At 35.5% G+C, this 72089-nt stretch overlaps 3 protein-coding genes and 1 non-coding gene across 6 annotated transcripts; 2 read left to right on the top strand and 2 right to left on the bottom strand.

Annotated features, from left to right (window-relative positions):
• The first annotated feature begins 18452 nt into the window (after positions 1-18452).
• LOC141681477 (small nucleolar RNA R71) lies at positions 18453-18559 on the top strand. The gene has a single exon (XR_012558908.1). It is a non-coding gene; the product is annotated as a small nucleolar RNA R71 (small nucleolar RNA).
• A 7998-nt stretch (positions 18560-26557) lies between these two features.
• LOC141680375 (protein FANTASTIC FOUR 3) lies at positions 26558-27301 on the top strand. The gene has a single exon (XM_074486620.1). It carries the CDS (start codon positions 26558-26560, stop codon positions 27299-27301), a length of 744 nt encoding a protein of 247 aa, XP_074342721.1.
• A 2019-nt stretch (positions 27302-29320) lies between these two features.
• Positions 29321-34541, bottom strand: LOC141678044 (uncharacterized). The gene is made up of 5 exons (XM_074484229.1): positions 34157-34541; positions 32181-33117; positions 31958-32053; positions 31060-31196; positions 29321-30113 (listed from the first exon to the last, which is right to left on the bottom strand). The coding sequence occupies exons 1-5, from the start codon at positions 34348-34350 to the stop codon at positions 29951-29953; spliced, it is 1527 nt and encodes a 508-aa protein (XP_074340330.1). The 5' UTR covers positions 34351-34541; the 3' UTR covers positions 29321-29950.
• A 2338-nt stretch (positions 34542-36879) lies between these two features.
• Positions 36880-41185, bottom strand: LOC141679129 (DEAD-box ATP-dependent RNA helicase 58, chloroplastic). Of its 3 annotated transcripts, none has more exons than XM_074485616.1 (10): positions 40861-41185; positions 40526-40619; positions 39835-39948; positions 39621-39743; positions 39067-39171; positions 38331-38486; positions 38164-38232; positions 37876-37965; positions 37654-37794; positions 36880-37506 (listed from the first exon to the last, which is right to left on the bottom strand). In XM_074485616.1, the coding sequence occupies exons 1-10, from the start codon at positions 41115-41117 to the stop codon at positions 37243-37245; spliced, it is 1413 nt and encodes a 470-aa protein (XP_074341717.1). In that variant the 5' UTR covers positions 41118-41185; the 3' UTR covers positions 36880-37242. The 3 variants fall into 3 exon arrangements, with proteins under 3 accessions (XP_074341717.1, XP_074341719.1, XP_074341718.1); XM_074485617.1 differs by having other exon boundaries at positions 36882-37506; positions 39835-39944; positions 40861-40877; XM_074485618.1 differs by lacking the exon at positions 40861-41185 and having other exon boundaries at positions 39835-39944; positions 40526-40613.
• Between the last annotated feature and the right edge of the window lie 30904 nt (positions 41186-72089).

Here is a 72089-nt window from a genome sequence, read left to right as displayed (position 1 = left end):
TTTGAATCCTTTTCCCAAAAGCCTGGCCTTATAGGTCTCCACCTGGCCATCTGCTATAATCTATCTTTTGTATACCGTATACATAGATTCCATTCTGGATTTCATGGCACTATGCCATTTCTCTGAGTCAACACTACTCATAGCCTCATTATAGGTCACAGGGTCGTCATCATCAAATGATTGACAACTCATTGTCATTCTCAATGACAAGGCCATATTACCTCTCAGGTTGGCGAGACACTCTCCCTGACCTACGAATGGGCTGTTCCACAAAAGGTTGTTCAGTCTGTACAGGTGTTTCCACTTGATCCGTAGTAGTTTGTGCTTCTTGAACTTCATTAAGTTCAATTTTGCTCCCACTGTTTCCTTCAAGGATAAACTCCTTTTCCAAGAAGGTAGCATGTCTGGAGACAAATACCCGATGATCGGTGCAAAAGTAATACCCTAAAGTCTCTTTAGGATATCCCACAATACTATATTTTCGGATCGATATTCCAGCTTGTCTGGGTCAACTTACTTGACATAAGCTGGACATCCCCAAATCTTAACGTGTTTAAGACTCGGTTTCCTTTCTTTCCATATCTCATACGAAGTTTGAGGAACAGATTTTGGAAGGCACCTTATTCAGTAAATATGCCGAGGTTTCCAATGCATAACCCCATAGGAATACTGGAAGATTTGCATAGCTCATCATGGACCGAACTATGTCTAACAAAGTTCGATTTCTCCTTTCAGATACTAATCTGGAGGAGTCCACTGGGAGACTATACCATTTACTTTGAGATAATCTAGAAACACTCCATTAAAGTATTCACCACCTCGATCTGATCGAAGAGTTATAATACTATGTTTGGTTGTTTCTCCACTTCATACTTATATTCTTTGAACTTTTCAAAGGCCTCAGACTTGTGTTTCATCAAACACATATCCGAATCCAGATCTATCATCTATGAAAGTAATGAAGTATGAAAATCCACCCATGGCTTGCATAGATATTGGTCCACATACATCTGTGTGTACCATTCCTAGCAAATCTGCAGCCCTCTCTCCATGTCCACTAAATGGAGACTGCAGTGCCACTATAAAGTGAGATTTTCATCATCCCTTTTCTTTTATTAGTTTGTTAAATCTGAAGTAAATTATGTCACATATATACAGACCATTATTTAAAGTACCACGTTGTTGGGTCCCAATGTGTTTGTAGAAGGGGGGGGTTGAATACAAACAGCACCGAATAATCGAATTAAATGCGGAATAAAAAATGTGAAACAAAATTCAAGTTAAATAAAAATATTATTAAACTTGAAAGGTGTTACAACAACTGTATCGATTACAAGGTATTAATCTCAAATCAATTATCACAAATTTAGAATAAATTCGACATGAACTTTTTCTATTTTTGCAATAATTAGAATCAAATGCTAAACGCGGTTTGAGATTAAGTTCTAGGGATTTTAATCCGCTAGATTGATATACAAGAACAAGATAAAGATTTCTAGTGGATTAGATTTAACATTACAATCTAGAAATTATGATCTTTGAAATAAGCAGATGAAAATAAAATGTTTTGCTGCGGCTGCTGTCTCTTGTTCTTGAATAATGATTGAGATTATTGAAAGAAAAGTCTTCTGCTTCTTTTTAAATCAGCACAACAATAGAATTGAATTGGCATGACAATCCTATAGCTTGTATGACTTTCGGTAGGACAATTGAATGAACTAGCAAGACAATCTGAATGAACTAGCAAGACAATCAGAATGAACTAGCAAGACAATTACCCTCCTAGAGTAACTTTCGGTGTAACAATTGAATATGGCCTAGCATGACAATCGGTATGACAATCCTGATTGTCATGCTAGTTCATTTTCAATTGTCTTGCTGATTTAATGCTTGAATTTAATCCAATTAAACTTCTGAAAATTCCTAAAATTCCTAGAATTAAATCAGAATTAATTAATCAATTAATTCAATTAATAAATAAATTATTCTTCGCAGATATAATTTATTTTCTTAATTAAATTAGATGACTTAATTAATTAATAGAGAATTAATTCTAGTCTTGAGCAGCAACCATTCTTCTGCAAACCTTCTGAAAATCACTGAAAATTATGAATCAATTCCACCACTTCAACGTTGACACTCGATGTACTGTCTGGTTCATGAGTGACTAACTTCCGTGACGTTTCTTCATGTCTTGACTCTGACACTTTGATTTTCTTCAGATTAAATCCTTGTAATTAATTGATACCCTGACGAGATCTCTGTCACTTGATTAAATCCACGATCTTGACTTATATCACTGAGGCATGATCAATTTCTTGAACTTCTTCCAGTGAATTAATTCCTCAAGTCTGTAGATGAACCTTGTCTCTGAATCCTTTGACAGATATTACTTTGCGAGATCTCTTTGACGGTCGATCCACTATTTACTTATTACATTCTTATTTGAGTTGAGTTGAATCCTCGAATATACAAATAGGCTATGACATATGACTTACAATCTCCCCCTATTTGTTTGTTAGACAATAACACACAAATACCTAGAGGATAACTCAACTAACAAATAAGAAAAAGATATAAAAAGAAATGTAAAGTAAATAGTAGAAAAGTTCTGGATGAGATTTAACATTTTCCAGATTCCAAGTAGATGTTCCTCTAGACTGAACATATCTTCAAGTAGTTCCATCTTCATTTGTACAACCACATTTCCTATTGAGAAGCCCATATCTCTTGCTTCTCCCCCTATGAGAATCAACTGATTAAAGAAGATCACCTTCGTTTTACCACCTCTCCCGTACAATAGGATCCGCAGATAAAAACCAATGGTACTCCCCTAACTGCTTCTTCCCTTACTAGGAAATCACCTTGTGTTTACCACCTCTCCCGTACAATAGGATCCGTAGTTACAAACAACAATGGTGTGGTGTAGTGTACATTTTTAGGATCTTTTTCTTCCTCCCTGCTATTTCTCCCCCTTAGTTGAGGAATCCTCCAAACTATTACTTAAGCTTTTATCTCCCCCTTAAAGAAGGAATGTATGCCGTCGTCTGAAGGAGTTCTCATATTTCACTTGGATGGAAAAGAAATAACAAGTAGTTTCTCTTTCTTCCTCACTGTGAGTGTGTGATTGTGTTTTAGTGTACCTCACATGTGTTTCACTCTTCTCTCCACTCGTGTTTACACTCATTCTCACAAGTGTATCACTCTTCTCTCATAGCTCCATAATCCAGCTGTACCTGCAAGGAAAATCACCTTAGCCATCCTTTAAGGAGGTCACAGGTGGTGCAATGGGAGTTCACAAATCCCCATCCTTGTTAAACTCGTCAGATAAATCTGAGTCATAATCTACAAGTTGCTAGTTTCCCTTTTAGGGTTCCAGATTTGAATTCTGGGAAGGTAAACAATGATCCAACGAATTTAGCATAAAGATCAAAGTTCCCTTCTAACGTCTGTGAAGACATTTCCTTGTGACTTATCAGGTAATATCTGAATCATTGTCAACAAGTTGCCGATCTGCACCTATGTCAGATCCACTATCCGCAGATGCATCCAGGGGATTTAAGCCTGGGGAGGTAGACACTGACCACTGACATATGGCTTTTGGATCAGTATCCTCTCCTAACACCTGTAAAGGCAATTGGTCCACTAACGAACCTTGAACAATCAAATCTGACCTTAAAATGGTCGAAACTCTTGTTACCGTCAACTCATCCTTTGTGTGTGTAACCTCTCCTTGTGCATCAAGAATTGATTATGTTTGAAGTGGTGACACTACATCGGATACCTTGGCCGACAGGCAAAATTCAATAGACTCACCCTGTTGAGAGAATGAATCTAGTAACTGTTTTTGTGCCTTTTCAGCCATTACATCTTTTTGAGAAGATGTATGGGGGCTAGCAGATGTCTCGGTTTAAATACTACTCATCTATGTAGGAGACAGAGCTACTGGGTTGACTACAGACCTTCCTTATGTGGTGCACTAGGCACTATCTCCCTCACGCTCATTCATACTACATTTAGTGGTAAGAGAGTGTTGGTTGGTTCTGTTTTTGTGTTTGTCTTTACAGTCTGGGATAGACGTTGTGGGTTTTCAACCTCATGACTGTCAATGAAAGAAAGTCATTGGAGACTGAACCTGTAACACAGAATATATGGTAATAGAGAGAAAATGATTTACAATAGTGATTTAAAAAGATTTTACATGAAATAAGAAATCACTAATGTAGAAAGAAGTTTGATTTTGTTTTTCAATATGAATGAGTTTTTGATAAAACATTGATCACTTAGTGTAAAGTCTAAGTAATTCTCATTCATGTCAAAAGCTTACAAATATTTGCAACATAATGTTAACAAGATATCATTGATCGATACTTGTCAAGTACTTTAGATACTAATTGTTATGTTGCATAAACAATATACCACTGCACATATAAAACAATATGATTGTGCTTAGTGATAAGAGAGTTATAAATATGACGACTCTACTAGTTCATATAACATTATAACTTCTGTTAGAGTGCCATACCATGTCCTTGACGATTGCTTGAGCAGCATACTAGTTCATACCAACCTGAAGTGAGATTGTGAAGAAGAGATTGCATAGTCCAACAGATCTGCAGCTGCAAAGTCCATGAACTGTGGTGCACTGACTTCCTCTTTTAACTCACCAACCAGGAGTACACTTGTACACATCTTACTAGAGTACAATTCCAAGTGTAATGTGCAGCAGGTGTTTGATATGTCGTAATATTCCCAAGTCTCGTCACTGGTGCTATATGTTGGATACTGCTTCCTGATAATAACCTAGCACAATATACAAAATTACAATGATAACATTCCCAGCTTGCAAACAGCCATATCCCTCAGATAAACCTTTGCTGTTATCTCCAAAGGTAACCAGGGGGCCAGCTTTCTCAATCCACATTTGATAGCAGGGCTCTATCTCCGGTCATATGTCTTGATGATCCACTGTCAAGAATCCACACTACCGGTTACACCTGTTTAATGCCCTGCACTCTATTCTTGACGATGAAGCTTTTCCATCAATAGCCATAAGAGCAAGATTTCCTTCATCTTCATCTTCACTGTCAGTATCATCCCAGCTTCTTCCCTTTGCCAGATAAGCCCTTTCAGAGTTCTTTCTTACTTGCTTTGGCTTCCTACATTCTGTGGCAAAGTGTCCCAACTCATTGCAGTTATAGCATCTAATGGTGCTTCGATCAACCATCCCTGTTTTGTATCCACCACTGCTGGTGTTAGAGGATGAAGATCCACCTTTCTGGAATTTGTTGTAGTTGGACTTGTACTTAAGCTTGGGATTCCTCTTGAATCTGACATGGGAGAATCTCTTGACAATTTGGGCCATTGACTCGTCTTCCAATTGCTCCAGCTCTTCCAAGGAATAAAAATCATCACTTGATTGATTTGTAGTAGGAGGATCATATTCTGCTACTAACTCATTTTCCTCACCCTTGGAAAACTGTACCATTCTTTCTAACTGTTGAGATTGTTGTTGTTGTTGACCTTCAGCTACAAGTGCATTAGATGTGCTGACCTTCTATCCTTCCCGTAGACTTCCTTCTGTTGAATCTGCTCCAACTCATAAGTTTTTAACACTCCATAGAGCCTGTCCAAAGAAATCTCACTCAGATCTCTAGCTTCTCTAATGGCAGTGATTCTATGTTCAAGATGAGTTGGCAGTGTTAAAAGGAACTTTTTGTTGACCTCCCTGATTGAATAATACTTTCCATTGATGTTCAGGTTGTTGATCAACGCATTGTACCTCTCAAACACTTCAGTAATTCCTTCTCCTGGATTTGATTTGAAATGTTCATATTCAGAGGTTAGGATTTCCAACTTGTTCTCCCTAACTTCCTCTGTGCCTTCATTAATCACCTCAATAGTTTCCCACATGTGTTTGGAATTTTTACAGTTCATCACATGTCTGTTCATCAAGGGATCAAGGGAATCAATTAATATTAATTGAAGGCTGGCATCCAAGGAGGCTTCTTCCTTCTCAGCAGGAGTAAAATCTTCAGGCTCTTTTGGATAGGTTCTAGCTTCAGTAGTCACCACACCATCTATTATTACCTCCGGTTCAATAACCATCGGAGTTTTTATACCCTTCTTTAACAAGTTTGAATATTTGGGATTTGCAACTTGTAAGAATAATAGCATCTTCTTCTTCCACATGATATAATTCTCTTTATCAAATTGTGGAATTTTAACGGTTCCAACTTTATGTGAAGTCATTATGAATTTTTGAATAAATAAAAATTCAAGGAGTTGAAAAATCACAAAAGTCTAGGATCTTGATTTGTTCGTTAATCAGAAGGCTCTGATACCAATTGTTGGGTCCCAATGTGTTTGTAGAAGGGGGGGGTTGAATACAAACAGCACCGAATAATCGAATTAAATGCGGAATAAAAAATGTGAAACAAAATTCAAGTTAAATAAAAATATTATTAAACTTGAAAGGTGTTACAACAACTGTATCGATTACAAGGTATTAATCTCAAATCAATTATCACAAATTTAGAATAAATTCGACATGAACTTTTTCTATTTTTGCAATAATTAGAATCAAATGCTAAACGCGGTTTGAGATTAAGTTCTAGGGATTTTAATCCGCTAGATTGATATACAAGAACAAGATAAAGATTTCTAGTGGATTAGATTTAACATTACAATCTAGAAATTATGATCTTTGAAATAAGCAGATGAAAATAAAATGTTTTGCTGCGGCTGCTGTCTCTTGTTCTTGAATAATGATTGAGATTATTGAAAGAAAAGTCTTCTGCTTCTTTTTAAATCAGCACAACAATAGAATTGAATTGGCATGACAATCCTATAGCTTGTATGACTTTCGGTAGGACAATTGAATGAACTAGCAAGACAATCTGAATGAACTAGCAAGACAATCAGAATGAACTAGCAAGACAATTACCCTCCTAGAGTAACTTTCGGTGTAACAATTGAATATGGCCTAGCATGACAATCGGTATGACAATCCTGATTGTCATGCTAGTTCATTTTCAATTGTCTTGCTGATTTAATGCTTGAATTTAATCCAATTAAACTTCTGAAAATTCCTAAAATTCCTAGAATTAAATCAGAATTAATTAATCAATTAATTCAATTAATAAATAAATTATTCTTCGCAGATATAATTTATTTTCTTAATTAAATTAGATGACTTAATTAATTAATAGAGAATTAATTCTAGTCTTGAGCAGCAACCATTCTTCTGCAAACCTTCTGAAAATCACTGAAAATTATGAATCAATTCCACCACTTCAACGTTGACACTCGATGTACTGTCTGGTTCATGAGTGACTAACTTCCGTGACGTTTCTTCATGTCTTGACTCTGACACTTTGATTTTCTTCAGATTAAATCCTTGTAATTAATTGATACCCTGACGAGATCTCTGTCACTTGATTAAATCCACGATCTTGACTTATATCACTGAGGCATGATCAATTTCTTGAACTTCTTCCAGTGAATTAATTCCTCAAGTCTGTAGATGAACCTTGTCTCTGAATCCTTTGACAGATATTACTTTGCGAGATCTCTTTGACGGTCGATCCACTATTTACTTATTACATTCTTATTTGAGTTGAGTTGAATCCTCGAATATACAAATAGGCTATGACATATGACTTACACACGTCCATAAAGAATATTATCTCTAAGAATAAAACATTCATTATTCTCAATAATAAATGAAAAATCCACCCAAGTCTAACATGGGAATAATATTCCTCACAATCGAGGGAACAAAATAACAATTATTTCAAACAATAGTCTTGCCCGTAGGCCTATGTAAATAAAATGATTCTACATCTTCAGCAGCAACTCTTGCTCCATTTCCCATCAGTAGAATCACCTCCTCTTCCTCAAGAGTCCTACTTCTCCTTGGTCCCTGCAACAAATTGCAGATTTGAGAACCACAGGCGGTATCTAATACCCAAGTAGAAATTTGATTTAATGACATATTCACTTCTATCATGAACATACCTGAATCAGAAGCGGTAGTCTCACTACCCTTCTTCTTCTTCAATTCTGCAAGGTAAACCTTGCAGTTCCTCTTCCAGTGCCCCACCTTGTTACAGTGAAAGCAAACAACTTTGCTCTCGGGGTCTTCAGCTTTTGGTGGAACCGACATTTTCTCACCTACTTTCTTCTTCTTGGAAGAATTCCTCTTCCTTTTCTTAGGATTGGAACCTTCACCAATTAGAAGAACAGAACTCTTCTTAGGGGGAAAATTCGATTCCGCAGTCTTCAACATGTTGTGGAGTTCAGGCAGGCTGACATCCAACTTATTCATGTGAAAGTTCACAACAAACTGCGAGAACGAACTCGGAAGCGATTGCAAGACCAAGTCTTGGCTCAGCTCCCCATCCATGGCAAAACCAAGTTGTCCAAGACGTTCAATCAAATTGATCATCTTAAGTACATGGTCATTCACAGATGATCCCTCAGACATCCTACAACCGAACAGCTCCTTCGATATCTCATATCGAGCTGTCCTCCCTGCCACATCATACAACTCTTGTAGATGCATGAGGATAGTGTGAGCATCCATATGCTCATGTTGCTTCTGTAGCTCAATGTTCATGGCAGCTAGCATGATGCTTTGAGCAACATTTGTATCATCTATCCACTTACGATACACAACATGTTCATCATTATGTGCATCACTAGCAGGTTCAGTAGGCTTAGGTGAGTCAATCACGTATTCCAGCCTCTCAATCCTGAGAACAATTCTCAAGTTTCAAAGCCAGTCAGCATAATTAGGACCAGTCAATTTGTGAGCATCTAGTATGCTCCTGAGTGATAGTGCAGAAGACATAACGTACAAAGTAAATCTGTAAATGATAAACACATAACAACACTTAGCAAATATTCGATTTCATTTCAAAACACTATATGAATCGGGTCTTTATTCATAAGTGGCTCCCACTAGTTTTCCTAATTTATTCAACCCCCTACGTGAAAAATTAAGCATTCATAATGCTAGTGGGAATAGGGATCCTACATTCCATTACACAACCCCGGCTGTGGCACGAAACGCCATGTAATGTTCAATAGGCAGACAACTCTTGTCAATTACATCTTATGTTATTCCCTAATCAAACTTTAGCCTCTTGAATAATTGAGTCACGGTTGTGGCACGACAAACTCAATATTCTAAGTCAAGTCTAACCCAACATTCCGTACAATTGAATCAGTCCCCAAAGGCCCACGGCTGTGGCACGTAACGACCTTTAGATTCTTATTCAATGTACACATCTCTATGTAATAGACAAGTATTTCTTATTTCGAAATCAAAGCCCTCGGCTGTGGCACGAAACGACAATGATTCAAAAATAAGAACTACTTTCTACCATGTTGGAAGGCTATGACCGACACAAGCCCGTTGTGTCATTGGCCAATTACTACTTGATATTATTTAATTTTAGAGGAATTATATTACGTTACAATCATAATCATATTATAAAGAAATTCTTCCTTTTAAATTAAATATTTCAAATCAATAATCAATAATCAGATAATTCCCAGATCGGGTGGAGCATTGTCAAGAGGCGTCACTTAATAACCCTTTCTTACAGATAGAAATCTGTTATTGACAGAATCATCCTTTCTCTCATATCGAAAATTCATATTCAATTACGTGTTTCATAAACACAAGAATCTCATGATTGTATTCATAATATTATTATTAAGGTTATGAAACAATTTCACTATACTAGGTTGTCTAACAAACGCCTTATGTTTATTTAAGTTCACCTAAATCTATCATCGCATGATAAACTAAGCATATATCACATATATCAACATGAATAAACATCAAGGTAGGTACGTTACATCATCTAGCACATTAGTCTAAGCATTATACATCTCTATGTATCACATGAAGCATTTAAAAGCAATTTAAACAGTCAAAAACAGCTTAAAAACACTTCTGTTACCTATAAATAGTTCGAAACAATTTCATAAAATATCATATAATACACCATTAGAAGCGTCTTGAAAAGACGAATCCAACGGCACCAAAATCACCCAATTCTGAGCTTCCACACACCCTCACGCGCCCCGAGAAGGTGTCCCACGCGCCGCCACGCGCACACGCGCTGTCAGGCGCGTGTCAGACCTCCCCCACGCGCTCCCATGCGCCCACGCGCCTCACGCGCACCTAACCCCTATGCTGACGTCAGCATGACGTCATCTGATGACGTCAGCATGACGTCAGCATAACGTCACCAGCGCGTGTCTTCCACGCGCCGCGCGTGGCACGCCAGCGCGTAAGCCCCACGCGCGCGTGGTCGACGCGCGGTCCTACCCTTTACAGCGATTCGCCGCCGCCTTCTCTTTCCCTCGGTTTGCGTGCTGCCTGACCTGTCTTCTTTATTCTTTCCGTGCACAGCAGCACAAACAGCAACAGAGATGCAGAATATATGCAGTTGCAATATATATATACATACAATTCATATATATATATAATTATTTAATTACGAATTTTAATTACAAGAACTTCAAAAATTCATAATAAAAAATCTATACAACCTAAAATTATGAAAAAAATACCCAAACGATCTACAACACTTGTAGAACCCAGATCAACATTCAAAATTATTCTGAGAAACGATTTCTCATCAGACAAAATTAATCCATAATATAACTTGTAAAAATCATAATTAATTCATACAAGCACATAAAATTCTGAAATTTTTACCACAGATCTATATGCATACAACCTATGCTCTGATACCATTGTTGGATTTTTAAATGCAGCGGGGCATGGCAAAACACTTTTACACATATAAAATCTAAATAAAAGCATATAAATCGTGAATAAAAATTCGAGGGATCGAATCTAACCTTTTAAAATAATTCGGAGACAACGATCAGAGATCCTTAGCAGTTGCTCCTCAAGTGTGAAGCACTCCACCGGTATCCACCAAGAAAACGACTTTTAGGAGGAGGAGGAGGTGGAGAGAATTTGGTTTTCTGAAACTTTTGGGTTTCTTGGGGTTCGAATAAAATAGGGTCTATAATAGTGTATTTATAGGCAAAATTTTCAGCTGAAATTTTCCCATAAATAATATTATTATTATCCCATTTATTATTCTCATTAATAATTAAAACACCTTTTAATCATTAATTCTTTTTCTAAACACTTTAGAAATAATTCTCTCTCTTGATTTAATTTCCAAAAATTAAATCCTTAATTAATAATATTAAGAACTTTTCTTAATTAATTTATAATCAATTAAATCTCATTTAATCAATTATTAAATTTGCCAATTAATTATTTATTTCACAAATAAATAATTATTAGCCATTATTAATTAATTCCTCCACCATGAAATCATTCTCTTTTTATGGTGTGACCCTGTAGGTTCAATATTAAGCCGGTAGTAGAAATAAATAATAATAAAACTATTTTATCATTATTTATATAAATTCTCTAATTTATTAATTATTCTACATCGTGAGTGATGCTTCTCAACATATCGCGACTATCCGGATAATATTAATTCACTGCTTAGAATACCAAGAACATGTCAGTGAATAGTTACCGTACAATAAACTCCTTCTACCCTATAATGTCCCGATTAAATACAAGGCATGGAACTCGTGTCAAGCTTATCTAATTCAATCACTTGCTTACCATTTACTATGCGTAGTTCTATACAAATTAGAAACTCCTTTCTAATTTCATTCACTCTGGCCAGAGATTCCTGAACTAGCATAAGTGGATCAGCCTTGAACATTCGCTTCCTTCACTGGAAGGGGTAGATCCTTTATTGATCATACACTATCTTCGTGTACAAATTCCTATACCCAGAAGAGCCCTAATAATTGTCCCTGAAGACTAAGAACTAAACCAAAGTATAGTTCAGTGTACACAAGATGACTATGATGACCTCAAGTCTAAGGATACTTGTACAACTATCACTAAGCGAACAACTGCTGACACGTGAGTGAACTCCATCAGTTGTTCAGCTGGGCGAGTCATGTTCAGTGAACTTATTCTATAATAAGCACCTACATACTAGCTATAGTGTCACCACACAAATGTCTATGAGAACAGACATCCTTCACAATGAAGCAAGCATAGTATGTACCGATCTTTGCGGATTATTAATTACCAATTAGTAATTGTAACACCCCCAGATCCGGGGTTGGGGATCCGGGTTGTCACGGTCTTTCTTTCCACAATATCACTTCACTTAATTAATAATAAATAACCTCATGCTGTGACCCCACACTAACACGCACCACAACTCGTTATAGTCTCAGAGATGAAATTGAAATAAGTACAAGTCTTTGAATCCAGCATTTAAAAGTTATTACAACCCAAAATGATTACTTGATAAATTTACAGTTAATTGCCATTATCTGCCACAAGTTATAATTATACATAATTTGATTCTCAAAAGTAGATGGTCTGAACTACAATGGATCTACCTCGGCAGCTATAGCAGCTACAACATCATCGGGAAGATGCGGGACGCTTCCCACGCGCTTGCGCTGGGTCTGCTGGAGTCTGGCCATCTCTCCTAACTGTTGTTGTGTGATAAAGAAATAAAGCAAGAGTGAGCCTTACAGCTCGTAAGATAATACATAGTGATAACAATAATATAAGTATCTAAATGGATACTTACTAGAATCTTTATCGTAAGTAAGGTAATTACTTACTGGATATAAGTTTTAAAAGAAGATGAAGTTACCAATTACTTCACTATACTTATACCATTTTTTTTTTTGAAATCTACTTGAACTACTACTGTTCGAAGTATAATAAGATTCACGAGGTCATCCCATAGATGAGACCACAAATAAAACTTGAAAATATTTGATCTTTGAAATATTTTGAAAAGAGATGAAGTTACGAGATACTTCATTCAATGGATACACCAGTAAAAATGTTTGACCCTGTCAATGCTTCGGCAACCACCCATTAGTAGCCTTTCAATCGAAATGCTACGGGTAGTGTTGCAGAATTATCCAAATGGATGATGAACTCATTACGGGAGTTTACCGCGCCAGGAAGACCACTTACGATGATCAGTCGTAGTAGTACAACCCCACCATTTTCTACATGTAGAGGAGAACCTGTCGGATTTACTTGTCAACCGAACACTGAACTCCTAAGGAATGGACCGCCTTAGCGGAACTTCCAGGCCATTTGGGCCAATATAATAAGGCTGGGCCGGCGCTACTCGACCACTTACGCCACTCCTAGTTCACATGAAATCCATGACTCTGAAACGTAAAGCTCGTTCCCCCTTTCCCCAAGTGGAAACTTGTTGATACGGCTTCACCAAGAAGTCGTATCTAGTTGGAAAGGAAAACTCACCGATATTTTCCCAGGCGATGCCTGTTAATGGATTAACTTGTTCCAAGAATTTTACTTCCCGAATATTGGGTAAGTAATCAAAAACTCTTTTACCAAGACAGCAACCTTGTTGCGAATATAAAATACACCACAGAGCCGGATTCCCCAGGTTTTGAGCGAGTATTTAAATCCCCTTAAAAAGGAAGATCTTAAATATAAAAATGAGTTTTGGGATCCGCTCTAACTTTTAAAAATCATTTTGAAGACTCGAAAACACTTTAAAGAGTGTTTGGAGTAAAACTGATTTAATGAAGTAAATCAGTCCCCAGTATATTTAGAAAATGTCTGAATATTATTATTTAAATAATATTCCCACAAAGAATTATCTTTATAAAAATAATTGAAGTAGAAGTATTAAAACTTATACTTGAAACGAGTATTAAATAATCAAAGATATACTTATATAAAAGTATTATCTTTATTTGAATAATCAAAAATAAGTTTGATTATCGACACCTTATTCTTTAATAAAATAAAGAATATATCTCAGCAAATAATCGGAGTCATAGATCCTCAAATGAATATTCAAATAATATTCAGATAAATAAATAAAAGGAGTCATAAGTCCCCGAATGAATATTCAAAATGATATTCATTAATAAAATAAAAGGAGTCATAAGTCCTCGAATGAATACTCAAAATAATATTCATTTAATATAAAGGAGTCATACGCCTTCGAATAATATTCGAAATAATATTCAATAATAAAATAAAGTTAAAGTTATCGAATAAACCTTATTCGATTAATAGTTTTGAAAACTATGACCATATATATATATATAAGTATATATATATCCATATATACAAAATCTACTCGGGATCCTCGACTCCCGGTTTTAGAAAATGTTTTCACCTTTGGGTCCCTGTACTAAGGGTATATGCAAATTACCGCTATCCTCTAGCATAGGTATTATCAACTGAACCAACAGATATATATGGAAAGAATGCGAAACAGGCATGCATATATATACCATAGCAGCATGCTTCAATATATTGCATCATTTGCTAATTAACCAACATGCATCTATCGCAAGATAATGCAAATACATATATTCATCACAACAACAGTTATAACGGGTAGAAAACTTGCCTGAGCGACTTGGGGTGATAAAAGGCTCGGGACGAGTCTGGTAACCTATAAACAACAAGTAAGTTGGAATTAAACCAAAATCACTTGTAAATCTATACTTTAACTAACTTAGACTCTAACGCTTGTTTTGCGCTCACTGATTTGCTTAAGTCACTCGGGTACCCTCGGCTCCACCATTTTTTAATAATTTAACCTTTATGAGTTTTAAAGCGATTCCTTCGCGAGTGTCTTACCAACTGCCTAACACACTTACCATAAATGTTTCATACATTAATTAACCCTTTTTGGTCTTTAACCTATGTTTCAAAGTAAGGCGAGGGAAAAAGTTTCATTCGCGAAACGCCGTTACTTGAAATGGTCGTTTCTCCTAAACCGTGCATCGGAATCGAACGAACTACATATCAAAACGAAGCTCGTAACATGAGCTATCTAATCATGGCAGTGGTCATAATCTAGCAGGGGGTTCTCGGGTCCTAATGCTATGCACAAAAACAGTCCAAAGAAAATCGGACGTTACGACGGTTATGTTTACGCGATTTCCAATATTTTAAACCATTCAAAACCATCCCAAATCAACCTCAAATACAACTTACAACCAACATCCATCCTTATCACATCATAACAACCCCAACCAATTCAATTTAATCAATCATACTTATGCCTAAACTTAACTTTAATCATACTTAAGTTCTTTTAATCAAAACCACAACATTTACCATTCCATTTCACTACCATTCCAAATCCCAAACTCTAAATCACCACAACAAGCTACAATATCATCCTACTAATTAAAATCATCTTATAATACATAGGGATCTAGGATTTGGAGATGGTATACCTTCCTTGAAGTGGTGGGAGGAGCTAGGAAGCCTTAAGAAGCTTTGAGAAGTCTTAGGAAAGCTTGGATCTTCAAGAAAAACAAGAAAACTTCAAGTTAAAAAACTTGAAAACACTATTCATAGTCTTCTTCTTTGATTAAATGAAGAAGATTGAGAAGGAATTAATGGCTTAAACTCATGATATAGTCCTAACTAAGCATGAAGATGGTTAGGGAATTATCTTACCAATTTAGGAAGCTTGGATCTTTGATTTTGAATTTTTCTTGCCTTTTGAATAGTGAAAAGCCGTGAGCAATGAAGAACTAATGCCTTGGTTCTTTTTGATTTTTGATGAAGAATGAATTTACTTGGCTTGGTTGCTTGGTTTTTGTATTTGCTTTAGTCAATTACCTTCTTGCCCTTGAATTTGTGTGGTTCTCATTCAACCACACCTCCTTCCTTCCCTTGTCATGCTTGTGTCACCCTCATGATGTCATCCTCCCTTCCTTGTCCTCTTTCTATTGGTTGGATGACATCATTCCCACTAATCCCTTTGATTAACTTCCTAATCGTTTGCCTAATGACCGCTGATCTGTTATACGGTTCGCTTAACTTTCATTCTCGTTTATCGTTTGAAGGATCATACCCGGGATCTTATTACTTAGGTTCCCTTAACCTTTCTCAATACATTATATTCCTTTTTATGATCCTCTATTATAATCCTTTAATTTAAATCCTTTTTATCCTGTTACCTTATACTCAATTCTCTCCGTATCTTGTGGATTTCCGGGAAAAACCAAAGTGTTCGGAATTGGATTCTGACGATCTTTACATACACTTATATACTTCATAGAGTACTAATAATATCCCAGAATATCCATAACAGAACCCCTACATAGTGTGGCGTGAAAAGTTTTCTCATTCAGCTAAAACACTATTCACAAGGGTTACAAAAAGTTGAAAATTTTGGGGTTATTACAGTAATCATATGACCAGGAACTATTTAAGTTTAGAGTTATCATCTTTTTAGGTCTCACTATTATGATCTCGTCATAATCCATAAAAAGCTTTACTCTAAACTATGGTATATCTAATTTAAACACTTAAATAGATAGAGCCCGTAATAAAAATAAAACAAGTCTTTATTAATATCAATGAAATCAAAACAGATTACATAAAGAGTTATTCCTAAATCCTAATACCTGATTGGACTTAGGACATATTCCTTTCAATAACAGGTAAAGTAGATGCATCACCCAAAAAAGCATACCTCAAGTGTTCAGGTAATGGCTTAAGCTCCAAGGTAGGTGCTTCCTCTATTGATGGTTTGAGCTTTCCTTCAGCATTTTTGAGGTCAGAAGTACCAAGAGATTCAAACGGCATGTCCAGCTTTCGCTTCCAGGGGGAAGCATTCAGATATTGTAATTGCTCGTTGCCATCTTCATCATCACTGTCAAAATCCCCCACTAAGGCCTTTTCCAATGCATCAGACATTAGCATGCGATCGAGTTCTGAAGTAACCGCAGAATCAATCACATCCACTTTTAAGTACTCCTCCTCCTCTGTAGGGAATTTCATTGCCTTGAACACGTTGAAGGTCACATCCTGATGTTGTACCCGTATAGTAAGTTCACCTTTCTACACATCTATCAAGGTACGGCCAGTAGCCAAGAATGGTCTTCCCAAGATTATGGGAATCTTCTTATCTTCCTCAAAATCAAAAATAACAAAATATGCAGGAAAGAAGAGCTTATCCACCTTGACTAGCACATCCTCCACTATGCCCCTTGGGTAAGTAATAGAACGATCAGCCAATTATAGAGACATGTATGTGGGTTTTGGATCAGGCAAATCCAACTTTTTAAAGATCGACAACGGCATCAGATTGATGCTTGCTCCCAAATCACAAAGGCACTTGTCAAAAGTCAACTTGCCAATGGTGCAAGGAATGGTGAAGCTACCTGGATCTTTAAGCTTTGGGGGTAACTTTTGCTGCAGAACAGTGCTGCATTCTTCCGTGAGAGCAACGGTCTCAAGGTCATCCAGTTTCACCTTCCTTGAAAGAATACTCTTCATAAACTTCGCATAACTAGGCATTTGCTCCAGAGCCTCAGCGAAAGGTATATTGATGTGAAGTTTCTTGAACACCTCCAGAAACTTACCGAACTGTTTATCCAGCTTTTATTGCTGCAATCTCTTAGGGAAAGGTGGTGGAGGATAGAGCTGTTTCTCCCCTGTATTACCCTCAGGCAGAGTGTGTTCAACAGTAGTCTTCCTTGGTTCCGCCGCTTTCTCATTTTGCTTAGCTTCTTCATCTCTAACTTCAGCTTCTCCTTCTTTTGCCTTTTCAGCATCAGCAACTTTCCCAGACCTTAAGGTAATAGCCTTGACTTGCTCTTTAGCTTCCTTTCTGCCTGGTACTTCCGTGTCACTGGGAAGTGTGCCAGGTTGATGATTTAGCACTGCATTAGCTATTTGACCGATTTGATTTTCCAAGGTCTTGATAGCAACCGTCTGACTCTTGTATAACAACTTAAGTTCATCAAAATCAGCACTAGTAGGTGCAGCTGCACTTCCCTGTTGAGGATATGATTGCCTTTGAGCATACTGATGTGGTTGCTGGAATCCAGGTGGATTAAACTGTTTACTCACACCTTGCTGATATGGTGGCTGAATAACATTCTGATTATTACCCCAGCTGAAATTTGGATGATTTCTGTTGTTAGGATGATAAGTAGCTGGCACAGGCTGCTGTTGTCGCTGATAATTATTCACATACTGAACAGATTCATTGACAAGAGAATACTGATCCGTAGCATGAGAACCTGCACAAAGCTCACAAACCATAGCTATTTGATTAACTCCATATGTAGCTAGAGAATCAACCTTTATCGACAGCGCCTGGAGCTGCGCTGCAATAGCGGTGGCTGCATCGACTTTCAGAATACCTGCTACCTTCCCAGGAATCATCCTCTGAGTTGGGTTTTGATGCTCATTTGCAGCCATAGTCTCGATAAGATTATAAGCCTCAGTATAGCTTTTGGCTCATAAGGCGCCTCCAGCTGCTGCATCGAGCATGGGCCGAGATTGGGCCCTCAAACCATTATAGAAACCAGTGATCACCATCCAATCGGGCATTCCATGATGTGGACACTTTCTCAACATTTCCTTGTAGCGTTCCCAAGCTTCGCACATAGATTCTGTAGGTTGCTGCGCAAACTGAGTAAGAGCACTCCTCATAGCAGCAGTCTTTGCCATCGGATAAAACTTCACCAGAAACTTTTGCGCAAGATCTTGCCAAGTAGTGATGGACCCAGCTGGTTCAGAATGTAACCAGTCCTTAGCTTTGTCCCTCAGTGAAAATGGGAAAAGCCTCAGCTTGATAGCCTCATCAATCACGCCATTATACTTGAAAGTGCTGCAGATCTCGACAAAATTCCTTATGTGCATGTTGGGGTCTTCAGTCGCAGCTCCTCCAAAAGAAACAGAATTCTGCACCATCTGAATAGTGCCCGGCTTGATTTCAAAGGTGTTAGCTTGAATAGCCGGATGAAGAATGCTTGACTGAATGTCATCAATTTTAGGCCGAGAAAAGTCCATAAGAGCTGGATCAGCCTGAACAATACGATCACCCATGATTACTGGTTCTTTCTGCTCAGTTCCTGAATCCGAATCTTCAAAATCTATCTTCTCCGGAATATCAAGAACTTCGTCTGTCTCCTCAGCTGTATCTAAAGTCCTCTTGCGAGTACGAGAACGAGTTTGCATAAACGCTCGCTTAAGTACCTGAAACACAACCAGAAACAATAAGTAACAACTACGTCCTAATCACTGAGTCCTAATGACCAATGATGGTAAGTACATAAACTAAACAAATACACCGAGTCCCCGGCAGCGGCGCCAAAAACTTGTTAGGGCGGAAATACGCGCTAAAATACACGCAAGTATACGCGTTCGCAAGTAATATAGAATACTTTCTAGTTCGTTCCCACAGAGACTCAGACTAATTATTGTTTAATTAAACTCACGCACCAACGTATGATTACTTCTCAATGTTAAAACACTAACACTTAGAATTGTTGACTAAATATTAACTACAATTAATTACTTAGTTTATCACTTAAATAACACTTCAATTAACAATATTAAAACACTCATGAGATCACAACTTCATTATTACTTCCTTCAATAGTTATTGTTATTACCTTAGCATGTGACAGTGATGATATTAATCGAATAACACGAAACTGATAAAAGCCAACTTTCATTGTACTCATACCATTCTACCAAGCATCCACAATTAAGATAGAAGTTGAATAGGCATCAATTATGTTGAGTTCCTATATGTCTACAGAAATTGACAACACAATGATTTTAAGCACAAGTTATTCCTTTTGATTACACAGGGCGAATAAAACTATTAGAGTTACCCACTAATCATGCACATCATACATGAACCTATGCTAGCATGGCAAGTTCTAAATCTCAAGATACACCGTCGCTTCACAAGAGATTAACATCCTATCTTATATATTCGCGACGCACATAAGACGAATACGCACAACCAATACTAGATATCATACAATCATCACACACTAAAGTATTAAACAATTAACTAAGAATTCCATAGTAAATCCGTTGTGACCCCATGATCACGATTAGCCCATAATAGCACTTGGCGTCATCATGGGTTCATAAGAAATCATGATAAACAAACACAAGAAAATAATAATTAACTAATTATATTAAATCAGAGTACGTCACAAGAGTAATTAAGTTCAAAGTAAGAAAACTAGCATCCAACGTTACAACGAAATAAGAATCACAAGAAAATATGCTTCCTCTTCGTTGTTGCGTGCTAAACGGTCTTCTTCCTTATCTCCTTCGCTCCTTGCTTAATACCACCATCCTCCTCGTGAAACATCTCTAAATCTATTTATATAATAGTCCCATAAAGCTCAGATTACATAAAAGTGGAAGCCAAACAGAAGTAGAAGTCCTAAAATAATTTATCTTTTTTCCCGACCCTGCGCGGCCGCTCAGCATATCTGAGCGGGCGCTCAGCTTTCTGCGCGGCCGCTCAGCATAGCTGAGCGGGCGCTCAGGACCCTACTGGAAAAATCCTGAGTTTGCTCCATTTCTTCGCCGTAATCTGCCCCTTTCTTTCCTCTCGCAATGGTGAACACATGCCAAGGCTTATTCTTGATGATTACTCCTCCGAAATGCAACTAATACCCTAAAATGCATAAACACTAGAAAAATGCATCAAATACACAAAATACTTGATTTCAAGGCACCAATTTAAGCCATTTCAAGATGTTCGAAGTGGTATAAAATGTCACTTATCATCAGTCTATAGGTGCTTGTTTAAGGCATAGATGGACTTGACTAGTCTACATACTTTCCTCTCATTACTAGAAGCAACAAATCCCTCAGGCTGATCCATATAAATCTCTTCTTCAAGGTCACCATGAAGAAAAGCTGTCTTTACATTCATTTGATGGATGATAAGACCAAGTAGAGAAGCCAATACAATAAGCATTCTGATTGTTGTCATTCGGGCAACTGAAGAATATGTATCAAAATAATCAATGCCTTCCATTTGCCTAAAGCCCTTAGCAACTAGCCTAGCCTTATACTTATCTATTGAGCCATCAGGGTTTAGCTACCTCTTGAAGATCCATTTTCATCCAATAGTAGAACACCCAGGAGGGAGATCAACTAACTCCCATGTTCCATTTAAAACAATTGAGTCAATTTCACTCTTTACAGCGCCTTTCCAATGCCTTGACTCCGAAGAATCTTTGGCTTAACGGAAAGTTAAAGGCTCATCCTTGACTTTGGAAGTGACACATTATAAGTGATAAAGTCACTTCCAAAGTCCTTAACTACCTTTGCACGCTTACTCCTTCTAGGTTCCTCTACTTCGTTAGGAGTAGAGCTATTACCAGGATCCACCCCCACATTTATCATCTTTTCCACATGATCAGGAATAGAAGTCGATGTGTGAGTGGGATCATCCTCAGAACTACCCAAAGGTATACCAGTATTCATAGGGAATACTTCCTCAAAGAAAGTTGCATCACGAAACTCAACTATCGTATTCGCCATAATACCATCTATGTAAGATTTTAATACTAAAAATCTCATAGAGGTTTTGGTTTCAAGATAGCCCAGAAAGATACAATCAACAGTTTTCGGACCCAGTTTCTTTCTCTTGTGTTCAGGGACAAGCACCTTAGCAAGGCACCCCCACACACGAAGATAACTCAAACTTGTCCTACTTTTTCTCCATAATTCATATGATGTCTTGTCCATATGTTTCAGAGGGACTCTATTCAGAATATGGCAAGCCGTATTCAGAGCCTTTCCCCACATGTACTTAGGCAACCCAGAACTAATTAGTATATTGTTAATCATGTCTTTAAAAGTTTTGTTCTTTCGTTCTGCCACCCATTAGATTCAGGTGCGTATGGTGGAGTAACCTCATGAACTATACCATTGCTTGCGCAAAATTCATTAAACAAGGTACTCGTACACTCACCACCTCTATCAGACCTCAAATGTTTAAGTACTTTTCCAGTTTATGTTTCAGCTTCATTTTTATACATAATGAATTTATCTAGTGCTTCACCCTTATGTTTAAGCAAATAAACATAACAATATCTACTACAATCATCTATAAAGGTAATGAAATATCTACAGTGATCCTTAGTCAACACACCACCAAATTCACATATGTCTGAGTGCATTAAATCTAACAAGTCTGAATCCCTATTAACATTATGAAAAGGTTTCCTTGTCTGTTTAGCAGTTACATACACTTGACACTTAGATTTCTTATCAATGGCATGCTTTGGAATCAACTTTATATTCATCATATTTTTTTAGAGCACCAAAGTTTAAATGACCAAGTCGTAAGTGCCACAAATTAGATGATTTTACACAATTAACAGAAGGTGCAGCACTATCATTAATAAAACCACCCAAAACGGGTTTAATATTTATTAAAAATAAACCATTAGACAAGTAACCTTTGCCAAAGAATGTACCAGTATGAGTAATAACTACTTTATTACATTTTAAAGAAAGTACAAAGCCATTCTTAACCAAACAAATCTCACTTATAATATTTCTACGAATAGAGGGAACATGATGCACTCTAGTCAGAGATAGAATCCGCCCAGAAGCAAACTTCAGGTCAACGTTTCCTATTCCAAGCACTTGTGCAGCACACGTATTCCCCATCGTCATTGTCACTCCATTACTCTGTTGATACGATACAAACAAGCTACTATCAGCACAAATATGTACATTAGCTCCAGTATCAATCAACCATTCATATGACATATAAGTGGAAAGTAATACAGGATTGTAAGTAACATACCCGTCATCGGTTCCAGAGGCAACAACCTCACCAACGACCATGTTAGCTACAGGCCCACTTGTGGTTCCAAGTCCAAGCACAGTATTTGCTTGAGCTACCACAACAGCTTTCTTAGCTTTCTTACTTGGACAGTCCTTACTCCAATGACCAACCTATCCACAAGACCAACATGGTTTGTTCGCCTTTGGTTTCTTAGCCTTGTTCTTGTCAGGTTTAGTGTTAGCCTTCTTAGTGACTACCTTTCTTTTCTGTCCTACAGTCACTACATTCACCTTCGAGCTCCCATGTTCCACAGGCAACACATGTCCCTGTTTGGATTTGTGCTGCTCTTGTACTGAGATGTCCAACATCAAGTTAGTCCATGTGATCTATCCTTTCTGTCTTTTCAGGGAGAGAAGAAACTCTTCCCAAGACTTAGGGAGCTTTTCATTCACAGACATCACTCAAAACTTCTCAGGCAAGACCATATCGGACTCACCCAAAGCATGAACCAAAATCTCAAACTCATGAACCTGTTCAGTCATGGATTTCTCATCCACCAACTTGAAATCAAGAAACCTAGCCACAAAATACTTCTCAAGACCTTAAGAATCAGTATTATGGGTTTGGTCCAGCTTATCCCATAAGACTTTAGCAGTATAGGCATCTGATGAATAAACATCGAACAAGGTGTTCTCCAAGGCTGCCAAAATGGCTGCCCTGGCCACCCCATCCTTCTCAGCCCATAAAGCATAAACCTTAACATATTCAGCTTTCTCTTGATCCAACCCAGGAGGATCATATTGTACCACTAACCATAGATCCTTAACCGTTAACTAGAGCTTCATTTTTTTTCCTGACAACGAGAAAAAGAAGCTCCACCACTGAATTTATTAGGAATACCCGATAAATCAATTGGCTGGGGAAACGATACGTGGTCCAGTCAATGGTAGTAGTACCACCAGAACCAGAACCAGTCTCAACAGTTTTAGGAACATCACCAGTTTCGTTAACCATCTTGCTAATTAACTATATATAACTATAATCTCTTCAAGATTGTTGGGTATAATTCTAAGTACACAGCAACAATGGGCAGTTATATATATACAATAACAAGGCAAATAACCAAATAACCAACTAACGAAACAAAACACGAAGGCAATAACAAACTATAAAGACTGTAATTGACAAATAAAGTAAAGAAAACTTATCTCTTATCACTTTCCGAATTCTGATAAGAAAAAGAACACAACAGTTGAGTTGCCAAACCCTTCAAGAGGACTTGACTGTTCTTGAAGAAATTATTGCCCCCACTTAAGCTGTGATGGAATGCAGCAATATCGCTTCCAGGATAAAACAGCAAGAGATCAATCTAGCCACACAACCAGCAATGATCAACGGCGACTCGCACCTCAGTTTGCCCATAAAACCTATGCCACTCATATATGTTTGCGAGGTAAGCACCGAGACTTGTGTCATGTTTATCTCAAGTGTACCTCTCAATATATAGACATCTCAAGTTACTCTTCTTCTATTTTACTCGATGTGGTACACCAAGTAACAAAACAGAAAAGATAAACAATATGGGTTTTCCTTATTATTTATATTATATCCTGATTAATTAATATTAATATTACAAAATATATTCAGAGTATGATTAAAATAATCCTTACTCAATATATTTTATATTAATAATTAAATAATCAAAATAAATAATTAAACTTGTAATAGAAAAGAAAAATATAAGAGTTCCCACTAGCACTAGGCCACACAATCATTCCACTTATGCTAGTAGTTGTAAACAACAATAACACAAGATACTATATAAACTCAATATCTTTCTTTCACAATATTAATGTGGGACAAAATCCACATAACTCATTTCAAACAAGCAACTTTGTCGCAATATATTCATGGATTCCACTAAGAAAATGTCTTAGATCCAAATATGAAAGTTGAAGTACTCATGTCAAGGAACAACCTCCAAGTGTTAGCTTCCGGAAATCATATCAAGAATATATATAAAATATGTCTCAAACTTTCCATTTTCTAACAGAGAGAATGATATACATATATATAGAGAGAGAGGATAGATGGAGAGAGAGATTGGGAGAGAGAAATAGTGAAAGAACGATGGAGAAGATGAGAGAGAGAGAGAGACGTGAGATTCGGGGAAGAGAGAACGAAAATATACCCTGAGATGTTCACGTAGGAGAGATCGAGAGCCGAGAGGAGCGAAGCTAGAAGACCCATAGTAACATAAGTGTAAATGGGGAGAAATAATAAGTTAACCCCTAAATCGGGGTGTTAGAAATGTCGCGTTTTTTAAGGAGAAATGAACCCCTCTAACCATTCACAAAACCCTCTGCAGCCTAACCCTCCTAAAAAAATTATTTCCCAAACATGATTTTTAAAAACCCCCTCAACTCAGCCCAACCCCCCTCAGCTCACAAACCAAACAGGCCCAAGTGTCCGGCTTCCTCGGTGGGCACCAGTTTCTTTATTGACTCACACCGGTCAATAAGCGAATGGGCTGAGCCTGTGGCTTGGCTTCGATAATGCACCTTCATTGGCTCAGTATAATACTTCTTGTAGTATATATGTTTTATCTACGGAATTATGGATTATGAAATTTTAACATGATTAAGGAGAACGAGAATACCTTTTGCTAATAAAAAGATTATGAATTAATTAATTCTTTATTAATTGGTTAAATAGTTTAATCATCAAATTTGACGTATTATTTAAATCACTAAATTCATAATAAATATCAAACACATGCCTCAAAATATGGCTCAAAATATGTGTTTGAGAATTAAAAATTATTTTATGAAGTTTTGTATATTTTTCTTAAATCCTATTACAACCAAATGAAAATGTATGATATCTAATATTTTATATAATATAGTAAGGTTTCTAAAAATTTATCTACTGTTTATTTTTAATTTTGTAGTCATTTTCTTTATTTAAATAAAAATAATTAGTAGATAAATTTTTAAAAATCTCACAAAATCATCTAAAATATTATAAATTTATAACTTTTCATTTGGTTGTAATAAAATTGAAGAAAAAATCGATAAAATAATTTTTAATTTTCGAACACATATTTTGAGTTATCTGTTATTGAAATGATACAATGTTAAGTTTCTGATTATTTTTAGTTGAATGAACACTTTAATATTTAACCCATTTTTTAATGTGGTAGCTCAAGCCTGACTCTCTTCCTTATGCCACCCCTAATATTTAATATAAGATTTTTGTAAGGGTTATTTTGACATTTTTTATATTAAAATTTTATTTCAATACCAACAGTGAGTTGTTGAAATTCTCTGGTCCATCAAAATTCTTTAAAATTTATTGGGTCTGTGGTCTTTAGATGTCACATTTTTATTTATGTTGGTGAAATTAATTAATTTTTGATAAAAAATTAAAAATTACCTTTATTTTAAAAAAAAGCTGAGATTTTTATATTAAAGTAGATTAAATATTTTTTCAATGATATAATTTTTTTATTTTATTACATTATAAAATATTAATAAATATCAGTCAAAGTTTGAATAATTTTATTACATGAACTAAAACGTGATTGGGGGAGTATATTAATAAAAATTTATTCTTCTAAAAATTTATTAGCAAACTAATACCTTAAACAAGTGGTGTGAGAAGCTTCTATACTTGCAGTTGCAGCCCTACCACAGTTGAGCAAAAGGAAAAAAAAAAGAAGAGGAAAAGAATGAAGCACGAGGTGTTTGTGCAACCTTTTCATACAACATATACATTCCCCCTCCTTGTCAATGCTCACTCATCCCTTCTTTCATAAATCTATATATATATAGCGCTCATCTTCATATTACCATAAAATTATTCCATTAGCCATGTCAACAGTAATGTGCCAAGGCTTACAGTCATGTCTTGATCCCACAGACACACTGCTGCTTACATTGACTGCACCAAAATCCATACAAACACAATCTATCTTCCCTGAAATTACTATTGCCAAAAGCCACATGATCCCCAATCTTGATTCCAGTGCTTGGATTTTCCTTCAAAATCTTCCAAATTCATCTCAACCTAAAGTCTCCAACTCATTTTCATCACCAAGGCTTACCGAGAGGAGCTTAGAACTATGCACTGAAAATTTGGGAAATGAAACAGGCAGTGACACAAGTGAGAGCACCATTTTGGAGACAAGAAATGAGAAACCATCAAGGGAAGTACATCAGCAACATATCAGGAAAATTTCATCGGCAAAGAAGGCGAATTCGCTTAGTTTTCCACCTCCTTTGACAACTATAAGAAGCTCGAATTTATATCAAGTTAGGCCTTGTCGAGAAGAAGGAAGGCTAATTATCAAAGTTGTGGAAGCAGCATCTGTTGGTACTTGCTTTGAAGCTCACCGATCTCATGGCAGGTTACAGCTAAGAATTTCGAAGGATTGCATGCAGGAAGTAGGGTCAGAAATTCAAGAAGATGACGTTGAGGAAGAAGTTGAAGATGAAGAAAGTGTTGTGAACAAGGAAGTGGATGGAAATGAAAGTGATGGTGAAGTTGATATGGGAATGGAAAATGTTGGAAGGCCACATAGATGCAAGGAAAGTGGAATTAGTAGCACTGAGTAAGGAATAGGGATTATTTATGTCACAGGGAGCCTTTTTGGGTGGCTACTACTTAAAGTTAGAATAGGGATTATTCCTTTCATCAAAAAGAAAGAATGCAACATCCTTGTTGGTTGGTTGTTGCATTACACTTCATTTTGGATTTTGGACAACTCCATTTTTAATATCCTTTGAATCGATTTTAAAAAACCTGGCCTCCAAGTCAGACCTACACTGAAGTTTATTAACAATGATAGTGTATAATAATATATTTTTAAGTTTTTTCTTATAATTTTACTATATTTTCAATAAATTTACAAAAATATTGTTTGCAATCAAAAGTATTAATCAAATATGCACCTATATTTACATTTTTTTTGAAAGATAAATGAAATTATTTTTAGTTACATTCCTTGCATGCAGATGCAAAATTGTGTTTTCGCTAAAAAAAATTGAAAAATCAAGCTTTTATAAATAAAAAATTTAAAAAAACGGATTTTGCAAGTAATTAAAAATCGTTTTATTTAAAATATCTCAAATATTTTTTGATACATATATTTGTTGTATAATAACTTTTAAACTATTTATATTGATCTTATTTTTTATTTTTTAGTGATTGTTGATTGTTGTCATGCATTTTCGTATTTTAAAAGATGTTTGTACAATAAATGATATTATTAAATTTAGAATTACTTTGTTGACATAAAAATGTTAATGTACAAAAGGGAAAAGGTTTTTAATTATTTAGAAGTTATAAAATTATAAATAAATGTGATAACCTTTTTATAATGTGCCAAAAAGATTATTATTTGTTCTCATGATGGAGTAAAAGGGAGAATTATATTTTGATAAATATATATAAATTTAACAAAAATTTGAATCATTTTGGGTAAATTTTATTTAGGAGAGATTTGAAAGTGTGCAAATGATGCCAAAAAAAGATCTAAATTGTTGTAAAATAACCTAACTCTTGTAATTAAAGACATGCATATTTACTTAATCCTAAACAAGGTACTTACTATTCCTGATAAATAAATAGCTAAACACCTAAAGGGGTCAACAATTAAATTAGTGGTGTCCAGAGTAAAGTCTCCGCCAAAGCTTTGAGAGGTCAGAAAGATAATCAACAAAGTATAATATCAGCATGCCATAATATATATACATGTATTTTTATTTTCCTATTTGTCCCCCACTTTTGCGTAGAAACTTATAACATTCCTACGCAATGTCTGTGTGTATAAAAAGAATTCAACTGTCCTATCAAAGATTATATGCACTGAATTTTTTAGAAATAGTATGAAACATGCAAAAACTAAAAAGTCATTATTTATTACTAAAATATATGATTTATTATGAATAATATTGATTGGTTGCATGTTGGTGTAATACAATTCACAAACATGCTTATGTAGAATAAGCAAAGTCAAATATTGTTGCAAAGCCGCCCCCCTCCTGTATTGCATATCGGATTTTCGGTGAAATGGTTCAAGATTCTGCATGTATATCATATGCATCTCTATCATGCTTCTTGTATATTGACATTGACATTCTTCTACCTTACATTTCTTAAATTTCATATGGAAAAGAAATTCATGCATTTTTACTTTGATTCCACCAATCATTTATCACCTCCTTTGAGTAAACTTTGACTTTTTATGTAAATCAATCAAACACCTCTCCCTCTTTTTTCTTAATCAAAAATGAAATTATGCAAAAAAAAAGGTATCAGCATCGAGGATGCACATGAAGGTATAAAAATGATAAAATAACTATTTTTTTTGGTGAAATGGATTTTTTTTAAAAAAACATATTGCTCACTTTCCTATTTTGAGATGCACATTTATCAATTGTATATTTCATGTAAAATGCTTTCCAGAAAAAATATAGGAATCGCATCTATAAAAATATTAAGAATCCAAGCAAGTGAGCAACAATATTCAAAATAGGCTATTTCTGCAGTATGCACAAAATGGTACATCAGGACTATCGAAGCATATTTTATGACTTGAAGCAATCAAGTTTCAAACAGAATTTGCAAAACAGGAGCCTAATTGTACAAAGGCGTGGCGAACAAAACGGAAGATAATTTTTGGTCCTCCGTGGTCTAAATGTTTGCATCCTCAACATAATTCAAACATATTGCCAAGCTTATGGTACAGCCAACATCCCTGTTACTTCACAGTTGCTTAAGGACAGTATCAATGACAGTTTGTAATGCAGCTAGTATATCCATAACAATTCAGACTCAAGTGCGGTGTCGGACTCGGATTTACATTAACCAGTGTCACAAATTACAATGCTGATGAACCATTGATTCTACTACTTGGATTTCTACATATATAAAACGCAAGAGTAACTTACAATGCAGTCGTCTCTCGGTAATATGTGTAATCACAAATCAAACTCATCCTTAACTTTAATAAGCAGTTCTATTCAGAAGCACCAAATGTTACAAATACAACCAAGTACCTCCACCCCCACCGACACCAAATCCCCTTGCCCACCTTACAATGGGGTAAACTGTAACTATTAAAAAATAGAAAGAAGCAAAAAATTATCTATATTCTTTAAGTGAAATTCACAAGTTGGCGGGCAGTTCTTAATTCTGTTGCAGCAAAAATTTCCTCTGCGTCCTCTATACAGAAGATTCTCCTCAATCTGGACAGTTTTAAACTACTCCCGCTTACCCTCTTCATCTTCTTCGTCAAAACCATGTGTGCCTTCTCCACTATCCCTTCTCTCTAGTTTGACTAAATTTATATCGCCTTTTTGTGTTGCACTGAACAAGGTTTGAGCTTCTTCTTCATCTTCATCACCCATCTCAGAATAGGCATACCTGAGTGCAAATTACAATACATGTCAATGATATAAATGACCGAAAGTTGTGAATGTTAGTCCAGTCAAAAGACAACCTGCAAATAAAGGACTTCCTCTCAGGCTTTAACTAGGAACACTCATCTGCTCTGGTAATCTCTACTTTGAATATCTTGGCCGTTTGACATCAGATTATATGAACCAAAATCGCTAATATAGTCTTGCCAAAAGAAGACCTACATACACACTAGACTTTCTATCAAGCTTCAACTAGGAACACTTATATCCTCTATTCATCTATTGTTTTAATTATGTTAACCTTAGCCATTAGGAGTAAGTCTGACAAATTCAGCGAAATATAAGAAATTTTAATATAATAAGATTCTGCTTTTTAAAAATATTAAATTATTTGGCCAAAGATGACAATGAAAGGGAGGTTGTTTTGATCATGGTATTGCAACCGGGTTAATGGGCACGGAAATGAATGGTGTAAGAACCTCATTCCCATTCCTATTAACCGAGTTGGAATCCCCTGATCCAAATGGCACCTAAGCTTGACCCAATCGTTAACTTGATCCTCATAAGAGCTATATATAAAATTTAATTTCCAGAAACTGATTTCCGGAGTGTTTTCTTGTCCGGCCAGCAAAAGGAAGAAGTGCAGCCAGACACACAGCAGCAGATACCAGTTAGTCAGGAAAAACTAAGATGATTGGTAACAAGTGAAAAAAAACTACTATTTAGCCAAAAATAAAGCAATAAGACAGAGGAAGAAATGTTTTTTATGATAGCTTAGCATTTTCACTTAAACTATTGGCTGTACTGGAAATTATTCTTGATGTCATATACCAGTGATGGAGGCTCAGATGGGCTGAGGTGGATTAAGAAGCTTTAATTTCCTAGAAACTGTACTTTCAAAGTAGCGCCAACTACTACAATAATAGTAATATTTTGAAATTCAAAATTACCTCTGAGAGCTTTGTGATGGGGCCCATAGATAGCAGATAACACAGAGTAATAGCAATGCAAGGATGTCCCAGAAAGCACTAATGATCCAACCACTTTGCCATCTCTCATTGAAAGGATCTGTTGCTTTAAAGTAAACCTACAAGAAATACAACGTACATACATTAACCATCGCCAATAAACTTCTTTTAGTCAAAAGTAAAATTGACTTAAAAGTAAACTAAGTATAAAACAAACAAACTATCAATTAAATACCGGTGGAAGAACAAAATTTATCACTTATCAACCAGCAGAATCTACAACAAAAAAACTAAATATGTCAAAACACATAGCACACTTAGCATGACAAGTTAGCTAAGCTTGCTAAGTTTACAAGGAAATTTAGATGTATGAACTTCCAAAAATTTTATAAGTCAAGCTAGCTGAGTAAACAAGGATATAGTTGGGTTCATCCCAATATGGTACTATCTGAGAAGACAAATATGAGTTGGGCAATACCTGTGTGTTTAGATATAAGTCTTGGTTAAGTTTGTCATGGCTATATATGCATTGTCATATTATGTTTGATATGTATGCTTAAGTATTGTTAGTCTTAGGTATCGTTAATTGATTAATCGTTTTATAATTAATTGGTTTGATGAATGATGCAAGTTGGGACGTGGTTTTCCAGAGTTACATAATTTTGTCTGTGCTTTGCACTAGTTTGTTAGATCTCATTTTGTATTCATGACAGATATATATATATATACACACAGAAATATGCAATGATACACCTAGTGTATAGTTTGATCATTGATGCTTCCTGAAAATGTTCTATCAAATATCTAATACTGTGGAAACTGGACCAATTGACATTGTTCTATAAACAAGTGTCATGTATATATGTCCATAAGCACATACCTCGTATACTATCCAGGAAACCGAAGCAACAACAGCAACTGCCAAGGCATTTGAGAATTTCCTGTATATATCTAACTTGACAGAACTTCTCTTCACCTGGACAAAAAAGTAGTTTGTTTGCTAAACAAAAGTGTGGACGACGGTGAACAATGTTGGGTCATCTTGTCAATCTTATGTCAATATACTGGTATACATTTGAACAAGCAATAGAATAAAGGAGTACCTGTAATTGTTCCAGTGTCTTTGAGAGGGAAGTAAAAATCCACAAAATAAGAAATGCATCCAGCAAAGCTTCAGGAAGGACTAAAAATACTCTTGCTCTTCCTGAGATGTCATTTATGGTGCCAACATATTCGGTAATATTTAGCAACTCAGATGCCAAAAAATAAGTAAATCCAAGAAGCAACACTTTGGCGGTAAAGCCACCAAGAGTAGGACGAACAACACCATATCCCATTGACACACAAAGTATAAGAAGGCGTGAAAGAGTTTTCCTTATAGCTCCAATTGTGACGACCCAAGTTGTAATTCCAACAGGCCTTGTTCCGGTTTTGTTGAAGTGCGCATACTCAAAATACCAAAGACTCATCTCAAACAACCCCAAAGCAATAACAATGGTGATCCAATGCTGAAGATGCAATACATCATTTGAAAATCGCACGTACTGGACAAACCATATGACACAAAGCAACACATATGCAAGAGACATAATCACATAAAACTTCATGAGAGGAGCCATCCTTCCGGGTAAATAACCATCAGGATTTTTCCATACAGTTCTTCCACTCAGGGTCATTCCATTGAGTTCTGGGTCACATGATATAAAAAATAAGTTGTACATTCCAGTCTTTGTGATCTGAATCTTTGTATTTTTCAAATGGGTCGCCATATGCCTCCCACTGAAATGAACATTCAAGACAATGGGCCACTTATTATCATTTGCAGAAGGTATTCTAATGACTTCACCTTGTTTACAACCTTCCAGCTTTGCGAGATCAGGGGTGCAACAGATAGACCTCTGCCCGCCATAAGGTGAACCGCCAATATTATCACGATCAGCAGCTTCAAAAAGTACAATTTGTACCAACCCAGAACTATGAGACACAATAGGGTGGTGGTCTGCCGCTGCTCTACTCCTCAAAAATGTGATATTCTGAAATCTATATTTAAATTGAAATGAGTTATATTCTATACAAGTACAAGTACACTATGAAAATCGTCAATAAGAAATAAGAGATGTAATCATTTACAGGAAGACCATCTTTGATATCATTCATATAATCTAGCACTAACTCGGTAAAATCTAAATTGCACGAATTGGCCTTTCGGTAAACATAAAGTAATGAAAAGCAAGTGTCAGAGATCTTTTAAAATCTCTAAATCTCTCAAATTTGTCCATAAAAGAACCTTCTGGAGCTGAGAATATGCTATTAAGTACATATCTGTTTAAACTAGAGTCACTTCAAATCCATTAGTTCCAGTCTATACTAAAGCACCTCAATTCCACATTATTCACTTTGTTCTCGGCAAACTCAATCCTACATTTCATATTCCGAAACCAATTTCTAAACAACAGTTTTACCGCTCAAGTACGTTATATTTATAAAGTCGATTAATTGACTTTCATATCAACCGAAACCAAACCGACTTGCATCAAATTAGCTAGAGAAAAAGGTGCTGCGGACTATTTCTTTAAAAAGGAGAGTAATTAGCATTTGCAAATCAATCCATAAATTGACAGAAAACTGCACACACAACAATTTGAGAAAAGATATATAAAGTACAAACTAACTGAACTTTCACATATTTCCTAATTAGATTCAAGTAGTTCAAACTCATGTATACACATCGAAGATGTAGCAATGTAGAGCACTAATAAACGATCGGCAATAACTACTGAAGAAGGAAGCCAGAATTAAACGAAATTAGCATAGAATAATCTTAACATCCATCCTATATCAACACTTACCATTAATTGTATACTACATTTAGCATTCTAATCTCTAAATCTCAACTTAAACAAATTGAACTTGTTTAAATCTGTCAATAAACCTTATAAAAATATCACAGATTGCGCTAAGCAATTGATAAAATCTTCCGAAGGATACACATTATATAGTTAAACTTAGAGACCGGAGAATTTTATTAAATTAACAAGATTATTCGATTATACAAGAGGGTAGGGGGGAGGATAATTACTGGATAAAAGAAGTGGCATTGGTGGAAGCAACGATGCCTTCGCTACCGCCGGAGACGAGAAATGAGCTACCGACTTCACGAAATGGATCTCGATGGTAGGTGTGTATTGATGCTACTGCTGATCTAATGGCTGAGATTGCTAGTAAAGATACAACTACAATTAAGTATTCAGATAATGAAGTTGAAGCCGCCATGTTTGTTTGCAGAGAGAGAACAGAGAGAGATTGCAGAGAGAGAGAGGGGGGGAGTTGATTAGAAGTGAAGTTGAAGTGATCGGAGATGGCAGCTGGTGTGTTTTGTTACGCGCTTCACTCTCGTGTGGTGTTCGTACGCGTGCTGTTATAGATTTGGTTCGGAGCTCCCGGCTTACGGCTTAGGTAAATGTCACGAGACTCCCCGCATGCCTCTAGGCTATAGCCATGCTTTTTTGCCAAAAGGAATGTCCAAATGACATGTCATTTATCAATTAAATATAATAAAATTTAAAAAATAATTATTATACTAATATACAGTAAATTTGAATATAAAATTAAAGTTAGTTGACAGTAACAACCAAATACCATCATAATACTTATTTAAATTAGTAACTTTTTAGATACTAGCTTATAGCCCGTGAGATGCACGGTTTTTTAAAATTTATTTGTTTTATTTTTTAAAATTTTATAAATTTATTTTAAAAATTTTAATGTAGGTATATTATTACTCTTGATGTTTGTATTTATATTGTTATCATTTTACAGTTTGTTGCAATATTATTTCAACAAATATGTATATATTGAAAAATATACGAATGTTGAATTTAATTACTTTTTGTCATGTATATTATATAGCTATTACAGTTATATCATTGCATCATATTACAGTTATATCATTACATCATATTTTAGTATTTGGGGATTAGTAGAACCATCCTTTTTATTTATGATTGATTGAACCTTTAATCATATTCTATTTAGAATCGTATTCGAAAATTATGTCATATTCTCATGTTTGAATAATATTAGAACAATGTGATTATTTTCTATTCAGCTAAGATGTTATCTTTATGATCCAACGATTGAGATTATTTTGACGGTATAGACCATAACTACCAAATATTTGGATAAGATCTCTCTTAAGGATATAATAAGGATATAATTAAAATATAAGTAAATATTTTAAAATTAGATTTGTTATTTCTGGATATTTCTAATATTAAAATAATTATTAAAAATTAAAAAAAATTAGTAAAAAGGCACGCCGAATCATGAAAAGGCATACCTCGCTAATTGACGTCATGACATGCCCATCTTGGCATGCCCGTGCCGTCGTGACATGCACCCTACTTCTGGCTCAATCCGACATTACTTTCTTTTTACAATTTTTAAATAAAATATATATTTACAATTGGTTAAATTTGACTATTTTCTGAATTATTTAATTTATTTAAGATTAGAGGCCAAAAATAACAGTTCTTCCATCTTCTTCGCACATCCAACAATGTGTTGTTTGAAAAATATTAAAATAAGTAACTTATTACTTATATTTAATAAGTGACTTATCAGTGATAAATAGATGAATACTTATAAGTTATATAAGTGTTTGGATAATCTTACTTATAAGTCATATTTTTTTACTTAAATGGACTAAAATAAATTATTTTTTTAATATAATTATCTTAATTAGTAAATTTTAAATTAGATTAACATTTTAAAATATATTTTTTAAAACTAAAGTTAATAAAAATACGAAAAATCAAAATAAGTTGAGAATAAGTACGTCTTTACTAATATTTCGACTTATAAGTTGAATCGACAAACACTCCTCGATTTAAATCATAAGCTGACTTGACTTATAAGTCTGTGTCAAACAGGCTCAATCTCTCACGGTATTGAACAAATGGGGTGTGCATTTTTCAAATATTATATATTTAATTTAAAACCAACTCTTATAACGGTTGAAATAAGCGTGATCTTAAATAATACAAATCCAATGTAACTAACACAAAAGAATTCATTTTTTATTAAGCGTTCAACATAATATTGTCAAATAATAAATTTCATGTTAAATAGCAGAAATTGCAGAGCTTGCATTTAAATACTTTAAGAAATCATCTATCAGATACAAAGTTTTCTAAAAAATACTGCATCATAAATCACAGCATACTTTTTAACTATCCCATTTCACAAGCCCTATATACAAACTCTACATAATTCATGTTACAGCATTCCCGTGCCGTTAACTACTACTATACTAGAGTCGATAAAGTTGACGAGAGTTTCAGAAATTGGTATCTGTGTGTTAATCTTCCCTCAAAAATACAAAATCTCATATTTTTGTCCCGTACATATGCATTAGCGCGGGAATAAAGTTAGGGAACTGCTTACTTCAATCTCCGTCCGAATTCGAGATCACTGAATAAATAAATAACAAGTCAAGTGTAGTTTGAAAATCAAATAATCTTTCGTATTCAATGATGTTAATATGAATACTTTTTGTTAATTTTTTTAAACTAATTAATCCAAAAGTTGAAGTTGAATGCAGTTAATTATTATAGCTGCATTAAATTAATAGGCTAGCAGCAGAGAAAAGGCAAAAGAAAACATTGCATTAGATTACACCACAGAATTAGGAAAGAGAAGAAGGCTTGAGCAGGCAGCATGTAGCTACAGCTACATATGATATTTGTATGTTAACTTCTGGTATTGTTATTCCGTTAATTTCTGTCTAGAAAATTTTCAGAAGAATTTGAGCCGCAGCCAATACTTGAGAAGTATATACATCATAGATGAGCAAATATCCAACCACCACGGATTTGGACATTTCACCACCCATTCACAATACATTCCAGAGAATACAAAGGGACCTTACTTACTGTGCAGTAAACACAAAGCAAGATTAGTTACAATTTACAAATTACAACTATGTTTGTACATCAACACGAACTTATAATTAATTCAATAATTCTCCCATCCAACCTACCAACTGTCTCATTCGCAGTTATATTGCACCTAGAACTAACATTATATATTTATAATTGGAAAAAATATATAGAGAGAACTGGTAATTGCCGGTACAGGGCTTCAATTCAAAATTTTCAACTATATCTACAGGAACAACTCTTCGCACCGAAACATTAGCTCATTTTCGTATCTCCGCAACACAAATTGCTCTTCAGAAGTTAAAATGCTTGTAACAATACATTTGTTATCGGAAAAAGGTTTTCTACCAGTCCTTCCAGCTCGATGGAGATAACTTACAGCATCTTTTGGCAGATCAAAGTTGTATATATGGGTTGTTTCTGGCAAGTCAACTCCTCTAGCTGCTATATCTGTAGACACCAGAAGATAACCGCCACCTTGTCTCATTTCCTGAATTCAAAAATCAATAAACAAAATTATGCTGACAAGGTAGACAATGCATTGACATAATATTTATATCAGTTCACTCAGTCCTAGACTTTCACAAAGTACGTAAACATAAATTGGCTACAAAACTGAAAAATGTCTCGTACATACCGATAATGACACTGCTCGTGAGTTAAAATTTACATCCTCGTCCAAAAGAAGAATGTCTGAACATCCAGCAAGTGAACTCTTCAGAAGGTCAATTAAAGTGGTTATGGGTGGAGCATTTCCAGCCTTTTTTGACTTCTCGGACTATATGACATGTTCAAATATTAGTATGCAACCACCTCATTAGTTTTGATAAAGAAATGTAATTACATAAGTAACGCTAACCTGCTCACCGACAAATATAATGGCAGACTGAGGTGCGTCAGACTGAACCAGCGAGAGTAAGGTTGTGTGCCTTTCATTTTTGTCACATATCTGAGAAATAACAAACCATTAGCCTAATGTTACACAACCAATCAATAGAAAAAAATATAATAAGCTCATCAAATCGTTTTTCATCTAGGACACGTAACATTGACAAAAGAAAATGGCATGGGATCATAAAAATATCCACATATATGCACATTATATGAACAAAAACCTAAGAAAAATATAACTTGGAAACTGTCTCACCACAAATCTGTGATGCAAGCATGACGGCATTGGCTCAATGGGATTTACATGCACATGTACAACATCAGACTGTCAGTTATAAGATTAAGTTAGCATAACATACAACAGCTGATGATGATACATATTATATAGTTAGGTTAACAGGGAAATGACCTCAATCAGCAAACCTTGGTCCATTTTTGCTGTATACAATCATACAAGAATCGATTATGCTGGGGAACTGATGCACTAGCAAAAATAGTTTGACGACTGTTTGCGGAGTACAGATTTAGCAGCTTTCGAACAGCACTGATTTGTTTTGAAGAATTAAACATGAAATCGACCTAAACAAAACACATAAAAAAAATAAAATCATATTAGTTATCCTGCATTTTTTTAAGATATCAAGGGAGACCACATATATATGAATAAAAACTGTTCATTCAAGTACAGGTTGACACAAGTTATAATATCTGTAAATATTTAATTCCGCTCCTGTAATTTCATTTATACAGAAACTATAAGTCCAAATGTGCTAGATATGTGTGTTCTCCAAGAAAGCCTTTTTGTACAGACTACAGATGCAAATCTACATTTGTATGCATATGACTAACAATTGAAAGGACAGAATTTATACAAATAACTTGAAATTGGCTTCAAATTAGCTACTAAAAAATAGTTGTGGTGAAGATGTTGCATATCGTAAAGTAGCTATTCATAATATTAGTTTTTGAGATCTCTAAAGTTGTGGGATTTATTTTAATATGATTTTATCGTATGTTCTGCTATATATGAGACATTTGTAACTCTTATTTATATATGGGAAAATAGTACATGTGTATCACTTTATCCTGTTATCACAACATGGAGCAATCTTAGACGGAAAGGTATAAGAAATAAAAAAAAAAAGTAATTGGAACTTGCCTCGTCGATTACTAGAACCCGGATAGATTCTAACTTTAAAATGTTCTTATCCAGCATCTGGCTCAAGCTCCCCATTGTTGCAACTAGTATTGTAGGGGGCTCTGCCTGTTTCCCAGTAAGCAGGTCATCAACATGCCATAATTTGAAATAGGAAATGTCATCAAACTGTTTGCGTTTTCTTTATTAAAAAAAGCATATAGAAGGTGTTCGCCGTCTTTGTTTTATGTCTAACAAAATGATCAGTGTCCAAATAAGCAACATATTTACAGTCTCGGTAATAGATTTCCATGCACAGGTACTTACCGTTGCTACCAATTAAATTTTCTACTTTTAAAATTGTTAGCCAATAAAGTTCTGGGGTATAAACTTAGAATGGAAGGGAGACAAGTGATAATAATTTCCTCTGGTAGTCAGCACCTAAAAGGAAAAGTCTATTTGAGGAAAAACCCAAACTCTAGGAAAACACATTCTAAAAATTTATCTCCAAATTAGAGTGTATATTCACCTAGTAGTGAGATTGATTACTCTCCTCATTCCATATTGAAATATGTTACCTTCAACCAACTCTTGTGCCTTCTCAAAGTTCCTCCATCAAGAAGAGCCATAACTGTGCAAGGTTTCTGTTCAGTTCCAGGCTCCCCACTTTTTGCGGCCAGAGTACGAGCAACTTTTGTAACCTTACTTCACAAATATTTTATCAGAAAATATGCAAATTTTGGTCTCATCAATGATTGTATCCCAGATTAACGAAGAAATATATCCACGGACCTGCATGCCAAGCTCCCTGGTGGGCACAATAATCAGTGCTTGCACAGTTGACCTCCGAGTGCTTAAAACTGAGAATATCAATAACAGATATGCCAGGGTTTTTCCTGATCCTGTCTAGTGAACCAAGTAAAACAAAAAAAAACATCAATATGAGCTTCATCACTCTTTTAAATGTAGAACTACTCAAGCTTCACCAGCAGTTCACCACTTCAAGAAAGCAGAAAACCTAGCAGCCAAAAATTTATTTTTTTAATCTTCGCCAATAGTGTTAAATTGGAAAACAACCAATCTAGGATTTATCCATCAAAACTCAATAATGAAGATGCAGAAAAAGTTTGCTCATAGTGCTACTGAAAGTGTGTAGCTTACCACTCCAATTATATGACGTTACATTACATTGTATGGAAAAGAATTTGAGGGATACAAGTCCAGAGCGAAACAATAGAGAAACAAAGTAATTTCATTTTGATACGTCTTAAGCTGCGTCCTACCGACTGCATAATGATCAGAGGCAAGCTACTGAACTTTTGATCATGACAAATATTTAATATGGCATACAACAATTTATCATCGGATTTTAGTTTTATGACATAAATTCTGCTCCTATCAAAACTCACAAATTGAACCATAAATTGGAAAAAAAAACTCTCCAGATTATTTCTTTTAAGAAATTTTAAGACAAAATAGTAACCTGTGAATGGAGTATACAATCCCGGCCAGAAAAGAGGATAGGCAGCGCCTGCTCCTGGACATCCGTAGGTAAAACATATCCAACATCTTCAGCCCTGCGACACTCACAAGTACGAAATAAGCTACCATGAGTAAACCACTACATTATAACAGCAATCATAAAATCGTGTTAAACAATTACTCATCAATTTCGACAGTATAACATTACAGCTAAACATTTCAACTCATATAGATTGGCATTATATATTCTGACATCATCAACTTATATGCAAACAATCATTCTGCAAAAAACTTAAATTAAACAATTATCATCAATTAGAAGCGAGGTAATAGCACCTGCGCAGCACGTGTTCCGGCACGTGACCTTGGCAGAGGTCGCGGAGAGAAGGCTTGTGTGTCTGTTCAGTTACAACATCAGCCGATAAGAGAGACGCTCGTATCGAAAAACGTGCAGATAATGAGTAACTGGTTTTGATCGAACGGTTGTGAATGAACGAAATAGAACGCCTCGGGATTGGTGAGGGAAAGTTAGGATTTTGATTTGTGATTGAAGAGAGATAATGAAGGTGAGTGCCATGGAGACAAATAGCCATGGCGTTGTAGAGATAGTGAGAAAATTACAGTTTGGTTGATTTTGGATTGAAGGACATGATGGACTTCATGGGCCTATAAGTTGGCCTGTTGGGTAATTGGAATTTGGAAGGCATACTTAATTTTCTATTACCTGTATCAAACGTTTCGGTAAATTTTTGACTTAATTTTCTATTTCGATGTTTTTGTTAATTCATCTTAAAATAGCCTAATATCTAACGGAAACAGAATTTATGATTATAATTCTTGAATTATATTCTGTCGCTTAAAAACGATTTATCTTAGTTCATGTAGTTTACAGATTATTGCGTGAGCCCGTTGAATTTACCCAGTGAACACCCAAATAGTAGCGGCTGCGGGTTCTCTACGATAAAAAAAAGTAGTATAATAACTCGTCCGAGATTCGGGCCATTTTAAAAAAAAAAAATCTTGATTTTTTCGTGTTGTAAATTGTGCAAATTTCACATATATATGTTATAGACGAATTAATTAATTTTCATTGTGTATTATTTGCATGTAAAACATTACCAACCTATACAACATTGCAAACTTAGCTTATTACACATATTCTGGTTTATTTAATATAATTTGTGTATAATGAAAATTTAGTTTATTTCATTTAATTTCTATATAATGAATTAGTGTACACCATGTAATTAGTCTACATATTGAAAAACAAATCAAAAATCAATTTATAAAATGAAATTGTGAGTATATTCGCATAAAGTAAATCAAAAACCCCAATTATTACATATGCTGAATTATATCCGATTATAAAGTGTAGCAAAATATTTATTGTTATCATAATCATACAAAACTAAACCAAAGCAAATATATCACGTGAGAAGTGTTTGGTAAGGGTAATATGTACGCATAACATGCCTCTACTCTAAAAAGTAAGGAGACTGTTTCAGTGAAAATCCCCGATTTAGTGAACAACAAAAATAGTCTATGATAAATGGAAACATGAAAAATAAATAAAAAAAATATGATATACTAGTACAATAATAAAAGTAAGATACGTGTAGAAGACAAGCCAGAACTCATCATCATTGTATTTGCATGGAACATACTTATATGGACGCAAATGTGAATAAACTTAATTAATCGGCCACGTACTACGCGATCGACCACGTTTTCTTTTAACCACCAACTGACATGCCCAAGACAACCGTCGATGATATCCCTTGCGTCGTTGTTGGTCTATTTGCCGAAATACTCAATGTGGCATGCGTAAAAGACTTTGATTTGTAAAAGCAAAAGAGATAATTTGATAGTTTTAAATTCGGCACCGTCACAAAAATATTTTTAAATTTACTACTAATTTACAAGGAGTTTTGATTGTCAGAGACTGTTTGATCGATAATTAAGTTTTTTTATAGTTGGATCATGATTTCAAGGTCAACAATCAGGATTTAAAAAAATCTTACTACTCTGCTTTAATTTTTAGTCGAGTGACGGCCTTTCGCTGATTGTCTCCCCTAAAAACGATAGCATAGCAGCAACAGATTAAATTTGAGTCACAAGCACTTGTAAATACGAGTATCCATTTTCTTGACATTTATTTTTACTATCATCCATTCTCGGGTAGTTAGAGAAACATCCTTATTATTTATCAGTATTTTATGTAATTATTTTAACACTCACTTTCTATCGTGAGCCTATTTGTATATCGAAAAGGGGATCATGGACACCCTTTTTTGAAGTATAACTTTGTCTTTCGGGCGTATAATAAATTGTGAGAATTTTGAGTGTTACACGAAGTCGAATCTGAGTTCTCCCGCCAGTCGAACCTAAATCTTCCCGCCAGTCCGAGTTCTGATATCATGTCAACAAATTAACCGTTCTAAAAATTTGAAGGTGTTTGGAGAAAGATTTTTAAAAAAAAATTATATTATTATTATAACAAATATAAATTTTATTAACGCGCTATTGTATTTTACAATTTTATGAGATTGTTTCGAAATAACAGATACAATCGACCAAAAATAGAGATTGAAGTAACAATCACGTTGTAATCCCTCGCTATCGTTATCTTCCTCTGTGTTGAGCAAGATTGAAGCTGTATGTATAACTCAACAATACTGGTTTAGATAACTCAACATAGAATAAGGACTTTGAAATAATCTATATTCCACTAGAATCAGTACAGATTGTTTATGGTGCATATACACAAAGGTTTTGGTAGCTACAGTGAAGAAGACGACAACAGTGATTTGTATGAAGTTCATTAACATGTTCAGACATCGGAAGAATAAAGTTGGATTCATTCGAAGCAGTTATCAGAATTAGTATGAAGACCTCAATGATTCTTAGTGAAGTTGTTTATATCTGATAGAGGACTTGACAATGATTTGACAAGATATAGTACGAAGGCCTGAGAGCGAAACTAGTCACCTGTGAAATAGACTACTGCACTAGGTGTCAGTGATTCGTGAAAGAAAACTGAGTATTATAATTAGGAAGATTGTCAAGTGAGGATTGGTATTCAGGAATACAGGTTTTATGTTTCAGACGAAGACTCAAGAGAGAAGACTTAAAGATAGGACAGCTTTGGAAGTGCAGTGCTATACAGAAACTAAGTCAAAGTGATCACTACCTTGTAGTGGAAGTCACCCTGATCACTATATTGAATATCAGAAGCAATATCCTGGTAATACATTTCAATATTTAATTACAAGAACTGATCTTGACTTGGTACGAGCCTCGGGAAATAAACAGGAGCAAAATGAAATTACAAGTGCACCTTTATACCTTTTGGTCTCCAGTAAATATACTTGGTTAATTTTCTAAGTCAAAAATAGTTCCTTTGCTACACTAGGAGGCCCAGGTCGCAAGTAACTATTTCTCTTGGTAAAATGGGTCGCAAGTAACTCCTACAAGGAAGTTATGGTTTCCAGTAAGTAAGCCTTGGCTAGAAACTAAGTAAAAATCTTCCTCCTTGCGATCGTGGTCGTAACTAACTCCCTACAAGGAGTAGAGGTCGTAACTAACTACCCTCCTTGGTAAAGGGAGTCACAAGTAACTCATACAAGGAGCTACAAGTCACAAGTAAACATTCATGAGATTTTTTTTAAGGCAAAGTCCCCCTCCAAAGCTACAAGGTCACAAGTAACTCCTCCAAGGAAGTTTATAGTCGCAAGTAAGCTTAAAATAAACTAAGGCAACCCCTTGGACACACTCTAGGTCACAAGTAAGGTCCTTGTAATAGCTTAGAGTCGCCACTAACTCCTCATAGGGAGTATTGAGGTCGCAAGTAAGTTTGTACATTAGCTATCTTGGTCACATGTAACTTGGATACTCAGAAAATATTAAGGCAAACTCCCTTGCTATCTTCTTGTCGCCTATAAATTAAAGTGAAGCTGCAGTGGATGCAAATAACTATATTTTGTAAGGTGTATTGATTTAAACACTTGGTCCTGGTGCAGCCACGTGTCCTCATTCTCTCTCAAGCCTACCACTCTATATAATCAATAGATGCGGATTGAATATCTATCTCTCCATTTTTACAACAGTGCGGAGCTTTTGCAAAATAATCTCAACACTCTTTGAAAGCTTGATTTGACAAGGAGAGGTCATGTCCAATTTGATTCACACCATTTTAAGCCTTACAAATTTATAACACTCATTATTTAAAGCTTCATTGATTGTATTCAATATCATTTGATAGGAGCTTTTAATTTTTGGAGTGATAAAAAGAACCCTAGATTGAAAGCCTTTGTATTTGGTTCTTTTTATATTTGTTGCTTCGGATCTTTGTGTTTATTTTTGAAGTTGTACGCAAACCTCCGGGTATTTATACTTTGAATAAAAGCATATTTACCCAGATATAATTGTGTGTGTTTATTTCGTTTACATAGTTTGATTAGCCGCTGCAATTAATTTTAGAAAATGAAAAATATACATTCACCCCCCCCCTCTGTATGTATCTTTTGGACCTAACAATTGGTATCAGAGCTTGTTGATCGATATACATATCTGATCCGTTAGATTAGCAAGTTCTGTTGTTGATTTTGGTTGTACGGAGTCTGGGAGTGCTTTCAGTGTGTAGATCTGATTTTGGTTTTTGTTGGTTTTGACTTGATTGGTTTGGTATTATTGGCTGACTAGGTTATCATATTTTGAGACGAATTATTACAAATTTTTATTAGATATGAAAAGATGAGTTCTCAGAAGGTCAGTAGTATTAAGGTTCCTCAGTTCGATAAATTGAGATACAATCTATGGAAGAAGAAAATGCTTTTATATATTCGGGCGTCAAATCTAGAGTATATGAGGGTATTAAGAGAAGGAAGACATGTGCCGATGAAGGATCATCCAGAGTTGCCTAATATGAGGCTGTCATGTCCTGAAGCAGAATGGAGTGCTCGTGACAAAGAACTGATAACTCTGGATGAAGGCCTGCAACTTATTTTGGTAGATTCGATGGATGGTGATATGAGTCACCAAATTATGGTCTGTGAAAGTGCCAAGCACATGTGAGAGATCATAGAACTGTTTATGGAAGGAACTGAAGGTGTCAGGCAGAATCGACTAGATATCTTGACTTCACATTATGAGGCTTTTAAATCCTTGTCTGGAGAAAGTATCACTCAGGTCTTTGAAAGACTGAACAAGCTGTTAAATGAATTAAGTATTCATGTCAAGACTTATCCTCAGAGAGAAGTCAACAGGAATTTTATGCTAGTCCTACCTCACCACTTGGAGAATAAGGCTTCATTTGTTCATGAATGAGTTGATTTTGAGACCATGACACTTGAGAAGTTGTATGGTAAATTGAAGACACATGAGATGGAGAAGGAACAAAGGAAGATCATCTATGATGGTGGTATAGTTGATAGTAAGAATGTTGAACTACTCAAGACAATTGCTCTTGTAGCTAGTGGAATCAAAGAGCTTTACATTACTGCTAAAAAGCCTAAGTTCAAAGTCAAAGCGGTCTTTGAAGCTGAGACGGACGATGGAAGCCTCTCTGGTAATCCTAGTGACTACTATATCATTAAGCATCTGTAAAATATGGAAGACCCTACTATGACCAACTTAGCTGGGATGTTCAGTAACATTTAGAAGGAAGCAAGGCTTTAGGGATTCTGGAAGCAGCTGTTAGAAAATGGAAAGTTTGAGGCATATTTTATATATTTTCTTGATATGATTTCCGGAAGCTAACACTTGGAGGTTGTTCCTTGACATGAGGACTTAAACTTTCATATTTGGATCTAAGATATTTTCTTAGTGGAATCCATGAATATATTGAGACAGAGTTGCTTGTTTGAAATGGGTTATGGGGATTTTGTCCCACATTGGTATTGTAAAAGAAAGATATTGAGTTTATATAGCATCTTGTGTTAGTGTTGTTTACAACTACTAGCATAAGTGGAATGCTTGTGTGGCCTAGTGCTAGTGGGAACTCTTATATTTTTCTAATCTATTACAAGTTTAATTATTTATATTGATTATTTAATTATTAATATAAAATATATTGAGTAAGGATTATTTTAATCATACACTGAATACATTCTGTAATAATAATATTAATTAATCAGGATATAATATAAATTATAAGGAAACCCATTTTGTTTACTTTTTCTATTTTGTTACTTGGTGTACCACATCGTGTAAAATAGAAGAAGAGCAACTTGAGATGCCTATATATTGAGAGGTATACTTGAGATTAAAATGACACAAGTCTCGGTGCCTACCTCGCAAATATATATGAGTTGCATAGGTTTTTTGGGCAAACTGTGCGAGTCGCCGTTGATCATTGTTGGTTCTGTGGCCAGATTGATATGTTATTGTTTTATCCTGGAAGCGATATTGCTGCATTCCATCACATCTTAAGTGGGGGGCAATAATCTCTTCAAGAACAGTCAAGTCCTCTTGAAGGGTTTGGTGACTCAGCTGTTGTGTTCTTCTTCTTATCAGAATTTGGAAAGCGATAAGAGATAAGTTTTCTTTACTTTCTTTGTCAATTACAGTCTTTATAGTTTGTTATTGCCTTCGTGTTTTATTTCGTTAGTTGGTTATTTGCCATGTTCTTGTTATTATATATATAACTGCCCATTGTTGCTGTGTAATTAGAATTATACCCAACAATCTTGAAGAGATTATAATTATATATAGTCAATTAGCAAGATGGTTAACGAAACTGCTGATGTTCCTAAAATTGTTGAGACTGGTTTTGGTTTTGGTGGTACTACTACCATTGACTGAACCACGTATCGTTTTCCCCATCCAATTGATTTATCGGGTATGCCTAATAAATTTAATGGTGGAGCTTCTTTTTCTCGTTGGCAGAAAAAGACGAAGCTCTAGTTAACGGTTAAGGGTCAATTGTTAGTGGTACAGTATGATCCTCCTGGGTTGGATCAAGAGAAAGCTGAATCTGTTAAGGTTTATGCTTTATGGGCTGAGAAGGATGGGGTGGCTAGGGCAGCCATTTTGGCATCCTTGGAGAACACCTTGTTCGATGTTTATTCATCAGATGCCTATACTGCTAAAGTCTTATGGGATAAGCTGGACCAAACCCATAATACTGATTCTCAAGGATTTGAGAAGTATTATGTGGCTAGGTTTCTTGATTTTAAGCTGGTGGATGGAAAATCCATGACTGAACAGGTTCATGAGTTTGAGATGTTAGTTCATGATTTGGGTGAGTCCGGTTTGGTCTTGCTTGAGAAGTTTCGAGTGATGTCTGTGATTGAAAAGCTCCCTAAGTCTTGGGAAGAGTTTGCTCTCTCCCTGAAAAGACAGAAAGGAGAGATCACATGGACTAACTTGATGTTGGACATCTCAGTACGGGAGCAGCACAAGTCCAAATAGGGACATGTGTTACCTGTGGAACATGGGAGCTCGAAGGTAAATGTAGTGACTGTAGGACAGAAAAGAAAGGTAGTCACTAAGAAGGCTAACACTAAACCTGACAAGAACAAGGTTAAGAAACCAAAGGCGAACAAACCATGTTGGTCTTGTGGACGGGTTGGTCATTGGAGCAAGGACTGTCCAAGTAAGAAAGCTAAGAAAGCTGGAGTGGTAGCTCAAGCAAATACTGTGCTTGGACTTGGAACCACGAGTGGGCCAGTAGCTAACATGGTCATTGGTGAGGTTGTTGCCTCTGGAACCGATGACGGGTATGTTACTTACCACCGATTCATACTGGAGCTAATGTACATATTTGTGCTGATATTAGCTTGTTTGTATCTTATCAACAGTCATGGAGTGACAGTGACGATGGGGAATGCTAGTGCTGCACAAGTGCTTGGAATAGGAAACGTGGACCTGAAGTTTGCTTCTGGGCGGATTCTATCTCTCACTAGAGTGTATCATGTTCCCTCTATTCGTAGGAATATTATAAGTGGAAGTTGTTTAGTTAAAAACGGCTTTGAACTTTCTTTGAAGTGTAATAAAGTAGTTATTACTCATACTGGTACATTATTTGGCAAGGGTTACTTGTCTGATGGTTTATTTTTAATAAATGTTGAACCCGTTTTGGGTGGTTTTATTAATGATAGTGTTGCACCTTCTGTTATTTGTGTAGAATCATCTGATTTGTGGCACTTACGACTTGGTCATTTAAATCTTGGTGCTCTAAAGAATATGTTGAATTTAGAGTTGATTCCAAAGTACGCCATTGATAAGAAATCTAAGTGTCAAGTGTGTGTAACTGCTAAACAAACAAGGAAACCTTTTCATAATGTTGTTAATGATTCATACTTGTTAGATTTAGTGCACTCAGACATATATAAATTTGGTGGTGTGTTGACCAACGATCACTATAGATATTTCATTACCTTTATAGATGATTGTAGTAGATATTGTTATGTTTATTTGCTTAAACATAAGAATGAAGCACTAGATAAATTCATTATGTATAAAAATGAAGGTGAAACACAAATTGGCAAAGTACTTAAACGTTTGAGGTCTGATAGAGGTGGTGAGTATACGAGTACCTTGTTTAATGAATTTTGCGAAAACAATGGTATAGTTCATGAGGTTACTCCACCATACACACCTGAGTCTAATGGGTGGCAGAACGAAAGAACAGAACTTTTAAAGACATGATTAACAGTATGTTAATTAATTATGGGTTGCCTAAGTACATGTGGGGAGAGGCTATGATACGGCTTGCCATATTCTGAATAGAGTCCCTCCGAAACATATGGACAAGACACCATATGAATTATGGAGAAAGCGTAGGACAAGTTTGAGTTATCTTCGTGTGTGGGGGTGCCTTGCTAAGGTGCTTTTCCCTGAACATAAGAGAAAAAAACTGGGTCCGAAAACTGTTGATTGTATCTTTCTGGGCTATCTTGAAACCACAACTGCTATGAGATTTTTAGTATTAAAATCTGACATAGATGGTATTGTGGCGAATACGATAGTTGAGTTTCGTGATGCAACTTTCTTTGAGGAAGTATTCCCAATGAAGACTGGTATATCTTTGGGTAGTTCTGAGGATGATCCCACTCACACATCAAGTTCTATTCCTGATCATGTGGAAAAGATGACAAATGCGGGGGTGGATCCTGGTAGTAGCTCTACTCCTAACAAAGTAGAGGAACCTAGAACGAGTAAGCATGCAAAGGTAGTTAAGGACTTTGGAAGTGACTTTATCACTTACAATATCGAGGATGAGCCTTTAACTTTCCGTCAAGCCAAGGATTCTTCGGAGTCAAAGCATTGGAAAGGCGCTGTAAAGAGTGAAATTGACTCAATTATTTCAAACGGAACATGGGAGTTAGTTGATCTCCCTCCAGGGTGTTCTACTATTGGATGTAAATGGATCTTCAAGAGGAAGCTAAACCCTGATGGCTCAATAAATAAGTACAAGGCTAGGCTAGTTGCTAAGGGCTTTAGGCAAAGGGAAGGCATTGATTATTTTGATACATATTCTCCAGTTTCCCGAATGACAACAATCAGAATGCTTATTACATTGGCTTCTGTACATGGTCTTATCATCCATCAAATGGATGTAAAGACAGCTTTTCTTCATGGTGACCTTGAAGAAGAGATTTATATGGATCAGCCTGAGGGATTTGTTGCTTCTGGTAATGAGAGGAAAGTATGTAGACTAGTCAAGTCCATTTCTGGCCTTAAACAAGCACCTATAGACTGGCATAAAAAGTTTGATGAAACTGTTTTAGACTTCGAATTTTTTAGTTAATGAAAGTGACAAGTGTGTCTACTATAAGGTTAGAGGTAATGATTGTGTGATCGTGTGCTTGTATGTAGATGATATCTTGTTGTTTGGAACCAATATTGAGATTATTAACGAGACAAAGAGTTTCTTGAAGATGCACTTTGAGATGAAGGATATGGGTGAAGCTAGTGTGATTCTTGGGATCAAGTTGACTCAGACAACTGATGGAATAACTTTGTCACAGTCTCATTATATAGAGAAATCTATACTTGAGAAGTATGGTTATTCAAATTGTACAATCGCTAGTACACCATATGATTCAAAAGTTGCCTTAGTCAAGAATAGTTCAGGAGTTCCTGTGTCTCAGTTAAGGTATTCTTAGATTATTGGGAGTTTGCAATATCTTGCTAATGTGACTAGGCCATATATTTCTTATTCAGTGTTTAAGTTGGCTAGATATACAAGTTGTCCAAACAAGACTCATTGGGAGGCACTGGATAGAGTTCTTAGATATCTGAACGGAACTATTTCCCTTGGCTTGCATTACCGGAGATTTCCGGGGGTACTCGAGGGATACAGTGATGCAAGTTGGAAAGTTAAGAAATATGGTTCCAATGGAGTGACTGGATATGTGTTTACCCTTGCGGGTGGAGCAGTGTCTTGAAAGTCTTCTAGACAGACTTTGATTACTCGGTCTACTTTTTAGGTTGAGTTGTGTGCACTTGATGCCACGGGGACGGAGGCTGAATGGTTACATGGTGTAATAACCCCAATATTTGGAAAATTTTTGAAACCCTTATGAATAGTGTTTTTGATGAATGAGAAAACTTTTCATGCCACACTATGTAGGGGTTCTGTTATTGATCTTCTGGGATATTATTAGTACTCTATGTGGTATATAAGTGTATGTAAAGATCGTCAGAATCCAATTCCGAACACTTTGATTTTTCCCGGAAATCCACTAGATACAGAAAGAATTAAGTATAAGGTAACAGGATAAAAAGGATTTAAATTAAAGGATTATAAGAGAGGATCATAAAAGGATTATAATGTATTGAGAAAGGTTAAGGAAACCCAAGTAATAAGATCCCGGGTATGATCCCTCAAACGATAAATGAAAACGAAAGTTAAGCGAACCGTATAACAGATCAGCGGTCATTAGGCAAACAATTAGGAAGTTAATCAAAGAGATTAGAGGGGATGATGTCATCCAACCAATGAGAAGAGGACAAAGAGGGGAGGATGACATCACATGATGACATAAGCATGACATAGGGAGGAAGGAGATGTGGTTGGTTTATAACCACACAAAGTCAAGGTTAGAAAGGTAATTACCCAAAAACAAATCAAAAACAACCAACCAAAGAATCAAATCAAATCAAAAACACAAAAATCTCTCTTTCTTCCAAGTTTGCTCTCGGCTTTTCTTCTTTTTCAAAGAAGAAATTTCCAAAAATCAAGTTCCAAGCATTGTTAAATCACAAGGTAATTATCTAAGGTTCCTTGTACATAGATATGGATATCCTATAAGTTTAAGCTCCTAATTCCTTCACAATCTCTTCCAATAAATCAAGGAAGAAGATGGTGAATAGTAACCTTCAAGAAATAACTTTAGTTTTCTTGAATTTTTATGAAAGTTTAAGGTTATACAAGCAAGGATCAAGGTTCTTTAGGCATTCAAAGCTCTTGTGTTGTGTTAAGAAGCTTCAAGGAAGGTATAATCTCTTAACCAAGCTTTGTTATTGAATGTTAAGAGCATAATATGAGTATTCTAGTTCATGAGAGGCTTGATGGTTGTGTATGTAGAGATTAGTTGGTTTTGGGATGTTTTTGGAGTTGTAAATCTTGGTTGTTGATTAATGAACTTAAGTGTAGTTTAAATTCATGATAAAGAATAGTATAAATTGTTAATGTTGAGTTGTTGGGGCTGTTATGATAAAGTATGGATGGAGTTTTGATTGGGTTGTGATTGTGGGTTGATTGTGAGATGATTTGGAGTGGTTTAAAATTGGGTAATCGCGTAAACATAGCCGTCGTAATGCCCGATTTACCGTAGACTGTTTTTGTTCTTAAGATCAGAACCCTTGAACTCACTGCTATATTTTGACCATTGCCATGTTTAGAAAGTTCATGTTACGAGCTTCGTTTTGATATGTAGTTCGTTTGATTCCGATGTACGGTTTAGGAGAAACGACCGTTTTAAGTAACGGCGTTTCGCGACCGAACCATTACCCCTCGCCTTACTTTGAAACCTTGGTTAAATACCTTAAAGGACTAATTGGAGTATGAAACAATTATTTTAAGTGGATTAGGCAGTTGGTAAGGCACTCGCGAAAGAATCGCTTTAAACTCGTAATGGGTAATTTATTAAAAATGGTGGAGTCGAGGGTACTCGAGCGACTTAAGTAAATCGTTAAGCACGAAAGCGAACGTTAGGACTCTAAATGGTTAAAGTCTAGTTTCTTAAGCGACCGGGGTTTAATTTCGACTTATGTTGTTGTTCATAGGTTATCGGACCCACTCTAAGCTTAAGTCTATCCGGGAGCACTCAGGCAAGTTTTCTACCCGTTATACTGTTGTTGTGATGTATACATATGTATATGCATGATCTTGTGATAAATGCATATTTATTATTAGCAAATTCTTGCGATATATTGTAGCATGTAATATGGTATATATGCATGCTTGTTTCGTATCCTTTCCATATATATCTGTTGATTCAGTTGATAATACCTATGCTAGAGAATAGCGGTAATTTGCATATACCCTTAGTATAGGGACCCAAAGGTGAAAACATTTTCTAAAACCGGGAGTCGAGGATCCCGAGTAGATTTTATATATATATATGTATATATTTATATATATATATGGTTATAGTTTTCAAAACTATTAATCGAATAAGGTTATTCGATAACTTTATTTTATTAATAAATATTATCTTGAATATTCATTTGAGGACTTATGACTCCTTTATATTATTTATTGAATATTACTTGAATATTCATTTGAGGATGTATGACTCCGTTATTTTATTTAATGAATATTGTTTATAATATTCATTCGAGGTATTATGACTCCGCTTATTATTTATTAATATTCTTTACTTTATTAAAGAATAATGTTCGATAATCAAACTTACTTTTGATATTTCAAATAAAGATATTACTTTTGTATAAGTATATCTTTGATTATTTACTATTCATTTCAAGTAAGTTTTCCAACTTATACCTAAATTATTCTTTATGGGAATATTATTTAAATAATAATATTCAGATATTTCTTTATATTGAGACTGATTTACCTTATTAAATCAGCATTATTCCAAACACTCTTTAAAGTGTTTTCAAGTCTTTAAAATAATTTTCAAAAGTTAGAGCGGATCCCAAAACTTATTTTTATATTTAAGATCTTCCTTTTAAAAAGGGGATTTAAATACTCGCTCAAAACCGGAGGGATCCGGCTCTATGGTGTATTTTATATTTGCAACAAGGTTGTTGTCTTGATAAAAGAGTTTTTGAGTACTTACCCAACACTCGGGAAGTAAAATTCTTGGAACAAGTTAATCCATTAACAGGCATCGCCTGGGAAATATCGGTGAGTTTTCCTTTCCAAATAGATACGACTTCTTGGTGGAGCCGTATCAACAAGTTTCTACTTGGGGAAAGTGGGGACGAGCTTTACGTTTCAGAGTCATGGATTTCATCTGAACTAGGAGTGGCGTAAGTGGTCGAGTAGCGCCGGCCCAGCCTTATTATATTGGCCCAAATGGCCTGGAAGTTCCGCTAAGGCGGTCCATTCCTTAGGAGTTCAGTGTTCGGTTGACAAGTAAATCCGACAGGTTCTCCTCTACATGTAGAAAATGGTGGGGTTGTACTACTACGACTGATCATCGTAAGTGGTCTTCCTGGCACGGCAAACTCTCGTAATGAGTTCATCATCCAATTGGATATTTCTGCAACACTACCCAGAGCACTTCGATAGAAAGGCTACGGTTGGGCGATTGTTGAGTGTTGGCAGGGTCAAGTTTTCAAAAATGATGTTTGCATCAAATGAAGTATCTCGTAACTTCATTTTATTTTGATGATATTTTAAAGATTTAATCTATTCAAATCTGGTCTTGTAGTCTCATCTATGTGATGAACTTTTGAAACTAATTATAACTTGAACGGTGGTAGTTCAAGTAGCATTTGGAAAAGATATAAGTATATTGGAGTATCTTGTAACTTCACCTTGTAAACTTATATCTAGTTAATGGTTGTATTATGAATGATAAAGACTTTCCGAAAAACGTTGAGACAAGGTTAGATATATGAGATCACCTTGCAACGATATTTTTTTATACAGTTATAAACTGGAACTTTGTTTATATTATGCATGGAAGAGGACTTCCAAGATTTTGAAAAGTATATATGTATATATACTGAATATTTTGCGACTTCATCGCATTAAGATATCAAACTTGGTTCATTTCTTTTGACCAAGACTTTCATGAGTACTATGAGAAGGCTCATATATTGTTAATCATTATACATATTATTTTGGTGGGCTTGCTGCTCACCCTTGCTTTCTTCTTTCATCACACAACATCAGATAGACAAGATGAACATGACAAAGCTTCCAATTCGCAAGCGATTAGGAAACGTTCCGCAGTTTCCTATAGGCGTTGATGTCGATGTAGCTGAGGTAGGAACTACCAATAGGCTAGGCTTTCAACTTTTGATGTACCAGACTTATGTATCTTTATCAATTGTAATAATGGCAAAGAAAATATAAATTTATTGAGAAAACCTTTTAAGGTGTATTGACAGATAATTGTGGAATAAAGTGACTTGTGATTATTTTTGGGAATTCATCCCTGAGACTATAACTTGTGGTGTGTGTGTGTATATTGTGGGGTCACAGTACAGAGTAGTTGATTGTTTAATAAGATTGGGTGTTATTAAGGGAAATGGAACTCGTGACAACCCGAATCCCCGACCCCGGATTTGGGGGTGTTACACATGGACTCGTGAGTATGTTACCTGTAGTAAGCAAGCCGCTTCCTGCCAATTCTGTTCATTGTGATAGCCGTACAACTATCGACAAAGTCAGAAGTGTAAAGTATAATGCTAAAACAAAGAGACACATCCAATTTAGACTAAAGTCTATAAGGGGTCTTGTGTCTGATAGGATTATTGCTATAGAGTTCATAGGAACTCAGGATAATATAGCTGATCCGCTGACTAAAGGGATTGAACATGTCATAGTCCTTAAGTCGAGGTTGGGGATGGGACTGGTAACCGATCATAATTCATCAATAGCGGGAACCCAATACACCTGAGAGGAGATCCCTCGAAGTGTATTCAATGTGGTAATAACAAGTTGTAAGGATGAATTGGTAGTACCTCTACTATATACATTTAGATACTTATGTATCTGAGTCTATTCCCTATAAACCTTAAGAGGTACTTGAACTGCTAGTTAGCAAGAGTTATTTGAACTCTGAATGGGGTCAAGTCGTTTGACGAGATGATAGCAGTACATCTCTGGAGATGCCCAGCTAAGCGAATGTAATTGTGTGGTCGCAATTAGAGGAAAGGGTTATTCCTCGAAATATTCGACGAACAGGATCGAGACATGACCATTAACGTCTCAAAGCCGTAGATTGGAACCATAGCCTTTGACTTTTCGTCATCTATGGAGTGTGGTTACACCCAATGGATAAAGATTCAAGGTGAAATATTCCATCTGTATCCGGTAGCCATCGAAGTAGAGGACTTAGGAGGGTTCAAACCCGGGAGGGTACCGACTCTGAAAAGCAAGTCATGATAAAATCTGGTATGCAATTTAATTATGGATTTATGGGGGATTGTTAGAAAATGGAAAGTTTGAGGCATATTTTATATATGTTCTTGATATAATTTTTGGAAGCTAACACTTGGAGGTTGTTCCTTGACATGAGGACTTAAACTTTTATATTTGGATCTAAGATATTTTCTTAGTGGAATCCATGAATATATTGAGACAAAGTTGCTTGTTTGAAATGGGTTATGGGGATTTTGTCCCACATTGGTATTGTAAAAGAAAGATATTGAGTTTATATAGCATCTTGTGTTAGTGTTGTTTACAACTACTAGCATAAGTGGAATGCTTGTGTGGCCTAGTGCTAGTGGGAACTCTTATATTTTTCTTTTCTATTACAAGTTTAATTATTTATATTGATTATTTAATTATTAATATAAAATATATTGAGTAAGGATTATTTTAATCATACTCTGAATATATTTTGTAATATTAATATTAATTAATCAGGATATAATATAAATTATAAGGAAACCCCATTTTGTTTACTTTTTCTGTTTTGTTACTTGGTGTACCACATTGAGTAAAATAGAAGAAGAGCAACTTGAGATGCCTATATATTGAAAGGTATACTTGAGATTAAAATGACACAAGTCTCGGTGCCTACCTCGCAAACATATATGAGTTGCATAGGTTTTTTGGGCAAACTGAGGTGCGAGTCGCCGTTGATCATTGTTGGTTCTGTGGCCAGATGGATCTGTTGCTGTTTTATCCTGGAAGCGATATTGCTGCATTCCATCATAGCTTAAGTGGGGGGCAATAATCTCTTCAAGAACAGTCAAGTCCTCTTGAAGGGTTTGGCGACTCAGCTGTTGTGTTCTTCTTCTTATCAGAATTTGGAAAGCGATAAGAGATAAGTTTTCTTTACTTTATTTGTCAATTACAGTCTTTATAGTTTGTTATTGCCTTCGTGTTTTATTTCGTTAGTTGGTTATTTGCCATGTTCTTGTTATTATATATATAACTGCCCATTGTTGCTGTGTAGTTAGAATTATACCCAATAGCAGCAACCGTGGTTAGAGGTCAAGTTCATCTTCTGGATCGGCTTACAAGACAGGGATGGTAGACAGAAGCAAGTTTAGATGCTATAATTGTGATGAGGTTGGGCACTTTGCCACTGAATGTACAAAAATCCTAACAAGTAAGGGGCAAAGGCAAAGCTTATCAGAAGAAGGACTCAGGAAACTCAAGATAGTATCCAGTGAAATCTTACATAGCTGAGGGAAAGAGCTGGGATGACACTAACGATGAAGAAGAGCAATATGGAAATCTAGCATTGATGGCAGAATCTTCTTCTCAGGTAAAATTTCCAACTATTCGAGCTTTACCTTCTGATAATTTATGTGAGAATGAACATTGTGTCACCTTCAGGAAGACTGTCCTAGTGTATGGAAATGTACTTTCTCATCACTATCTTAAGGCACGATGCAATACTAAGGAATGCATTGAACAATATGATGCCGTAAAAAAAAGTGTATAGAAACATTAGTACTGCACTAAGATATACTTTGCTTGATGTCGAAGACCTTAAAGTAGGACTTAAGAAAGTTAAAGATTAAAATAATAAGTTAGTTCTAGATAGGGTCAGTGTTGAGAATCTTAAGCAAACCAATAAATATTTAGAGCTTAACATTACTAAGCACCTTGAGACAGGGGAAGAGCTAAGGAACAAGAATGCAAAATTAGAAACTAAATTGTATGCTTTTACTGATTCTGGAAAGGTTGGGATAGGCCTAGACTACGACGAACTTAGAAGAGCTTCTAAGAAACGAGTAGTTAAAAATGAGCCTGTAGAGAAAGAAATTTGTGAATCCCCCTAGTACACCTCATATTCTTAAAGAAGCTAAGAAGCCTCTATTTAAGAAAGTTACTATTGAGCCCTTTGATGAAGATATTATTTATATTCATCATGAGATGCTTATTGAGAATCTCAAGCTCTCAAGGAGATAAAAGGCGAATAAACCTATGTTTATTGCTAGTGACTCTGAATTATCTTTTGCTAGACTAAATTTTACTTCCAAGACTAAGAAGAATAGAAGTAGAAATGGCAGGATAGGAACTAATGGCCCTAGGAAGTTATGTAATAATTGTGGTTCTGTTGGTTACCTTACTCATACTTGTATAAAGGTTAAAGTAGACAATGTTAAGAATGTTTATGTGCATAACATACCTAACATGCCTAAAGTTTTTATGTGTGATAAATCTATTTGTATAATATGTGTAGTATCTTTGATGCACACTTATCTTGGTTCCACACACTCACATAACACATCTCATAATCATGATAAGCATGCTAGTAAGAACACTGGTAGATCAAAGACTGTAAGCCCTCCTAAAGCTAGGAATGTGGCACCTGTCACCAAGCCCAAGAGCAAGTATGTTGGTGCTTCTGATAGTGATAAGGAAATAGTCAATGTTAAAGCAAAAAATGTTAATCCTGTCAATTTTGTTAAGGGAAATATTATATATTCGAATGCTTCGAAGTCTTCTGGACCCAACTTAGTTTGGGTACCAAAAAAAGCTTAATCATCTTTGTTTTCAGGGCATTAAGCAGAAGAAGGTCATGTAAATTCTGGACAGTGGATGTTCAAGGCATATGACTGGAGATACAGCCCTACTATCAAAGGTGGTTGAGAAAGTTGGCCCATTAGTTACTTTTGAAGATGACAGCAAAGTTTACACTATGGGATATGGCTGTTTAGAAATTGACAATGTCATCATTGAAAAATCTCTCTGGTTGAAGGTCTTATGCATAATCTCCTCAGTATCAGTCAATTTTGTGATAAAGAATGCAAGTTTTTTTCAAGAAGGAGAAGTGTTTTATCTCTAATCAGAAGAATCAGAAGCTGACTCTTAATGAAGTTAGAAAGGGTAATTTTTTTGTAGCTATCTGGAAGTCTGCATATGGTTAAGTAATGTGTTTCTATAGTAAAGCTTCCCCAGATGAAAGTCGGTTATGACATAAGAAGCTCTTCCACTTGAACTTCAAGATCATGAATTCTTTGGTTAAGAGGGAATTGGTGAGAGGTTTGCCCGATATGAAATTCAGTCATGATGGACTTTGTGAAGCATGTGAGAAGGGAAAGTCAAAGAGGGCATCACACAAGAAGAAAACAATGACTGAAATCACTGAACCACTATAACTCCTTCACATGGATTTGTTTGGCCCTGTCAATATCATGTCTATGTCAAGAAAGAAATATGGCTTAGTGATTGTTGATGACTATTCTAGATACACGTGGGTGCTATTCTTACATTCAAAGGATGAAGCAGCTGATATGATTATTGATCACATCAACAAGATTGAGTTAGAAGCTGGAGTGCATGTGTGAACAATCAGATCAGACAATGGAACAGAATTCAGAAATGCAAAGCTGAAGGATTTTAGTGTCGAGAAGGGCATCTCAAGATAGTTTTCAGCACCAAGGACTCCACAACAAAATGGAGTGGTTGAGAGGAAGAATTGAACATTGGTTGAAGCTTCAAGGACTACGATTAATGAAGCCAATCTTCTTACCTACTTTTAGGCTGAAGTAGTTAACACTGCATGTTATACTACAAACAGAATCCTGATCAACAAGATGTACGAGAAGACCCCTTATGAGCTAATGGCCAACAAGAAACCATCAGTAAAATACTTTCACGTGTTTGGAGGAAAGTGCTTTGTGCTTAAGGACGATGAGCATCTTGGCAAGTTTGATGCTAAATCTGAAGAAGGTATCTTTCGGGGATATTCTCTGGAGCCAAAAGCTTACAGGGTGTATGTGATTAGTGATCAAAAGGTTGTGTAAAGAATTAATTTAACATTTGATGATGCAAAGCTCCCAAGTATTCAGAAGGAAGATGATAGTGATAATTTTGATGTTGAATATCTTTTTGATGGAGAAGAAACATGAAGTTATTCCAGAAAACAATGACAATGGCAATGATCCTGATGATCATAATTTTGATGCAGACTCTGAAAGTAATGGTCATGAGACAAGTAATGATAGTCACACTATCTCAGGGACTAGTCCTCAAGCTTCAGATTCTGTAGATCAAGCTGGCAATAATTCAGGGGGAGCAGAACAAGGAGAAGAACAAGGATCCGGTAGTCAGACTCAATATAATTCTAGAAATGCTGAGTCATTAGGATCTAGTCTACCAAGACATAGAGTATGGAGTAAAGACCACCCTCCGAACTTGATACTTAGTAATCCATACAATGGAGTCAAGACTAGAAGAGCTATAGCAAATGAATATTTCTATTCTAGGTTTTTATCTCAAATGGAGCCAAAGAAAGTAGATGAAGCTCTTGGGGATCCTGATTGGGTGATTGCTATGCAAGAGGAACTCAATCAGTTCGAAAGATAGAAAGTGTGGAAACTTATACCCAGACCTAAAGACAAATCAGTGATTGGCACAAAATGGGTTTTCAGAAATAAGCTTGATGAAGATAGAGTAGTAACAAGGAACAAGGCGAGATTGGTTGATAAGGGATATTCTCAAGAAGAAGGGATTGACTACGATGAAACCTTTGCACCAGTTGCTAGACTTGAAGCCATTAGGATATTTCTAGCATTTGCAATATATTCAAACTTCAAGGTATATCAGATGGATGTGAAAAGTGCTTTCCTGAATGGTGAGCTTGAAGAAGAGGTCTATATGGAGCAACCCCTAGCTTCATAGATCCTGAGTTTGAAGATTTTTTCAATTTTCTCTTCAAGGCTCTTTATGGTCTAAAGCAAACGTCGACAACATGGTATGACACTCTCTTAGAATTTCTACTTGAAAATGGTTTCACAAGAGGTGTCATAGATAAGACTTTGTTTCATAAAAATCATAAAAATGATATCATACTTGTGCAAGTCTATGTTGATGACATTATATTTGGGTCTATGAATGATGCACTTTGTGCAACGTCTACTAAGCTTATGCAGAGTAGGTATGAGATGAGTATGATGGGTGAGTTGAACTTCTTTCTTGGACTTCAAGTGAGTCAGAAGCCATATGGTATCTTCATTTGTCAAAAGAAGTACATCAGAGATCTTCTGAAGAAATATCAGTTGGAAGATTCAACACCTACAAAAACTCGGTTGGTAACTGCCACAAAACTTGATCAAGATAAGTGTGGTAAGAAGGTGGACATCACTAACTATCGAGACATGATTGGATCATTACTCCACCTGATTGCAAGTCATCCATATATTATGTTTGCTACATGCTTGTGTGCACGGTTTCAAGTTGATCCAAAGGAATCTCATCTTATAGCTGTCAAAAGAATTTTTAGATATCTGAAGGGTACACCTAATCTAGGTATCTGGTATCCTAAAGATACGGGATTTGATCTCATCGGCTACACAGATTCTGATTACGCTGGTTGTAAGATTGATCGGAAGAGTACTTCAGGAAGCTGTCAGTTTCTTGGAAGAATATTGGTTTCATGGTTTAGTAAGAAGCAGCATTCAGTTTCTACATCTACTGCTGAAGCTAAATACATTGCTGATGGAAGGTGTTGCTCTTAAATTCTTTGGATGAGAAACCAAATCCTAGACTATGTACTTGATTTGAAGAATATTCCTATCTACTGTGACAACACAAGTGCCATAGCAATCTCAAACTGTAATATATAAGTGATGATGCCAAAGATTACTGAAGATGACAACATCATTAGTGTTCCTGATCAAAGTGTGAAGCAAAGCTAAATGGACATCTGATCTAAGGAGAATAATGAACTATTATATTTAATAATCTTTTAAACTTGGGGTTAGTCTTGTTAACATGCATGAATTTGTGTTAAGCAATATTCTCACAAATTGGGGGAGATTGTTGTATAAAATATGCCTGTACCTTAACAAGACTAAGACAATTTGTCAACCCTAAGTAAGTTGTATTATTATTTAAATTTGTATTTTGTACTTGTAACACTTAAAGTCTGTAAAAATGCAAAGGAGTAGACTGGAATCTTTTTACTGAAATAGTATCAAGCCTAAGAATTCTATCTGGAAGAAGATCAAGGTGATCATGCCTCAGAATAATTTTGAAAAAGCTTGGAGTTGAATAAATCTGTTTGGTTAAAAATACTCTAAGTCAAGATCTCTACAACTCACAAATTTAGTGTTATAGAGAAGTCATTCGAGAACTCCAAATGACTTATCGAGGAGTCAGGAAAGCTATTAGAGAACTCAGAGAGATATCGATAAGTCAAGAAGACATGAAGGTTGGAGATATTGACAAGTCATTTCTTCACTAGAGAACTCAGAGTTATCGATAAGTCTACATTCATTAGAGAACCCTGAGTTATCGATAAGTCAAAGTTCACTAGAGAACTCAGAGATATCAATAAGTCAAAATTCACTAGAGAACTATAAGTTGTCGATAAGTCAAAGTGAAGGCATGACGCTGAGAGATCTCGACAAGCCAAAGTTTCATTCGAGAACTCCTCAATCTTTTCACTCTAACTTTTCCTTCAGCTTGCTTCTCAATTTTCTTGATGTGCTCAATTATAATGTTTGGAGTTTCATCTTTAGAGTACATGAACTCAACCCAAGTGTATCTTGAAAAATCATCAACCATGGCAAGGGCATATTTGTTCCTTAAAATGGACAAGACATTTACTGGCCCAAACAAGTCCATGTGAATAAGTTGCAGAGATGCACTTATAGAATTCACAGATTTTGACTTGTGACTTGATCTTTTCATTTTTCCTTTCTGACAAGCTTCACAAACTTCCAGTTGAGCAAATTCCAGACTAGGCATGTCTCTCACAAGCTCCTTCTTGACTAAGGTGTTGATTGCTTTGAAATTCAAGTGAGATAGCTTCTTATGCCACAATTTGCTTTGCTCTTCTGATGCCTTGGTGTAGAAACAACATACTCCATCCTTATTTGTTGAGTCTAAGTCTGCAACAAACAAGCTTCCCTTTCTTACTCCTTTAAGAGCAATTTCACCAGTCTTTTTGCTAATAAAAGCACAATCTTCTTTGTTGAAAACAACTTGAAAACCTTTGTCTGCAAATTGACTAATACTTAGAAGATTTACTTCTAATCCAACAACTAGTGTTACATCTTCAATGACAACATTTCCAGAAACAATCTTGCCATATCCCATTGTGAATCCTTTGTTGTTGTCACCAAAGGGCCAGCCATCTCCTTAAATTGTGATAGCAGGGCCTTATCACCTGTCATATTCCTAGAACATCCACTATCAATGATCCATATGACCTTCTTTCCTTTGCCCTGCACACAATGAGGATTAAGTGTGTTTAGCTACCCAAGCTGTGTTGGGCACTTTCTTCTTATTAACTGATTTTGCAGAAGTAGAATGAGAATTTTCAGATAAAATGGAATTCATAGACTGTTGAGCATTTTCCCTTTTAGATATAGAACCAACTTTTGATTCTATGAGATCAATTCTCAATTTGTGGCAACTCTTCATCACTTTCATGTTGCAGGGAATGCAGTCAAACTTGTCACAGAATGAATAGGGATCATTAGCCTTAGCTTCATTGTACTTGCAGACTCCTTCAGGTGGATTGCTAACAATCTTTTTACAAAGGTGAGTTAGGTGATTCATTGATCCACAATTCTCACACCTCTTTCTAGGAGCATCCGCAACATAAGAAAAATTATTGCTTTTGTTTATCCCAATCTTTCCATTTTTATTCTTCTTTTTCTTTTTGACCTCTTCAGCTTTAATTTCCTTCACAGGCTCCTTAGTTCCTTGATTGGCTTTTGGTGTTTCAACAGAGATGGAAGACTGAGTTGTCTCATCATTTTTCTTTTCCTTGTCCTCATCAGCTATCTCATGTTTGATGATCAACTCTTCTTCACTGAAGTTCACTTCACATGCCTTGAACAAAGGTGATTCAACTTTCTTCAAAATAATTAGGATATTCTCAGTTTCAGTTGATTTTCCTTTGTCACTTACAGACTTCTTTTTGTTGTTCAAACCCTCATAATCAAGACCAATGGCAATGTTTGCACATGGCTTGTTCTTTTCATGATATTGGCCAATCAACTCAGAAGCATTTTTGAAGGATTTCAGCTTCACTTCATTCTTCTCCAGCCTTTCTCTCAATACTGCTTCAATTTCACTTGCACACTTTAATTTGTTCTTTAAGTATGCAATTTCTTGCTTAGCAGCATCAAGCTCAACCAGCAATAATTCATTCTCTTGTTTTTCACTCTCAAGTTTTTCATTGATCTTTTTCAATCTGCTAACTTCCTCATTTACAACAACCATGCTTGTATGAATGTGGAACATTTATGTGCTCATCTTTTCAACAGTTTTCTTATATTGACTCACATTTAAATCAATTATGGTAAGAGTTGGTACCTGTGATTTTGATGATGAAGAATCTCCTTGCTCCAAGGCCATGAGTGCATAGTTTCCAACTTCTTCATCTTCATCATTGTCTGAATCATCCCAGCTTTTACCCTCAGCAATATAAGCTTTCCCTTGTTGCTTCTTTAAAAGAGCATCATACTTTGCTTCCAATTCAATATAGGCTTTGTCTTTCTTTGCCTTCTTGGGTTTCCTATTCTCTATAGTAAAATGGCCCAACTCATCACAGTTAAAGTACCTTATGTTTGATCTATCAACAGATCCAGTTTTGTAGCCAGTTTTGCTATTAGGAGTGTACTTCCCTTTTCCTTTCCAGCTGCTGTCTTCGTTGAAGGATTGTCCTTTGCTCTTGAAAAATCTTGGTTTTTTCACTCTAATGTTAGAGAATTTTCTAGCCAAGTAAACCTTTGATTTGTCTAGCTCATCAAGCTCATCAAGAGTGTAGAAATCATCTTCTTCATCCAATTCCAGTATGACTTGCTCTTTAGTGTCATTGATTCTTTTCTCACTTGTAGAAATTTCTGGAGTTTGGGATCTTTGCTCATCATTAGAGGTCTGGCCATCATTCACAATCAGTGCACTTGAGCCATCCATTACATATCCTTGACCAGCCCTTAATGATTTCTTTTGAATCATTTCAAGTTTATAAGTTTTCAGAACCCCATAGAGTACTTCCAGTGTGATTCTACTCAAATCCCTTCCTTCTCTGATTGCAGAGATCTTTTGTTCCAAATGATCAGGGAGAGTAAGCAAGAACTTCAAATTCACTTCTTCAACATCATAAAATTTATCATGAAGTTGCAAGTCATTTATTAGCTTATTAAACCTTTCAAACACATCAGTAATACTTTCCTTTGGTTTAGCCATAAAACCCTCATACTGAGAAATCGATATCCTTCTTTGATTTGATCTAACCTCCTCAGTTCCTTCATAGAGTATCTCAATATTTTCCCAGATCTGTTTAGCAGTGTCACAGTTGACAATGTTATTATACATTATATTGTCAAGTGACTCAATTAGTATCAGTTGTAAAGCACTGTCTAGGGAAACTTTCTCTCTTTCAGGTTCAGTATACTCAGAGGGATCCTTGGGAGCATAATGAGCTGGAATAACCATGTCTCCATATGTGGTTTCCTCAACTCTAACCATAGGAGTGAAGGGCCCATTCTTGAGGATCTGAATGTAAAGGTGATTGGTCATTCTTATAAACAACAACATTTTATTTTTCCATAAAGTGTAGTTGCCCTTATCAAAGGGAGGAATCTTGATACTACTGATTTTCTGTGTATTCATTTTTCCAAGATATAATCTATTTACTTTCAGATTTTGCTCTGATACCACTTGTTAGATATGAATACAACACAGAGGGGGGGTGAATGTGTTTTGGCTTGAATGTTTACTTTTTGATCGACTTTGGGTTTAGTAGTTGGTTGTTATCAATGATTTTATAGAATAGATGTTAAACATAAATAACAATACAAATATGTAAAACAAAGATCTTCAAAACTCACTTAATTTTATATTAAAAATCAAGCAGTGTTTTGCTACAAAATCTCTAAGTTCTTGGTTTAGAACTTAGCTTCTTTCTTGAGAGAGAATACAAGGATTTCTATCTAGATTGTTACTCCTGACTAAGGACCAGTGTTAACTTTATAACTCAGTTAACTGCTGGTTTACACAGTGTGTAATAAGATATGCTATTAGCTTTTCTAAACTGTCACTTGTCATTTCTATTTATAGAAAAACAGATCTTCCATTTCTGGCTTAGCATATCTTTAGCGTCCCGTGTTCACTTTAATCTTCCTTTGTCAGTTAATCTTTACCATTAATCTTGCACATCTCTCAAGCTACTTTTTGTAGACTTTTCAATCCAGCTGTGTGAATTGTTTGTTAATTTGCAACCTTGGATATTGAACTGTTCTGCAATTCTGTACTTAGAGAAATTTCTTCACTTCGAGATCTCCAATTAAGCTGTAGAGAACTCGACATCTCGATAGGCATGTTGGCTTGTCGATATCTCTGAAACTTTATCGTTGACTTGACTTATCGACAACTCTGAGTTCTCTAGTGAATTTTGGTTTATCGACAACTCAGAGTTCTCTAATGGACTTTGGCTTATCGATAACTCAGAGTTCTCTAATGAATGTATACTTATCGATATCTCTCAGTTCTCGAATGGGTATCTAACTTATCGATATCTCCAATAGCATTTCCTGAGTTCTTGATAGACAATTCCTGAGTTCTCGATAGACAATTCCTGAATTCTCGATAGGTCTTTCTGAGTTCTCGAATGACTTCTCTATAACACTAATTCTGTGACTTGTAGAGATCTTGACTTAGAATGTTTTTCACCAAACAGAATTATTCAACTCCAAGCTTCTTCATAATTCTTCTAAGGCATGACCTTCTTGATCTTCTTTCAGATAGAATTCTTAGGCTTGACACTGTTTAGAGAAAAATGCTCCAGTCTGCTCCATTTATATTTTACAGACATTAAGTGTTACAAGTATAAATTACAGATTAAGGATACAATACAACTAATCTTAGGGTTGGCCCCAAGCTTAATTGCTAATGACATTGTCAGCATCAGTAATCTTTGACATCAGATCATTGAAGATTAATGACATTATTAGCTCCAGTAATCTTTGACATCATCTATTATATATTACATAGGTGACAAAGGAAAAGCAAAGAAAACTGAAAATGCTTTTACCTTCATGAAAGAGGTTAATGCACCTATATTCAAAGCATGTGATGTCAACTTCAGTGAAGAAGAATTGATTATCAAGCAAGAAATTGCTGATGAGGATAAAGAGAAGAAAACTGAAAAATCAACTCAGTCTTCCAATACTGAAGAGAAGCTCATGGACAAACAAAGTCCCAAGACACCTATTAAAGAAACTAAAACTGAAGATGCAAGAAAGAAAAAGAAAAATAGAAATGGAAAAATATGGATAAACAAAAGCAATATTTTTACTTATGTTGCAGATGCTCCTAGAAAGAAGTGTGAAAAATATGGCTCTGTAAATCATCTAACTCACCTTTGTAAAAAGGTTGTTAGCAAGCCAACTGAAGGAGCATGCAAATACAATGAAGCAGATTCAACTGATCCCTACTCATTCTGTGACAAGTTTGACTGCATCCCTTGCAACTTGAATGTGATGAAGAGTTGCCACAAACTGAGAGTAGACATTAAAGAAACAAAAACTAGGTCTACACCAGATAGGGAAAATGCACAACAATCATTGAACTCTATTTTATCTGAAACTACTCATTCTACTTCTGCTAAATTAGTTAACAAAAAGAAAGTACCCAACACTGCTTGGGTTGTTAAACACACTTAAAACTCATTGTGTGCAGGCAAAGTGAATAAAGTCATCTGGATCATAGACAGTGGATGTTCCAGGCATATGACAGGTGATAAAGCCCTGCTATCACAGTTTGAGGAGAAAGTTGGCCATTTGGTGACCTTTGGAGAGAATAGCAAAGGATTCACAATGGGATATGGCAAGATTGTTTCTAGAAATGCTTTCATTGATGATGTAGCACTGGTAGCTGGTCTTGAAGTGAATTTTCTAAGTGTTAGCCAATTTGCAGACAAAGGTTTTGAAGTTTTATTCAACAAAGAAGAATGCACTTTTATCAGCAAGAAAACTGGTGAAGTTGCTCTAAAAGGAGCAAGGAAAGGAAGCTTGTTTATTGCAGACTTGGACTCAAAAAATAAGGATGGTATCTGTTGCTTCTACACCAAGGCATCATAAGAACAAAGCAAGCCTTGGCATAAAAAGCTGTCTCACTTGAATTTCAAGGCAATTAACACCTTGGTCAAAAATGAGTTAGTAAGAGACATGCCCAAACTGGAATTTGCTGAAATTGAGGTCTGTGAAGCTTGTCAGAAAGGAAAAATGAAAAGATCAAGTCACAAGTCAAAAACTGTGAATTCTATAAGTGCACCATTGCAGCTCATTCACATGGATGTCTTATCAATTTCAAGGAACAAATATGCACTTGTGATGGTGGATGATTTCTCAAGATACACTTGGGTAGAGTTTATGCACTCTAAAGATGAAACTCCACATATCATAATTGAGCATATCAAGAAGATAGAAAAACAGGCTGAAGATTATAATTGTGTGAAAAGATTGAGAAGTGACAATGGAACAAAATTCAGAAATGCAACATTGAGTGAATGCTACAAAGGCAAAAGCATTGTTCAAGAATTCTCAGCTGCTAGAACACCTCAACAAAATGAAGTGGTTGAGAAAAAGAACAGAACATTAGTTGAAGCTGCTAGGACAATGTTGCAAGATGCCAAGTTGCCAACAAGTTTCTGGAAAGAAGCTGTTAACACTGCATGTTACACTCAGAATAGATATCTCATTAACAAGTCACATGAAAAGTCACCTTACTCAATCATGTCTAAAAGAAAGCCTATTGTAAAGCATTTTCATGTGTTTGGAATCAAGTGTTAAATTTTGAAAGACAATTCTAAATTTGTGGGAAAATTTGACTCAAAGGTTTTTGAAGCAATTTTCTGGGATATTCACTGGAAAGAACGACCTACAAAGTTTATGTGATTGATCAAAAGAAGATTATGAAGAGCACATATGTGACTTTTGATGATGACAAATGTCCTGGCTTGGAATGCCTTGATGAAAATGAAGTTGAAGCCCTTGCATTTGAAAACCTCAACATTGATAGTGATTCTGATGGTGATGATGAAGTCAATGCATAACAAATGCTTAATGAAGAATCTACAGGACAAGAGAATCAAGGGAATGGAAACTCATCTTAAACACCTGATTTTGATAGCACAAACTTAGGGGGAGAAAGAGAAGAATAATCTATAAATCATACCAACAATGAAGAAAATGATGAAGGTACCAGTCAACAAACTCACACCAGGAAATGGGATTGAAGTCACAATCCTAATGCAATAATTGATGATCCTAATGTTGGTGTAAGGTCTAGGAGTGTAACTGCTAATGAGTGCCTACATGCATGCTTTTTATCTCAAGTTGAGCCTAAGAAAACTGAAGAATCTCTAATGGACCCTGATTGGATATCTGCTATGCAAGAAGAGCTCAATCAGTTTGAAAGAAACAAAGTTTGGGAGTTAGTTCCTGCACCAAAGAATAGAAGTGTAATTAGAATAAAGTGGGTGTACAGGAACAAGATGGATAAAAATGGTGTGGTTACTAGGAACAAAGCAAGGTTGGTTGCAAAAGGCTACTCACAAGAGGAAGGAATTGATTATGATGAAACTTTTGCTCCAGTTGCAAGACTTGAAGCAGTAAGAATCGTTCTAGCATTTGTTACACACTCAAATTTTAAAGTGTATCAAATGGATGTCAAGAGTGCCTTCCTGAATGGTGAGCTAGAAGAAGAAGTTTATGTGCAACAGCCACCTGGCTTTGAAGATCCAGAATTTCCAAATTTTGTGTATAAACTGCTCAAGGCTCTATATGGATTAAAGCAGGCACTTAGAGCTTGGTATGATACATTGTCAGAATTTCTGCTTAAACATGGTTTTACTAGAGGAACAATAGACAAAACTCTCTTATACAAAAAACATGATAATGACATGATTCTAGTCCAGATATATGTATATGACATTATTTTTGGATCTACTAATGAGAAGATGTGCCAAAGATTCTCTAAGCTTATGCCGAGTGAATATAAAATGAGCATGATGGGAGAATTAAGTTATTTTCTTGGACTTCAAGTTAGTCAAAGAAATGATTGAATCTTCATCATCCAAACCAAGTATGTCAAGGAATTATTAAAGAAATTTGGTATGGTTGATTGTTCACCTACTTCTACACCCATGTCTACTGCAACAAAGTTGGATGAAGACAAAAAAGGCAAGAGTGTAGATATTTCAAGCTATAGATGGATGATTGGATCATTGCTTTATTTAACAACAAATAAACCAGACATCATGTTTGCAACATGTCTATGTGTTAGATTTTAAACCAATCCAAAAGAATCACATTTGATGGCTGTAAAGAGGATTTTCAGATATCTGAAGGGAACTCCAAACTTGGGATTATGGTATCCTAAGGGAACTGGTTTTGAAGCTGTTGGTTGCAGATTTTGCTGGATGCAAGGTGGACAGAAAGAGTACTGGTGGGAGCTGTCAGTTTCTTGGACAAAGACTTGTATCCTGGCATAGCAAGAAATAACAATCTGTGTCAACTTCCACAACTAAAGCTGAATACATAGCTGCTGGAAGTTGTCGTGCTCAAGTGCTTTGGATTAGAAATCAGCTAATGGATTATGTCCTAGTGTTACACAAAATTCCTATTATGTGTGACAACACTAGTGCTATATATATAGTAGCTAATCCAGTTAACCATTCTAGAACAAAGCAAATTGATATAAGATACCATTTTATTAGAGAACATACTATAAATGGTACCATTGAGCTCATTTTTGTTCCAACAGAAAAATAATTAGCTGACATTTTTACTAAATCTTTGGATGAAGCAACTTTCACTAGACTTGTAGGTGAAATTGGAATGCTTAATTCTTCATCCTAAGGAAAGAACTCAGCTAATGTTTTGCAGCAGATTAATTTCCAGTAAATCAAAATTAAATTGATATTAATTGGAAATTAACTGAAATATGAACTATAAATATTTCAGAAATCTCTGCATATTTATTTTTCAAAATTCTAAATTCAACTTGGAATTTTTCAAATTCTAAGTAAACTGCCAAATTATTAATTTACATCCTTAATATGTAAAATTAACACAAGGCAGAATTACAACAATCAAAAGTATATAGAGAATTGAGTTCTCGATAAGTCTAAGTGACTTCTCGACAAGTCATTTTGAGACTTCTCGAGTGAGTTCTCGACAAGTCAATTTACTGACTTCTCGAGTGACTTCTCGATAGGCTTAAAAATGACTTATCGATAAGTCCTTGTAGAGTTCTCTAGTAGTGTTAATTCACAGAGTTCTCTACAAGTATAATTTTTGACTTATCAATAACTCAGAACTGAAATAATTTAATTTAATAAATTATTTTGGTAAAATACTTTTGGAAAATTTATTCTAATTTTATTTTGAATTTATTCAAATAAAAGTTGGAATTAATTCAGTCTATTTTTGGACAAACTAGGTATTTATTTTTCATCTCGATAAGTCAATTTTTAGTTCTCTAATAAGAGTAATTTAAAATGACTTCTCGATATGTATTTCAATTCTTAAAAATGACTTCTCGATAGGCAAATTTCAACTGTCTATTTTTGAGTTCTCGACAAGTCATTTGCTTTTACTATAAATACCCAGACTTCTCGATACATACATTTACTTACAACTTTTGAGATCTTAAGTGACCGAGCTTTCAATCCAAAACCGATTTCTCTCTAGTTTTTCCTTCTTTCTCACAAATTTCTTTTACCCACTAAACTTCATACTCATATCAATGGCAGCCAACAATCTTGTAACCTTTCTTCCCAATAAAACCAACTTTCTTGCATTTCTGGATGCAGATCAAGCACCTGAAGTTTTTTAGTGCTTTGTTAAGTTTCTTTCTGAGACCTACTTTGTAGGTGCTCTAACTACTAATCCCGTGTTGTATTTAGATGTGTTAAGTGATTTCTGAAACATAACAACAACTAGGACAGTTGTGCATGAGAATCAAGCTGCAACTATAGTGATAAACT

This window comes from Apium graveolens, chromosome 8, assembly GCF_009905375.1.
Source record: "Apium graveolens cultivar Ventura chromosome 8, ASM990537v1, whole genome shotgun sequence".
Lineage (NCBI taxonomy): Eukaryota > Viridiplantae > Streptophyta > Magnoliopsida > Apiales > Apiaceae > Apium > Apium graveolens.
The sequence above is the reverse complement of the archived record's forward strand: the minus strand, read 5'-3'. Positions and strand labels throughout refer to the sequence as shown.

Bases quoted from the DNA above. Each gene is read 5' to 3' on its own strand.
- LOC141678044 (XM_074484229.1), bottom strand. From the start codon at position 34,350: ATGGCGGCTTCAACTTCATTATCTGAATACTTAATTGTAGTTGTATCT. The intron at 32,054-32,180 runs GTACTCCTTTAT...TTTTTTGTCCAG, and splicing joins AGACACTGGAACAATTACAG to GTGAAGAGAAGTTCTGTCAA. The intron at 30,114-31,059 runs GTAATTTTGAAT...ATTTGCACTCAG, and splicing joins CCATCACAAAGCTCTCAGAG to GTATGCCTATTCTGAGATGG.
- LOC141679129 (XM_074485616.1), bottom strand. From the start codon at position 41,117: ATGGCTATTTGTCTCCATGGCACTCACCTTCATTATCTCTCTTCAATC. The intron at 40,620-40,860 runs GTGCTATTACCT...TGAGTGTCGCAG, and splicing joins CCGGAACACGTGCTGCGCAG to GGCTGAAGATGTTGGATATG. The intron at 37,966-38,163 runs GTGAGACAGTTT...GTTATTTCTCAG, and splicing joins GCTTGCATCACAGATTTGTG to ATATGTGACAAAAATGAAAG.
- LOC141680375 (XM_074486620.1), top strand. From the start codon at position 26,558: ATGTCAACAGTAATGTGCCAAGGCTTACAGTCATGTCTTGATCCCACA.